This window comes from Peromyscus eremicus, chromosome 2 (genome assembly GCF_949786415.1).
Source record: "Peromyscus eremicus chromosome 2, PerEre_H2_v1, whole genome shotgun sequence".
Classification (NCBI taxonomy): Eukaryota; Metazoa; Chordata; class Mammalia; order Rodentia; family Cricetidae; genus Peromyscus; species Peromyscus eremicus.
Window position 1 is genome coordinate 122,394,431 of NC_081417.1, and position 69,938 is coordinate 122,464,368.

At 52.7% G+C, this 69,938-nt stretch overlaps 2 protein-coding genes across 3 annotated transcripts in view; one reads left to right on the forward strand and one right to left on the reverse strand.

Annotated features, from left to right (window-relative positions):
• The first annotated feature begins 9,452 nt into the window (after positions 1 to 9,452).
• Slc1a7 (solute carrier family 1 member 7) lies at positions 9,453 to 55,396 on the forward strand. Of its 2 annotated transcripts, XM_059256027.1 has the most exons (11): positions 9,453 to 9,617; positions 19,322 to 19,401; positions 34,976 to 35,191; positions 45,730 to 45,772; positions 47,962 to 48,184; positions 51,134 to 51,233; positions 51,840 to 52,073; positions 53,333 to 53,527; positions 54,049 to 54,183; positions 54,594 to 54,696; positions 55,178 to 55,396. In XM_059256027.1, the coding sequence occupies exons 1-11, from the start codon at positions 9,453 to 9,455 to the stop codon at positions 55,394 to 55,396; spliced, it is 1,713 nt and encodes a 570-aa protein (XP_059112010.1). The 2 variants fall into 2 exon arrangements, with proteins under 2 accessions (XP_059112010.1, XP_059112011.1); XM_059256028.1 differs by lacking the exon at positions 34,976 to 35,191 and having other exon boundaries at positions 9,483 to 9,617; positions 54,594 to 54,707; positions 55,161 to 55,263.
• Positions 55,397 to 58,542: 3,146 nt separating this feature from the next.
• Podn (podocan) overlaps positions 58,543 to 69,938 on the reverse strand; it is a 19,752-nt gene continuing 8,356 nt past the window's right edge. Inside the window, exons 5-13 of the mRNA XM_059254664.1 lie at positions 69,041 to 69,134; positions 67,720 to 67,784; positions 66,833 to 66,942; positions 66,044 to 66,200; positions 65,626 to 65,741; positions 64,722 to 65,379; positions 61,766 to 61,914; positions 60,651 to 60,861; positions 58,543 to 58,799 (exon numbers count right to left, since the gene is read on the reverse strand). Of these exons, the coding sequence (XP_059110647.1) occupies positions 60,675 to 60,861; positions 61,766 to 61,914; positions 64,722 to 65,379; positions 65,626 to 65,741; positions 66,044 to 66,200; positions 66,833 to 66,942; positions 67,720 to 67,784; positions 69,041 to 69,134 (1,536 nt within the window). The 3' untranslated portion in view covers positions 58,543 to 58,799; positions 60,651 to 60,674. The remainder of the gene's footprint in view (positions 58,800 to 60,650; positions 60,862 to 61,765; positions 61,915 to 64,721; positions 65,380 to 65,625; positions 65,742 to 66,043; positions 66,201 to 66,832; positions 66,943 to 67,719; positions 67,785 to 69,040; positions 69,135 to 69,938) is intronic.

Below are 69,938 nucleotides of genomic sequence, written 5' to 3' on the forward strand. Positions count from 1 at the left end.
TCCCTGAAAGGCCTACATCTCACAGGTGGCATCCCTAGATTTTATTTAGAGATTGAACTCAGGGCTTCTTGCACACTAGACGAGTGTTTACACACACACACACACACACACACACACACACACACATTAATTAAAAATTTAAAACACATACATAGGGGGCAAGATGGCTCAGCAAGTGGAGATGCTTGCTACATGGCCTGATGACAGGAGTTCCTTCCCTGGAACTCCCATGGGGAAGGAGTGGCAGGTTGTCCTCTGATGGCCACGTGAATGCTGTGACGAGGGCACACACGCAAGCACACACACACACACACACACACACACACACACACACACCACTAAACCTAATAAAAAAGATGCACACAATACCCTGATAAGCTCGTTGTAAGGCATACTATGGTGAGTCTGGAGGCTTCTCAACTTACATCCTGATAAAGTCACCATAATGTTAAGAATCTCTATCATACGTTAGGGACCATCTCATCTGCATTACCGTATCCCCATGTCTAGACTATGACTGACAGAGCAATAAGATGACGATAGTTACATGTGTACAGACAGTGCTCACTATGATCACAACTGCTTTGAGCATCACATGTGTGGTGAGTTCACCTCGATACGCTAGGATGTCATTATTTCTACACTACATCTGAGCAAACTCAGCTGAAGGCGCAGGGTACCCATCCTGATTATCACAGTAAAGAAGCCCGAGTCAAGCCTGGTCTGTGTCCCTCATAGCTGCCCACGGTGCATGGCATGAGTGAAGAATGAGTGAGTGGGCCAGATATGGTGGCACAGGCCACCTGTGAGCCCACTGAAAGTTCCAGGCCAGCCTGGACGATAAAGTGAGACCCTGTGTCAGATAAAAACAAAACAGAGTAAATGAGTTTTCTGGTATGCAGGAGGAAGGGCTGGAGAGGGAGAGCACTCCCCCTAGGCAGCACTTGGTGCAGATGGTCTCAGGACTGGACTCCACCCTGACCATGGGTTCTGCCTTCCCCCACCTGCCCCACCTTATAAACAGGGATGGTTTCACTGCGGTGGGGTTTGTGCAGCTGCGGGGGCCCTGTACTCAGAAGGGCCTGGTGTTTGGATTAATGCTCTGCTCTCTCATTTCTTTTCTTTTTTTTTTTTTTTGGTTTTTCGAGACAGGGTTTCTCTGTGTAGCTTTGCGCCTGTCCTGGATCTCACTCTGTAGCCCAGGCTGGCCTCGAACTCACAGAGATCCGCCTGCCTCTGCCTCCCGAGTGCTGGGATTACAGGCGTGCGCCCCCACTGTAGTGTAGGCTTTCTAAAACCATCTTAATTTTACCTTTGAACTTATGTTCTCTAAGCAATGTGCGATGGGCCAGCGAGCCTGCCTGTGAGCAGAGGAGATACTTGCCACGCACACCCAGCACTGCCTCAGCCTTTCCATTCTCACATGGTGTGTGTCACTCCCCATGGGTGTGAGCTGAGGAAGCATGGGAGTGCAGCGAGATTCTAGCAAGGTTGAGGGAAACATGTTATGTCTGCAAGTGAGCAAGCGGGAGGCACCCACAGCCTGCAGGAAGCTTGCTTTCTTCAGATGGAGCTTGCTTTGCACTCACCAAAGACAGAAAGCGTTCTGTGAAACTCAGCCGAGAACCTCATGTCCATTTTGTTCACGTGTCTTCCCCATAATGACCGGCCACTTAGAAGGAAGTTGAGCACACTGGCTCCTCTCAGTCCTTCCCGACTCCTCAGTAGCCACAGTCAGGGAGCACCTGCGGAGCACATCTTACTGAAACGTGAAAAAGATGCAGTTTTGTGCAGGGTTTTCACTGTTCTGCCAAAAAGTAAAATGCATACACACGTGTGGGACACAGAGCACGGAGACCGTGCTTTGATTTGGGTGATTCTGAACAGGGCTTAAATGGGTCTTCTGTCTTTTTGTTTTGTGTTTGCTTTCTGTTTTTTACTTGTTTGTTTTTGTTTTGACAAGCTCACTGTGTAGCCCCAGCTGGCCTGGAACTCACTATGTAGACCAGGCTGGCCTCAAGCTCGAGAAGATATTTCTGCCTTGGCCTCCTGGGTGCTGGGATTAAAGGATTGCCACGGCAAGCAAGCAGCTGTATGTACATTTGCACTTGATACCGGCATTGCAGGCCTGGCAGTGTGTGCCTGTAATGTCAGCATTTGGGAGGCTGAGGCAGGAGGATTGCAAGTTTCAGGCTAGCCTGGGCTACAGGAGTTCCTATCGCAGAACAAAACAACAAGAACGCAACAAGAGAATGGCATTAGGTAGCAAATGAAAGCAGATGACTTGCTGGGACTGTGGAAGCAGGCAAGCTGTTTTCTTCTTCCCGGTTGTCTTCCTGCTCTGTGAGCACAGACACACTAGGCTGATTCTGCACATGGACTCCTGGCTCCTGTCCCCACAGAGTCTGTCACCTGCCCTACAGACACACTAGGCTGATTCTGCACATGGACTCATGGCTCCTGTCCCCACAGAGTCTGTCATCTGCCCTACAGATAAATTTCCTTTTTACCTATGCTAGGTTGATTCAATTTTCTGTGACTTGATGATACCAAGAGTCCTGACCGACTTAAAAACTTGCCCTGGGGGTGTGTAAACTCTATACTTCAACTAACTTACTCCAGGGAGAGGCAGTGTGGTACAAGGTAAAAAACATGGGCTTTTATAAATGGGAAGGAGGAAGGCTCAGAGAGACTCCTTAACTTCAGAACACCACGCAGCACCCACGAGGAGTTCAGATTTGAAATCAGCTCATTGCCAATGTAGAATGTTTGCTAGAACTCTCTGTGAGCATGGACTGGGATTTCACAGTGCAGCATCGTGGCCACAAGGCCATTGAACCCCTGAAATATGATTAGTTTGACTGAGCAATTACATTCTGTAATTTTATTTTACTTAAATAGTGCGATTGCCTGACACAGGTCTTGTGACCAGATACGTTTCTGGTCCAGTGTGTCCTTTCAGGGGTCAGCTGGCCCATTGGCTCCCCTGAGGCACAGCACTTCCTGCTAAGTCCAGGTGATGGAGTTAGCGTGCCCACAGTGACTGGTACTTAATGCTCAACATGGAACAGCTGCTGATCTCACTGGGGTTCAGACTAGATAGAAAGGGTGGGAAGGAGACAGCAGGTGTAGGCATGCGCCTTCCCTAACTCACTTTCCTCCATCTGGTGAGGCCAGGGAGGAGGGTAGGGCCCTCCACAGAGGTTAGCCCGATCACCAGTGATGAAGGATACCAGGAATTCACACTGGCGGGATTGGCTGCTCACAGCAACCTTCCGGGAAGGGCTCAGCCCCTGGCAAGCTAGAGAGGTGAGCTGGGGAGAGGCAGGCGCCTCTGGTATGTCTCTGGAGAGCTGCCAACAAACCCAGAGCTGTCATCACCCCAACCCGACTAGGGGCCAGACAGCTCAGCTAATGCATCTTGACACCTGCTGGAAGGGGCCAGGCCCCACCCCTGAAGCTGCTGCCTCTCCAGCTCTGCCGGGCCTTCCCCCATGCCTCTTTCAGAGCAGGCTCTTCCCTTGCGCCCTCTCTGGTCTACTGAGGTCAGACCAAACAGGCCCTAGGTTTGGCAAGCCTGTTATGCCCCTTCCTACTCCCCAGCAAGCAAGGTCATACCCTGGCAGAGCTGTGCTGCCCTAGGGCTCCAGCCTGGCTCATGACCTCTGTTTCAACATCTCAACACCTGCAGCCCCCTAGATACCCACTGCCAACACAGCGTGGCTGAGGGACTCCTCCACAGAGGTGATTCCGATTCTGGGATATCACAGTTATTGTGCTTCATCAGAGCTACTTGTCAAGAAACTGGGGCTTATCCCTGACCTGACCTGCGGAGGCAAAGAGAGGGATGCGTCAAGGAAGAGTGGCATGTGACCTGGGACTGCAGTGACATTCTAGGCAGAGGAAGCAGCATGGGCAGATTCAAGAGGCTGAGGAAGAAGGCCTTCCATGTAACAGGCAGGAGGAGGGTGTGTGCAGCGGTGGGGAAAGAGGGACCCTGTGCTGGTTAGTTCTGGTTTGGCTTGGTTTCTGTCCACTTGACACAAAGCTAGAGTCATTAGGGAAGCTGCATCCTCAGTTGAGAAAATGCCTCTATCAGATTGTCCCGTAGGCAGGTCTGGGGGCGGGGCATTGCTTTGATTAATGATTGACATGGGAGAGTCCAGCCCACTGTAGGCGGTGCCACCTCTGAGCAGGTGGTCCTAGGAGGTAGTGAAAGACCCTAGCCCTTCAGGCTTATACCCCCAAGCCTCAGAAAGAGAGAAACTTCAAGCACCAGGAAATGAGAAACTAAAAATCTAGTTCCAAGGGCCACCTGACTCAGCCACTACTCAATCACCCCTGTAACAATGTAACAATGTAAAAATATTTCTGTTAAGAGATGTGCTCAACTGTGACTGGGATAGTTGCAGGTGTTCCAGGAAGGACCACTGTGACCTTTGTGTAAACTCCACTCCCGCCCTGATACCCCCCTTGAGGTTTCAGGAAGAATGTGCATGCGGACGTGACTCTACCCACTCTGTGATCACCCTGTGATCATGCCATGAAATTGTATGGGAATTGTAATCTTGTGGTTTTGTGGGCTTTTCCTTTAAAAACCCCCAGGTAGCTGCAGTAAGATGCGACTCTTGCTCTTGGGAGCAGAGGAGCCCTTCTATATAGAAGCTTAATAAATCCTCATGCTGTTGCATCAACTGGACTGGAGTCTGGGTTCATGGGGTGCCCACTTGAGACCCTAAACTTTGGGGTCCAACAGTAGTAGTAGGAAGCTGAACGTGAGCCAGAGCAGCAGGCCAGTAAGTGCCGATCCATCCGCTGGGGCCTCTGCTTGTGCTCCTGCCCCCTCCAGGTTCCTGCCTCGCTTGAATTCCCTCAGTGATGGACTGTGAGGGAGGAGTAAACACAACAAACCCTTTCCTTCCCAAAGTCACTTTCGGTCACGTGTTTTTTATAACGATGGAAGTAAACTAGGGCAGGCCCCAAGGCTTCAGATGTCCTGAAGTGTGTCCATGTGTGTGCCCCAAGCCACAGAACCTCAGAATGCTCCCAGGTTCCCCACAACAAGGCTGGAAACCAACTACCAGCTTTGCAGACTTCCTCTATTGCACCCCAAATGGAAACACGGTTGCCTAGGAGTACCTGGGTGATGCAGTGACCTAAGCACTTTATAGGCATCATTGCAGGGAGCCCACATCACAAGCTGTGGTTGTTGGAATGTAATTGGCCCCTATAGGCTCATAGGGAGGTGTGGCTTTGTTGGAGTAGGAGGAACTTGTTGGAGGAAATGTGTCACTGTGGAGGTGAGCTTTGAGGTTTCATATATGTTCAAGTCACGCCCAGTATCTCAGATCACTTCCTGTTGCCTGTGGGATCAAGATGTGGAACTCTCAGCTCCTTCTCCAGCACCATGTCTGCCTGCATGCCACCATGTCCCGCCATGATGATAAGGAACTAAACCTCTGAAACTTACAATTACATGTTTTCCTTTATAAGTGCTGTCATGGTCATGGTATCTCTTCACAGCAATAGAAACCCTAACTAAGACACAAGCCCAGTGGGGACCATTGTGTTCTCCCCAAGTTTGCACAGCAATCTTAGCAATGGAGCTAGGTTTTTGCTTTGTTTTGTTTTGTTTTTTGTTTTTTGTTTTTAACAGCATCTTATGCAACCAAGGTTGGCTTCTGACTTCTAAGTAGCTGAGGGTGATCTCGTATTCCTAATCCTCCTGCCTCAACTTCCCAAGCACTGGGACTACAGGTGTGCACCCCTATGCCTGGTTTATGCAGGGCTGGGGATGGACCCCAGGGCCTCCTGCATGCTGGGCACGCACTCTATCAACCGAGCCCCGCCGCCAGCTACGACTTTAACTTCAGCAAGCTGGACCAGAATGAAGAACCAGATTAACTTCGTCTTACCAGAGTTTCCTAAACTTGTTTGTTTTGTATAATTATGTAAACAATTTTTAGTCACACTGTAAAAGACAACTGATTCTGTAGGTTCAAGTGACCTACTAAAGGGTTCTAACACAGGAGATTTCATTCAAAGCTGTCTTAAGTAAGGCATGTTATCCATTCACACTTCAGTGACACACTCCCTTTTCTAGGAGATTCTCTGAGGCCAGATTGTGTCTGACACACTGTTCTGACCCCAGGACCCAGAGAGACAGCAAGAACATCTGCTTGCTGCAGACAGTGGGAGCACTGAAGAGTCTTGGACTGTGGGGAACAGGCAGGTGCCCAGGAGGGTGTAACTAGAGTTTCCCTGGTCCTGCCTGGCTCACGGTCAGGACAAATCTCTCTCATCCACCAGTCCTGAAGCTGCTCAGACCCAACCAAGTAAACCTGTATGGCCATGGCAGGCTTCTTGCTAGCTGTTCTTACATCTTAAATTAACCCATTTCTATAAATCTATACCCTGCCACATGGCTCCTGGCTTACTGGTATCTTACATGTTGCTACTCATGGCGGCTCCTGACTCAGCCTTCCTGTTCCCAGAATTCTCTTCTCTGCTTGTCCCGCCTATACTTCCTGCCTGGCTACTGGCCAATCAGCATTTTATTTATACAGAGCAATATTCACAGCAGGAGGGTTAGAGTGTGGAGGGATGGGGTCAGTGGCAATTGTGGGGAACATTCTGGAAACCAAAGTGTTAGAGCCAGATTGGAAAGCAAGCCACGCCCACCCAGTAGCACAGCTAAGGGTGGGCATAGATGTTGCTTGAAACTTACCCTAAGTCTACCCAGGACTTTCCAAGCAACAGCTAACCAACCGGTAAACTGCAAAAGGAGGCATTTGTTGGAGTTGAAGGTATAGCAGGGAGCTTTGAGCTTTAAGAGTCCGAGAAAGAAATGTCTCAGACTGCTGGGTACTCCGCCTTCTCTGCTGCCATGGAGACGCTGCCAGGAGTGGGGTAGGGTTGGGGCTTTGGGCCACTCTGTGCACATGTGCTCATTCCCTTCTCTTTGAAAAGGACAGGACTGAAGGAGAAGTCACAAGCTGATGCAGTTGGGATCAGAATCTGTCTCTTCATTGCGATGGTGTCCGGGCCGGTGCCCAGCCTCCTTTGCCCCACCCCCACAGTTCCTCACCCTCTCCTTTCTGGTCACTTGTCAAGAGGAGGCAGCCACCCTGTATACCCCAACCTTGTAACACCCCCACCTCCACCACAGCCTGCTCCCTGCTGCCGCCTGACTGGCTCTAACGAGATTACAGATGCCCAGTGACACAGGCAGGTTAATTCCCTCTGGCTTAAAGGGCAGGCCAGGCCACAGGCAAGAGCAGGAAGGAATCTCCCTCTGAGATGCTGTGCGATGATGGTTCCAGCCATGACTGCTGCTCAGCACGCTCTGGTTTGCTGTTCCCCTCACTCAGATTCCCTCCTGCTAGATGCTATTATCATCTCTGTTTTATGAGTGGGGAGACTGAAGAGGAGTGAGATGAAATGGTTCCACAGGATCACACAGCTAGCAAGTAGCAGACCTGGGTCTCAAATACAGAGACCTGGGCTTTGCCATCTTTAAAACGAGGAGCCCTTGGTGCCTTAAACCTGGTCACAGGCCTGTGGCTGGAGAGGTCATAGACCCTGTTGGGATGAGAACTTGTTATTTCTGTTTTGCTAGACAAGCCTGTTGTTAAACTGCCTTCTAAAATGTCATGCTCGTTCCCATTGTCAGCCTTAGGCCGAGAGGCTTCTCTTGGCTGTGGGCAGCAGTTGAGTATAACTGCTCAACATGCTGAGAACGAATGTTGAATGCTTCACCCTAAAGGGGACATTTAAATCAACCTCTCACGGCTCAGGGAACATCCCAGGAGAGGGGGCAGAAAGAGTGTAAAAGCTGAAGGATGGGGGAGGGGCGTGTTGTGACACTCCCTCTTCTGGACATGATGCGGCCACAGCATCATGAGTCGTCCACAGCAGCTGTGGTCGCCCTCACAAGACCTGAGGGTCAACAATTCCAGCACGGATGGGGGAGGGATTTAGGAGTTCCACCTCTAGCTGAGGAGCACTTGGCAGTTGATGGACACTGAGGGAAAGAAACGCCCCCCACCCCGGGAGTACCACAGCTGGTAGGTTGTCCATGCTCATGCAGGGAGCATTAATTGCACTCTGGGTTATTTAAAGAAGAAGCCATTAAGGTGGGAGGGGCTTGTGCTGGGGAGGGTCCAGGAGGAGTTGCTGTTGTGGGTGGATGATGTTAGGTCTCAAAATGGGACAAATGGCTGCCATGCCTATTAACAGATCAAAGCAGACTCTGGCCACCAGGTTCTCCCAGCATCCCTCCATCCCCACTGTACAGGGTCCTCCTGACTGACATATCCCACTGCCTACCCTGGAATCTCCAGCCCAGGGGTGGGGCTGCCCCTCCCCCAGCTCCTCTGGCTCCTGTATAACTCAGCCATTTTGGCTACACCAGTCTCTTGGCCAGTCTCTTGGTCGGTGGCTCCTCTCTTGCTCTCCTTCCCCCTTTCTCCTCACATGGCCACATTCACTCTGGATTCTTTCAGATGCCTCTGGCTATTTTCTCCCTCACATTTATAACAGACCTTTTGCCTAAGAGTAGTTGTGTTCTCCTTTTTACTTCTTTTTTTATTCAGACACAATCAAGATACATTTTATATATATAAAAAAGAATAAATAAAATAAATAAATAGATAGATAATAGTCCCTGAGGGATGTGAGGTGAGTGGTCCTGGGCTTGAAGCATCCCAAAAGCAGTTATCATTTCCTGTTAACAGCAGGCTGAAGTCGGGGTAACTAAATTCAAGACTGAATTCCTCACGGTGCCACCTGACCCCACCCAGCTGAGTGCCAACTTAATGACTGTGCTGAGAGACTCAGGCTCTGGGAGTCTCAGTCCCTCTCTCAATGATGTGGAAACTGGAACTCAGTCCCAAGGTGGTGGGGTTGAGTCCCCATGACTGGCAGGAGCACCAGGGGCAAGCCTGGCACCCAGCATTCGCTCCTTCCACAGACGCCTCTATGTGCACTGGCAAAGTGATACATGCACAGCACTTACTCCTGGGCACTGGCGTTAGCAGGGACCATGCTAATACAACCACATGCTTCTAGGACAGCCATCAGATGCCCACCCAACACTTACTGAGGTTGGCAGTGACTGGCACCTCACTGCCGTGTTTTCACATCTTTCTGGAATGAGGTGGGGTGATGCACCTCTGCTTCCTCTCATGGTGTCTCATCCCCTGCCCTTTCAAGAGGAGCATCTGGCTTTGAGGACTGGACACGCCGATCACGTGGCCTGCTCTAATTTCCCAGGCCCTAATCTGCTCCCAGCTCCTAATGATGCAGCTGGTAATAGGATTGTGGCTTCCTTCTGGGTGGCTGTGCAGACCATGGCTGCAAGGCCGGCAGTAGGTGCCTAGGACTCTGTTCACCTTTGAGTCAGTCGAGAGGCTTGTGCCTCCAGCCCAGACCTGGGCCACATCCTACAGTGCATGGAATGGTGCCAACCAGCCGGGCTCAGCATGGCGCTGGGCGCGGTCCTGGCTCGAGGACGGGCAGTGTGTAGACACAACGGGCTTCTCATCCTGTCAGTACTGTCTGTCATCGTGGGCTGCCTCCTTGGCTTCTTCCTCAGGACCCAACGCCTCTCACCACAGGTCAGGTCCCCAGGGTGTGTGGGTCTGAAGGGCTGGGGCTCCCAGTGTCATTACAGGAGGGGAGCTAGGTTGCTTGTCTGGGCCTCAATGTTCCCATCTAGATCATGGGTGTGAAAAAGACCCACTAGTATGAGATGTCAGGAAAATGGTTGTCAAAGCCGCAACAGAGCCACAAAGCCAGCTCGGGGAGGTAGTCGGGGGCAAAGACACACCACTGAAAAAACACAGGGTTGAAAGCAAGGGTGGGGAGACCAGGGGACTTCAGAGAACACCCCCCACAGGTCCTTCATGACCAGGGGTCCAGGGTGGGTTTCCTATGCAGCAGGATCAGTAGGATAAGGCTCGAGGGTGTATGAAACTTGGGAGCAATGGATCGAGCCTTTTTTTGGGGGGGGGGAGGGTTGGAATATACAGTGAGACTAAGGGGCTGGAGTCCAGGGACCAAGAGCTGTAAGTTTCCCATCATCAGACACGGGCTTCGGACAACTGTGCAAAACCATGGGGAGGAAGAAAGATGGGGCAGATCTTCGGAGCCATCCCTGGCCTGGGTGGAACATGGTGGGGTGGTAGTGGGCCAGACAGGGTAACTGCAGGGGTAGCGAGTGACATTGGGTTGAAAGGAAAGGTGTGAGAACGGTGTCCCCACAGAGGAAACTTCAGGGGGTGTGGCTGATGGGAAGTGGGAGACAGGTGAAGTAGATTGGCTGCCGCGTAAATGCATCCTCCAGGGAAGACACTGGTGGTGTTACAGAAGACATCACACATACCTGTTCAACAAGGAAGACACAGCTCAGGACCGTGGAGTCAGGTGTCAAGACCTCCTACTGGAGAGACAAGCCACAGCTCCACAGAGAGACAGCTGGGGTTCACAGCCCAGGCACAGAGGGATGGGCCAGCGGGCAGGAAATAACTAAGAGAGAAGACGTGAGGAATGAGGCCCTTGCCCAGTGCAGACAAGGGATCAAATATTGAGAAGAGGGAAAGAGAGATTGGATCAGCTCTTGAGGGGCTTGAGGGTGAGGAGTTCTCCCTAGACCCAGTTAGCGGGATTTTGGTTATGGCTGCACCATGGAGACTTGCCAAGGAGGGCTCTGAGGAGCCTGTCTTCAGGAGATTCTGTCAGGAGGCTTCTGAAGAGTCCAGACCCCATAGATTCCTCATCCTTCTGATACCTCACACAGTCCTGAAGCTGGAGCCAGGCTTCAGACTCAGACTCCAATCTTCTATTAAAGGGATGGTGTCCCCAACCCTGGTCACCATCTGAAGCTACTTAGGAAGAAGCAATGACTCCAGAAGTACAGATTGTTACAAGCTTCTGGGGGCCAGGGAGTGGAATGTGGTGGTTTGAATGTAACTGGCCCCCATAAGCTCATAGTGAGTGGCACTATTAGGAGGTGTGGCTTTGTTGGCGTAGGTGTGGCCTTGTCGGGGGAAGTGTGTCACTGTGAGGGTGGGCTTTGAGGTCTCATATATGCCCAAGCCACACCCAATGCTTCAGATCACTTCCTGTTGACTTGTGATCAAGATGTAGCCAGCACCATGTCTGTCTACATGCCACCATGCTCCCCACCATGATGATAATGGACTGAACCTCTGAAATTGTAAGCCAGCCCCAATTAAATGTGTTCCTTTATGAGAGTTGCCATGGTTATGGTGTCTCTTCACAGCAATAAAAACCCTAAGACAGAGTTGGTACCAGGGACTGGGGTATTGCTGTGACAGGCCTGACCATGTTTTTGGCGGAATTTAGGCTTTGGTACTTTAGGTTAGAAAAGCAGTAAATTAATTCCATTGGCAGAGGAAATCTCAAAACAGCCTAGTATAGACTCTGTTGTGTGGTTACTAGCGGTAACTCTAATGAAGGTTTATAACAAAAAGGAGCAAGCTGAGCAAACAAAAATATAAAATGTGCAGATTGAGAAAAAGGGGCACCAGGAAGTGGAGTAGAGCTAAACCCTGTGTTCAAGGAGATAAAAAGATTAAGAAAGGGACTAAAGAGAGTGGACTCAACCCACAATGGCTGGGCTAAGGCCTCGCTCCTCTTTGGCCTCACTTTCCTCATCTGTGGAGGAAAGGGAGCATGTGTATCTTCCAGAATCGTTAAGGGAGTAAAGAACTACAGTGTCTGGTGGACAGTGAGCACTTACTGGACGCCATTTCGCCCCCTCTCCTGTCTCCCTGTGACGCTAATCTTGACCACTCTGACTTAGAATCGCCATGGTAGCACACACCCGGGGAAATGTAGGAGGCTGTCTGCAGAGAGGTTTAACTGAAGAGAGAAGGTCCACCTGGAATGTGGGCAGCGCCATCCCACAGGTGCGGGGGAGGAGGGCAGGTCGGATAAAAGAAGGCAACTGAGCACCAGTACCCTCTCCACGTGTGACTCTGCACTGTGAACAGCTGCCTCTGGCTGGATCTTTTCCACCTGTGAGCTGAAATAAACCCTCCCTCCCGGGACTCCCCTGGCACTCTTCAATCTGCACTCGGGTTCCAAAGCAGCAACTATCTATTTCCTGCAGGAAGACTATTTTGTGAAGACAAATTGGAGTGTCAGCTAGTAAAAGCCCAATTGTCTGGGGCCTCCTGCCCCAGAGCCGCCCTCCCCATCTGCTTGGGTGCCCCGTGCGTTCAGGTCTGGACTAACCTGCCAGACACATTGGAGGAGGCATGGATGCAGTGTGAGAAGAGTTGTTTGGAAGGAAGTGGCTTCTTGAGCACTGTCCTCTGAACGCCAGGGTTTTCCTGTTTGGTCTCTTTGCCCGTGACTCAGACAGCAAACCCTTCCAATTGTCTGAGCTTATGCAAGAGGCAGAAATCATAAACAATTAGGAAAATGGTAGAATGTTCTATTTGTGAAATGAGACTCACAAAATTAATGTGATTTTATCTTTGGATGCAAATAATTCATTAAAAAAATAGAGACATTTTGAGACTTCCACTTAAGTCCTGAAGATTTATAGTTATATCCATTTCCTTTCCTTCCTAAGAGTTTGATGAAATTTTAAAAAATCATTGCATTTATTTTGTGTGTATATGTGTGTGCATAGGCATGTACTTGCAAACACACACATGCACACACACACACACACACACACACACACACACACACACACACTCCACAGAGCATGTGTGGAAGTCAAAGGAAAACTTGAAGGAGTCGGTTTTCTCCTCTAGGAACTGAACTTAAAAGATTGCCAGCTTGGCAGCAAGCCCTTTACCTGCTGAGCCATCTCATCAGCCCTGATGGGATATTTTCAAGGACATAAACTACCCAAACCAAAGAGAACCTAGAGTCGATGAGAAAGAACTCCAGTTAGACAGTATGGGGAGTGGATGGAACTGGCTAGTCCCTTCTAGTAGAGCCCAGGAGGCTGGCATCCTAGCCCATAAGAGCAGATACTGAGTGGCTTTTCTCACAGGATTCCCAAGGGCTCTGAGCTGCAAGGACAAAGCAGGGGTCAAGCGTGGAGTTGACAGCAGGTACATTGGCACCAGAGCTCTTCCAGGCCATATGGTCAGAGGACTCTTCTCTCTACTGTGTCTAACTCTGGTCTGCCCAGGGCTCAGAGAAGCTTGCCTCAGGGACATCAGGCCCTCCCGTGTGAGGTGAGAAAGGGGCAGTGGTGAGGTGCATGCTTGAAGCAATCTGTAGACACTGGCATTCTATGGGCAGCCTCCCCAGCAGAACCCTGGGACCGTGACAGCCGGGCTTCGGCACAGGCTTCTTGTTGGAGCCTCACAAGAGGCCTCTGAATTCTTTGAGAAAGCAGGCTTTTGTCTCCTCCCTGCAGGTTGCACCCATCATTCTGCGCCTGAGGGACCCTCAGTGACAGGCCCAGAAGCTTCGTACTCCATACTTACCTATGAGCAGAAGTCACTAGAAATATGAGAAAAGCTGCAAATGTCAAAACCAGAGACTAAATGAAGAGAAAAGAGAGTCTCTAAGGACTCCTTTTAAACATTTATTTATTTGTATTTTATGTACATTGGTGTTCTACCTGCATCTATGTCTGTGTGAGAGTGTTGAATCCCCAGGAACAGGAGTTATAGAGTTGTGAACTGCCATGGGGGTGCTGGGAATTGAACCTGGGTCCTCTGGAAGAGCAGCAGTGCTCCTAACCACTGAGCCATCTCACCAGCCCCCTCTGGAGACTCTTAAAATCATTTCCTAAGGGCTGGGAGTAGTGGCGCATACCTTTCATCCAGTACTTGGGAAGCATAGGCAGGCAAATCTCCGTGAGTTCAAGACCATCCTGGACTGTATATCAAGTTCCAGGCCTGCCAGAGCTACATAGTGAGGCCCTTTCTCAGAAAATGTATTTCTTAAGATCTCTGGAGACACGAGAGCTAGTTATCATAAAACAGAACGGGGCTGTCAAGAGGGCTCAGCAGGTACAGGTGCTTGCTGTCAAGCCTGGTGACTTGAGTTCAATCCCCAGGACCCACACAAAGGAAGGAGAGAACTGGCTCCTGGAAGTTGTCCCTTGACCTCCACATGCATGCTGCATGTAGCACATGTGTGCCCACACAAATACACACAAGTAAATAAATAAATGCAATTAAAAAAACTGGGATGTAGGGGTAGCAGTGTAGCTCAACATCACTGTGTGCTTGGTGTGCATAGAGTCACAGGTCACAGCCCTAGCACCACAAACATCAAACAAGAACAGCAGCACATTGGACACTGTCTTAGTTTGGTTTCGGTGGCTGTGATAAACACCACAACCAAAGCAACAGGGCAGAAACTCAAGGCAGGAACCTGGAAGCCAAAACTGAAGCCGAGACCATGGAGGAGTGCTGCTTACTGACTTGTTCCTCATGGCTTGCTTATACAGCAGGCCTTCTTATACAGCCCAAGCCCACGTGCCCAGCGGTAGCATCATCCACCATGGGCTGGGCCCTCCCATACCAATCATTCATCAAGAAGAGCCCTCACAGACTCGGCTCAGACCCATCTTATCATCGAGGCATTTTCTCTGAAAGGACTGGAGTTGCCTCAGGACCCCCAAGGCCAAGTTCTCAGCACAAAGGAGATTTATTTGCTCCAGAGGGACAGAGGGCGGGGATAAGAGACAAAGACAGGAGATAGAGGATGAGGGAGCAGGGGAAGGGAACAAGGGAAAGGGGCTGGGGTTTTTGTCCCAGAGTGGGACAAAGGACTGCCTCTGGATAGAGAGGAGACAGATGTGGCCCATAGGAAAATGGCAGTTTATAAAGGGGAAACCCCTGTGTTAGCATGAAGTGTTTAATTTTGAATGGACATGTTAATTAGGGTGGCCAAAAGGGTGTTTTTGATTGCTGGACTTCAATACTTTGATAGCTGGACCTTGGTGGTCAGCCTCAGGAGGAGGAAGTAGCCAAATTGGGGGCTAGCTTTGGGAGTGTAATCTAACAGTTTTTAGCAAGGAAGAGGGAATAGGGAAGAGAAGGACAAGGCCTGCCAGAGCCATGTTTGCCAGGCTGGGGCCTGTTCCAGCCCTTCCTTCTCAACTGAGGTGTTTCTTCCTAAATGACTTTGGCTTGTGTCAAGTTGACAAACAAAAAACCGAACCAACACAGATGCCGAAAAGAGGGCACAAAGGCTGGAGAGATGGCTCAGAGGTTAAGAGCACTGGCTGTTCTTCCAGAGGACCCGGGTTCAATTCCCAGCACCCACACAGCAGCTCACAACTGTCTATAACTCCAGTTCTAGGGAATCTGACACCTTTCCACAGACACACTAACACCAATGCACGTAAAACAAACAAATTAACTTTTAAAAAATGAGGGAACCATCAAGAATAAAACAGAGTATTTGAATTTTAGAAGACAAGAATCAATATCAAAATGTCAGTGTCTGGGAAGGAGGTGTAGAAATCTGACAAATTAAACCAAACGGTGAAATATGAAAAAGAAGAACGTCCAACAGAAAAATGGAGGAGAGAAAATTTGCAGTGAATATAAGAAAGCATCCCAGAGTAAAAGTACAGATGAGAAATAAAAGGAAGGAACGTCTTCCCTGACAATGGCACATCACTGTGTAATTACAGGAAAATGGGGAAAAACAGACGAGCCTTGAGTGGTACTAAGGGAACAAGGCTAGGCTTGTTTAAAGAAAAGCATCCCTTTAGAACTGGAAGAGGAAGGCCGGGGGATGGCCCAGCAGGTGGGGTGCTTGCTGTGTATGCCTGGCAACCAGTTTGATCCCTGGAGCCCACCTACATAAAGGTGGAAGGAGAGAACCAACTCTACAAAGCTGTTTTCTGGCCTGTGTGCCCACACATGCACCACACACACACACTCACACACACACACACACACACACACACACACACACACACACTCACACACACATGCACATGCACATACACAATACTAATAAAATAAATTAAAAACCAGAAAAGGAAATTGTTTTCCAGTAAGAGTCTCAAATATAACCAGATTGTTAGAGAGAAGAGTAGGACTGAGGCAACTGAAGGCCTCAGAAGTTGCCTTCTGCATCTTTTCTCAGGAAGGAAATGTTCCACCAAAGGAGATGTTCCACCAGAATAGGAACAGACACAAACATCTCCAGAAACACTGGATCCTGTGCAGGATAAACCCCATAACGGAAGCCAAGAGGCCAGGCCAGCAGCTGGGCTTTGAGACACGACTACACACACACACACACACACACACACACACACACACACACACACACACACACCAGAACAGGAAGGTAGAAAGCTGCCGGCCTGAAGTCCAGATGAGATAAAAGGGAACGGATGTGCTTCTGTCGTATGGAATGCTTGCTTAGATGTTTTCATAGATAAAAACATTTGGAAGAAATTAATGAGAAGCTCAAAGAAAACAAAGCCAATAAAAGACAGTCAATTATTAATTTCAGGGACAAAATTAATAATTTTGTAAGTTGTATAAGTAACGGGACATGGTGGCAAGGATGCTGCTTGGCTCAGCAGTGAGCAGCATTTGATGATTAAGATACTGTTAACCTTGCGGCTGTGAGGTGGCTGGGCGGGTAACAGTGCTCGCCTGACCACGTGAGTTTTATTCCCAGAGCCCATGTGGAAGGGGAGAAGTGACTTCAAGTTGTTCTCTGACATGTGCCATCACACACACACACACACACACACACACACACACACACACATATGCATGTGCGTGCACACACATGCAAGCACGCACATGTACACGCACATAATTAATGCAAAAAATAGATGAAACAGTCAGCTGTACAAGAGCCAGGTTTAATACACACACTACACATACAGCACTACATACACACAAAAATACAGGCATGATACATAGTGAGTGTATTTTGTGGGATTTTTCTGGCACATTGGAAATAACGGACCTAGGCAGCCCAGGTCTCTCTCTTACATGTCACTAGGTGGCAAGTCCCCTCCTCTCGCAGGTCAGCTTCCTGTCTACGATGTGAGTGGGCTGGGTAGACTCTATGTAGCACCACCATCCTATGGCTGGGGCTTTTCAAGACATCAGGTCATTAACAAGCCATTGCATCTGGCTTTGTTTTTACTGATTTTTTCTTTGAGACAAGGCCTCAATATGAAGCCCTGGCTGGCCTGGAACTTACTATATAGACCAGGCTGGCCTGGAACTCATAGAGATCTGTGCTCTCAAGTCCTGGGATTAAAGGCATGCGTCACCACACCTGGCTTGGCACTAGGTTTTAAGATAGTTTCAGGCACCAAAATGTACCTTGGATGGTGTCTGCAGATCCTTCAGCCTGTCCCCCACATCCTCTCTCTGGAAGAAGGGTCCCAGTCAAGGACTGTCAGAAACAGAAGACCTGAAGTCAACGCTCTAGAAACAGTCCCCCAGTTGTGTTAGAATTCCAGACAATCCACAAGTCATTTTGTAGAACAAGTAAAGGACAGGATTTCATTGTCATCTGGAAGGTACGCTCAGCTGTTCACGGCAGTCCTTCAGCTGGGTTTCTCTCCTGGGACTGCCACTGGGAAGGGGCTTGTGGCCAGAGCTGGTAGGGGCTAAGCCGAGGTTCTGGCAGCCCTCATAAGCTAGGCTCAGCATCACCCTCAGTAGATTAATTAAAGAAACAAGCGACAGTGAAAGGCAGAAACCGAAGCTTCATCCCGTGTGGCCACCTTGGGAAGAGGAACAGAGAGGCCAGTGGCCTCTGGAGCCATGGTCCGGCCATGAAAGTTTAAGAATAAAGGGAGGTCAAGGGGTACCTGCAGCTAAGCGGTCCTGGCTGTTCCCACCATCATCAACCCATCATTGTCTGGCCTCCTCTTTCTTCTTCTCGATGGTCTGAAAAGTCATCAGAACTGTATGAAATCTCTCCAGGGAGACAAGTTCTTTTTCTGGCTGGCACTAGACTTCAGCCTTTTTCTCCCAACATGAGGCTCCTGGGGAAATTCCAATTCCTTGGGGTATATTGTCTCAGTGGTATGATAGCCAAAAGGAAGGACACGTGTGTCTTTTTAGAATACCTTCATTTCTACCAGGATGGTTACAAGCTGTCTGGACAGTGGACGGTGGCTATGAAAGGCCCAAGGAGGGTCTTTTACACCGAAGGGGACCTCTGCCTCCAAAGCCAGTATTTCCCCGGGGTAAGCTAGAGGAGGGAATCTTACTGGCTTGTGAGAAGGCTGTGGTTTACTGGTCATTCTCCTCACTAACTAGACTGGGACCTTTCCTGGGGCAGGAACCTTGCTTAGTCCATTTTGGGGACCCTAGAGTGATGCCTGGCCTAGCATGGGCTGCAGAGACAGCGTGCATCCCTGCCCTCCTCCCACTTACAATCTGGTAGATGGGCAGACTGTACACCAGGGATGGGGGGGGGGATGCAGCAGACTGTACACCAGGGATGGGGGGGGGATGGAGCAGACTGTATGCCAGGGACGGGGGGGGGGGATGGAGCAGACTGTACACCAGGGACAGGGGGGGGATGCAGCAGACTGTACACCAGGGATGGGGGGGATGGAGCAGACTGTACACCAGGGACGGGGGGGGGGGATGGAGCAGACTGTACACCAGGGATGAGGGGATGCAGCAGACTGTACACCAGGGATGGGGGGGGGATGGAGCAGACTGTACACCAGGGATGAGGGGATGGAGCAGACTGTACACCAGGGACAGGGGGGGGGATGCAGCAGACTGTACACCAGGGATGGGGGGGATGCAGCAGACTGTATACCAGGGACGGGGGCGGGGGGATGGAGCAGACTGTACACCAGGGATGGGGGGGGGATGGAGCAGACTGTATACCAGGGACGGGGGGGGGGGGATGGAGCAGACTGTACACCAGGGACAGAGGCGGGGGGATGAAGCAGACTGTACACCAGGGATGGGGGGGATGGAGCAGACTGTACACCAGGGACGGGGGGGGGGGGGGAATGGCGCTAATGGAGAGAGATGCACCAGGTGTGGTGCTGGAGTGCTCACACCAGGTGCTCACACACAGCCTCTCAATTGAGCCTCCCAGTGACTCGATGAAGTAATTATCATCCTCCTGTTGGAGATAAGGAGACTCAGAGGGCTAAGGCCATCAGGCTGGTTATGAAGGAGGGGCTCACCAGGATCCAGGTTGTTTGGCTCCAAATCGGTTTCTTCTTGCTGGCTCCTGCTGTCCAGATGCCAGACAGGAGCGTGCAGACCGGACAGTGCATTGAAGATGGTAAGGAAACACGATTTTGGAGTCTGTAGCACCTGCTCTGACCCTGATCTTGCTGTGTTTCTAGGAGATTAGTTACTTCCAGTTCCCTGGTGAACTCTTGATGAGGATGCTGAAGATGCTGATCCTACCACTGGTGGTCTCCAGGTGAGAGGAGAAGTGGGGGAGGGCATGGAGCTCTGCCTGGGGGACGGGGGAGGGCATGGAGCTCTGCCTGGGGGGCGGGGGAGGGCATGGAGCTCTGCCTGGGGGACGGGGGAGGGCATGGAGCTCTGCCTGGGGGGCGGGGGAGGGCATGGAGCTCTGCCTGGGGGGCGGGGGAGGGCACAGGGCTCTGACTGGTGGTCTCCAGGCGAGAGGAGGGGCGGGGGAGGACATGGAGCTCTGCCCCCCCCCCCCCCCGTGCCAACGTCCGTGGCTCTCTGCTATGGAGAGCTGGCCCGTTCTTGTGAGATCAAGACAATGCTTCCAGCCAGCACATCAGTCAGCTGTTTCTGCCACCTCCCTTCCCTCAACCCACACCAGTCATTGCCTCCTTTGATGTAAGCTTTCGGTCATCACTGTGACACAACTCCCAAGAAAATCAACTTGAGGAAGGAAGGGTTTTTCCCTCATCTTTTCAGAGGTTTGGGTCCACGGTCGCTGGGCCCGGGGTGAGCAAAGCATCATGGCGGAGAGCATGTGTGGAGCAGAGCGGCTGTCTGTGGCACCTGAACGGCAAAGGGAGAGGAAGGGAGGAGCTGTTGTCCCAATAGATCCTCAAGAGCACACCACCAGTTAGTTGTCCCGACACCCCAATAAGTTAAGAACCCGTCAGTGAATGAGCTCAGAGCCCCCATGCCATACTTCCCAAAGACCCCACCTCTAAACACCGCTGCATTGGGACCAAACCTTCAACACATGAGCTTGGAGGGACATTTCAAACAAAAATTATCACCACTGATAATCTCAGTAACCCCAAGAGCAGAGCACCCCATCTCTCCTATGAGTCCCACAGGCTATTAACCAACTACTTGATGCCTCTGCCATGGATGGTTCCCAGAATTGAAGTTCAATGTCACCAACTAGAGAGTTTACCCAGCACTGAGTGTCCCCTGACTTTCTGCTGTCCGTAGGTGGCCCCAGCCCTATGGTTCTTTCCTCAACCAACACCAGACTGTCAACAGCTTTAGCTGACTATCTCTGAGATAAAACACCCCTCCACACAGGCACAGAGCTCTCCTTCCTCATCCGGACCCATAGGCACCCTGCTGGTCCCCACACCTCAGTTCCATAGCCATCTCTTCTCCCACCCAGTGGCCAGAACGGTCTCAGGAAACATCTCATGTCCCACCATTACCAGTCCTGTGAGCCTCTGGTCCCTGGCTTGGGGCCTCTACACATGCTGTTCCTTCTGTCCGGAGTCCTTTTATCCTTTGCTAATTCTCCTTTGTATCTCAACAGCATAGACTTGCCTCCTTAGACAGGCCCCCTCCACCGAGCCCTCCCCACCGTCCTTGCTAGATCCATTCTGCTCTGCCCTCCCTCCAGACACCTACAGTTCCCTGTTAGTCTGTGTGTGTTCACCTGTCGCTTTGTCTCTCTATCTTCCCAATCTTAGAATACTTGTCTAATGAGTCAGCAGCTATATCCACACTCCTGCGCATGCTTGCCAGGTACTCTGTCCTGATGGGTACTGCAGACCCAGAACTTAGTCTCTGAACTCAAGTTGCTTGCAGGCTCTAGGCAAGACTGGCCAGGGAAACACAGTTTCCCAGCATCTAAGGAAGTGAGAGAGGCTTCCTCCTGGGTGGATTTCTGCTCCTTTGCCGTACCTCCGCTGTCCTGGCTGCCTGGGCAGATAGGCAGAACACAGACACCACACACAGCAGACCCTATAGTCAGGTTGGATTTCTCACCCTGGCCTTGTCACTTAGCTCAAGAAAAATCCTGTTTGGAAGTCTGTGGCCTTACGCCTAGTCTTGCTGCCTGTTGTCCTATGGCCTGGGGTAAGACACCTTTCCCCAGCCTGTGCTCCTGGTGACGGGTATCTATCTGTCCAGTCCTCTAGCTCCTTCCTTCCTCCACTAGACCAGAACACTCCTCCTGGCTGGGACGGGAATGCTGTCTTAACTTGAGAAAAGCCAGGGTGTTCGTGTTTCCGTTGTTTATTATACAGTGAAGGCCGGCATGGAGCAGCCATGCCACCAAGAAATGGCTGTGCCTTAACATTTCCTACCAAGAGAGAATTCAACCCGTGTGGGGGAAATGATGTATTATTTTTGTTGTTGTTGTTGTTTTCCTGGTCTGGAGGATCTCACAAATGCTAAACAAGTTGTTACCACCGAGCCATATCCAAACCCCAGAATGATGCATTCCTCTCATTCCTGAGCCTTTCCTCTCTAATTCTTAAACAAGACTATAGTCTATGCTCCATCCACCACTGTCCCCTGAGCAGTCCGTCAGCCTTGGGCTGGCCTTCCTGCCCTGGGGAGCATCACTCTGGTATGGGCACCACTCGGGTGGTTCCAGGCACAGTGAGAGATGCCAGGCCTCAGCCTGGGCGTAACTGCACCGGAACTGTTAAGGGACTCAAGGCAGGGCGAGCTTTCGAAGCCTCACAAGCGTTCTGGTGTTTTTGTTTTGTTTTGTTTTTGTTTTTGTTTTTAAACCTGGTTGTGTTGGGGTTCAGCCTCCCAGCTGGGTAGCTAAAGAGCCTGGCTGGAGGGCTGTTGCGCCTCCACTCCAGGGGCTCCTGGCTGTGCCTGAGAAGCCGGTGGCTTTCTGTAGCATCTGCCTCAGGGAATCAGAGGACACAGCCAACTCCAGTGAGATGCCAAGTCTTACTGTCGGCTCCCACCTCATCTCCGGGATGACCTGCCGACTGGTCCCAAACCAGGCCCTGGAACCATTGCTAAGCATGCCACATGTCATTGTGACTTCCCACCTTCACTTACACTGCCCCAGACCCTCTCTTCTTTAAAGTCTCACCTGCATTCACGCTCGCACTCTGTTTGTGAAATCCTCCTGGCTCCTTATTTGTTGGTAGCTATGGGTGACAGCCTGTGTCTTCCTCTTGTCACATCTGTAACCCTGAATGTGTCAGAACCACCAGGTAAATGAATTTTAGTCACATCTGGCATGGCTCATTCTGGGATCTGGGTGCTTTTGTAAAGCCCCATGATGATAACATGCAAGCAAGCACTCCTCCCTGGGGTGGCCGCTTATCCCAACCGGTCGTGACTCACGGGAAGCCTCTTCCATTAACAGGGTTGAATGCAGGTTCACACTGACTTCTACCTGGTACTCTTGTTGATACATGAGACTGGAGAGAGGCATGATGGTGACTGCCTTGGAGGGCCTCAGCAGAGGGAGGGGATAGAGCAGGGAGGTCCAGTGAGGGTAAGTCGAGGCCAGTGGGGCTTGGTTGGCATCCATCTCAGCCATTCTTCCACAATCTCTATCTTTTGACTCTTGGACCTCCTTTGTCCAGAATCTACTCCAACCTAGCCCAGGCGAATGCAGCCTACCCTTAGCTGTCTATGGTTGTGGGAATCACAGTGAGGGAGGGTGGGTGGAGCTGGGATCCTGCACAGGGTTCCAGGAAAAAGCAGGACCTTTGGGATCCCTCCCTAGATGTGTGTGCTCTCAACAGTTATTTATTTGGGGGGAGGGGGGAGGCACACGCCAGTGAGTATATGTGGAGGTCAGAGGACAGCTTGTAGGAGTCCCCTCCTTCCAGCATGTAGGTTCCAGGGATAAAACGTAGGTCGCCAGTCTTGGTGCCAACCACTTTCAGTCTCTGCCCTCTCACTGGCCCTGAATGGGCATGGGAGCCTGAGCAGCATCTTCAAGATGGGAAGATCACCCTGCTCACGGGGCTGCTGTGGGATGGCATATGGTCAGGCACAGTCCGGTGCATGATGGGCATTGCATGCTTGTTTCTAACTTTTTTTTTTTTTTTTTTTTTGGTTTTTCGAGACAGGGTTTCTCTGTGTAGCTTTGCTCCTCTCCTGGAACTCACTTGGTAGCCCAGGCTGGCCTCGAACTCACAGAAATCCACCTGGCTCTGCCTCCCGAGTGCTGGGATTAAAGGTGTGCGCCACCACCACCCGGCTGTTTCTAACTTTTAAAGCGTCTCCGAGGCCCAGGTATTTCATGAAGCCTCTTCCTCTGTTCCTGCTGTCAGGGGTCGTGGCACCTACAGCATACACGTCACCTCCCCTGGGAAGTTCTCTTTGACAGAGTGACTGACACAGCCGTTCATACAGCTCTGAACCTCCCAAATGGCACCCCCGAGTCTCTCCGGTCTCACCATGACTCAGTCCTGGCACCCTGAGGTGCCACTCCTCTTCACGTTTCATGAATTCTCGGAACCACTGCTTCTTGTTTCCCTGTGCTCTCGCAATCCCATAGTCCAGCCACCTTCTCAGTTCCCCACTCCTGGGGACACCCCTTGTCCTATCTAAGTTGATGGGTCGCAAATCAAGCAACTTCTCTGGCAGCTGGGAGAGCATGTTGGGGTCTTCAGCCTCCTTTGTCTGTTATATCCAAAGTCTAAGCCTGACGAAGTCTCTCATCTTCGTAACTCGTGTCTCACAGGGTCCCAGTGCAGGCCTCTTCCCATCTGGGGGCTCCCCTGTGGAAAAATCAGCTTCCAAGCTCCCTCAAGCCATGGGTAGAAGTTGGTTCCATGCAGCTATTAGCCTGAAGGCCCAGCTTCTGTTGTTTTTGTGTGCGTGGTGTGTGTGTGTGTGTGTGTGTGTGTGTGTGTGTGTATGTGTGTGTGTGTGTATGTGTGTGTGTGTGTATGTATGTGTTATTGCTTTGAGACATGGTCTTCTGTAGTTCAGGCTGACCTTAAATTTAATATGTAACCAAGGTTGACTTTGAACTTCTGACCTTTTTGCCCTCACCTCCTGTGCACTGAGATTATAAGCCTTCACCGCCACACCAAGTGCTGGGGATTAAACCCAGGGCTTTGGACATGCTAGGTAAGCACTCTCCAACTGAGGTACAAACCCAGCCCCAAGGGCCAGCTTCTGGATGGCTACCCTCTGTCCTCAGCCATCTGCAGCTCCCTGCGTCCTGCCCCCTTCACAACTGGTTCATTACATGGCTTCGGCTTTCTCAAGGCTGACCAGGAGGCCTCCCTCTCATCTTCTAAGGCAGAGTCACATGTGATATGCTCATGCATGTCACATGTTACGTGGTCATGAGTGTTACATCCCAGCCCCTTTGTCATGCATGTTAGAAGCAGGTCACACTCAGACAAGAGGACTGCACAGGGAAGGGGCCAGGGAGGTCACCTTCGGGAGCCTCTTCCTTTCCTCCCTCTCCTCCCGTTTCCCTCTTTATCTTCCAGAACAGAGTCCTGGCCTTTGTGTTTCCAAGTCCCCTCCACTCAGGCTGTCCCTGCAGTGAGGTTGGATTGGGTGGGGCTTCTCAGACGCTGCTCTTCCAGAAATTTCTTCTGCGGTAGTGCAGCAGCGTTACCATAGGGACAGGACACACGGAGCAACAGGTGACTCTCATTGCCCAGGCAGGCTCTAGGACGTAGTAGGTGCCTGGTAATGCCCACTAAATGAGTAAAGAGTCACGGGAAAGCGATGGGGTAGAGTTCAGGACAAGTTTCATGACCAACACTAGAACTGAGTCCTGAGGGAGGTTAGGAGTTGTCTTTTATTTATATTGTTATTAATGATTATTTTGGAGGCATGAATCCCAGGCTAGCATTAAACTTTTGATTCTTCTGACTCAGTTCAAGCTGAAGCCCAGTGTCATTTTCTTGAGACCTCCACACCAGAGTCCTCCAAGGTCAGTTTATTTCACTCCGTAGAAACTTCCTGGTAGCTCAGAGGGGTTGTATGGCTGGCCAGCCATTAGCCCTGAGGCTCTGGGTCTTTCTGCATAGTGTCTCCATGGATTGCAGGACCCATGAAGTACAGAAGGCATACATACGTCCCTGCTCCGGGCACAGAGATACTGTCACCTCTTCCATAAATCCTCCCAAGCACTCATTCTTCACTGTTCCTCAGGCTCCTCAGTGAGCCCCGAGATGAGCATCCTAGTCCCCACTTCCTTCCCAGGTTTTCCTCGAGGGACTTTCCTGCCAGCTGACCTCGTGGGCTCTCTGGGTACACTGCCACTAACTTCAGTGACAAGGAAAAGGGTTCGGAGCTTTAGTCTGTAACTGGAAGATTTCCTGGGTCCCGTGGTTGGGACAAATCTCTCCCACATGTGCCCCCCCCCCAAGTAAACACACAGGGACTTATATTAATTGTAACTGCATGGCCATGGCTCAAGCTTTTAGCTAGCTAGCTCTATATCTTAAATTAGCCCATAACTATAATCTATGTTCCGCCACATGTTCCATGGCTTTACCTGCGTCCCATTATGTGTTGCTCCTTGGGCAGCTGGCTGGCGTCTGTCCCCGCCTTCTTCCTGGGTCTCTCTTTGAATTTCCCGCCTGCCTCTAAGCTGTCTTGCCATAGGCCAAATGGCTTTATTTATCAACCAATCAGAGAAACACATATCCGCAGTGTACGGAAAGACATTCCCCCATCATTAGTCTTTTCTTGCAGAGGTCCCTTGAGCCTCTGCTGCGAATCGAATCAGTGCAGCTTTGTACAACTCTACAGATCTCCCAGCAAACCACAAAGGGTCCCCCGTCCCCCAGGCAGGGGGCCTCTTCTCGCCTCACAGGTGCCACTGGGGAGATATTTCTCAAAGTGAGAGTGGGACCCCTCTGTCTCCATCCCCGAGTGTTGGCACCTCATACCAAATTGAAAACTTCTGCGTCACATGACAACGATGGTCTGGTGGGCAGCTTCTGCTACAGCATTATCCTTAACTTACGTCGGGGCCCTCACCCTGGGAGGGGTGGGGCTTAGGTGGAGGCCAAGTACTTTGCCCTTCTCAGCTCTCCTCTGCAGTGTTATCCACTCCTGATTCCTTTCACATAGCCCCCCGGGACCTAGAAGCCATCTTTTCCCACTTTCTCCCAATAAGGATGCCTGTTGCTGCACATACCGCTTTCCTTTTGAATTCATAGACCAACAGAAAAAGGAAGAAAGAAACAAAAACAAAAACACCCCCAGCTTTCTGTTCCTTTAAGTTCTTGGAGGATACCTTCCTGCTCTTCCACGAAAACAAATCTGCCTCCTGCTTGTTTTGGTTTTCATTCAACAAAATGTCTAAGAGTTTCCAGCCTGCACCGGTGCCTTTGGGGCTCTTGTTAGACTCTTGCCCTGGGGGCTGCCGTGGAACCTCCCCATCACCAGTTCCTGTGATGCTCCCAGACACACCACTGGGCATTTCTGCACCTGGCGCTCTAGAGTACCTCCAGTTATGTTACAACATTCTTAGCCTCTGCCGCGAAGCAGACACAGCGTATGTGCCAACTTACAAGGCAGGGTCTAGCAGATGGGGGGTGTGTATGTGGCCCACGCTGGCTTCACGAGAGCTAACCTTGGGATGTTAATTATGACTTGCTTTCACACATCCACAGACAAGAGCAACACAAAAACCGGGGATGTGGTTAGCCCAACATCTGGATCCAGCCGGAGCCTCCAATTCTTCCCTTGGTGGTTTTTTTTTTTTCCCCAAAATCCTCCTCTCCCCTCCTCCAGCTTCTCAAACCAGGCATCATTCAAGGAAACCGAAGCCATGTGTTTGTGATTCACCGAGGCTGAGCATGGCAGAGTGGTTTGTCAGCTCTGCCTCGGAGAGAAGTCATGTGTGTGTGTTTGCGTGGGAGCCTCGTGTGGGTCTGTAGTGAGTGTGGGTACATTCGTATGCCCACATGCAGATCGTTCTTCTTCCTGTTTCTCGACAGATTTTCAACAGATATTTCTTAGAATCAGGAAATCGTGTTTGGTCAGAAAAGCCTCCCCGCCCGTTCTCCCCCTTGCTGAGGCACTCGAGTTTGGCACTCCACCACACACCCACGTTCTGACTCCTTGGAGATGGGCCTGGGCCAAGCTGTCTTAAAGTCTGGTTTGGGAGCCAGTATGCAGAGCAGTTTCTCTGGGCTCTCTGACAGGCTGCAGGCTGGAGGTGACCACAATCTAAGTGTCAAACCTGGTATGGCCTGATCTTTTGGACTCGGCCCTGAAGTGAGGGTAGCCTTCCTGTGCACAGCCCCGCCATTCCTTCAGTGGAAGCTGGGGGCCTTTCGTGGTCCTTGCCTTGTCAGCTGAGACCCTTGCTGATCAAGAGAAAAGCCAGCCCAGCTAGGTCTGTGGTAGGGCAGACCTTCCGCCTAGAGATTCTCGGGAAGTCTCTGTCCATCTCAGACACATCTGGTCTACTTGCTGCTCACCTTCCCAGGATCTACTGGGCAACCACCTCTGGGAGGGTGGGTCCAGCTCCCTCGTGGGCTACCAACTGCTTTTGATCTCTCTCAATCACAGCGGTGACCCAGAGATCTGTGTTGTTGCACTGCAGGTCTTTCTACCTACTAAACAAGGTCCCTGAGGGCCCCAGGTACTCAGAGCAAGTACCCCAAAATGGTTGGTGTGGTTGGTAGCACATATACAGGGCTAGGGAGGTAGGTGTTTTTGTAAGAGTTCCTGTCGTCCTCGTGTAGAGGCTCACTGTGCCCAGTAGAGCCTCATTCAGATAGCCCAGCCTGAGCTTGGGGACAGACACCCTCAGTCCTACTGGAGGAGAGGTAGGAGATAGGCTCCCGAATGCACAGGGCCTTCCCTTCCCTCGGGTGTGGTCTTTCTAGGCCTTTCTAGGTCACACCAGCCTGGTTCTGGACAGCCTGACAGGTGTGTCTAGGAAGTCCCTACTCATGATGGAGACTGTGCCCTCCAATGCCAGGCCTTCTGTACCGCATGAGAGAGACAACTCCACAGGAGGCCACCTGGCAAACAGAGAGGACTGGTCTGTGTGTCTGCAAAGGGCAGCTGTGTCCGTAGGCAATCCTCTCCCCTGGAGGTAGATTTCATCCTGGCTCCGGGAAAAGTACTTCCTGGAGGACAAACCGGCCCCTGTGACTGCTGCCCCAGAGTGTGTAAGCAGAGGCTCTTGGGGAGTTTCTGCACTTTGGAAGGAGTGCTGGGACCAGATGGCCCATATTTTAGTGAGCTGGCATCAAGACATCCTGCCTCAAGTCCTAGACAGGATTGCTTGGGGGAGAAGGGGTGTGGCAGAGCCATCTGGGAAGGGGAACCAGGCGCTAACGTGGCACTTGCTGTCAGAGGCTATGGCTGTCATCTGCTGGGGTGGGTTAGAAAGGCTGACTCATGACCCACACCTCTCCACACACACACCTCCTCTCCTGCAAGGTGGACTGTCCATAGCCTGAGGAGTCAGCTAAGATCAGAGCCAAGGACTCAGCCCAGGGACTCAGGTTCATTCCTGCTCCTCAGGTTTGCTGGTAGCAGGAGTTGTGCCTGAATGCTGTGCTGGACACCTGAGTGCCGACTCTGTGACTTCAGTGAGTTGCTTGCAGTGTCTCAGAGAGGTTCATTGCAAGGCGGGATGGCTCTGATGGAAGTTACCAAAGCTTTGAGTGAAGGACCCATAGCTCCCTATCAGCTCCAGTATCCCAGTCTGCTGTCCTTCAGACTCCGGGGTTCCTGTCCCAGAAACTCAGTCGCTTCCCCTAAAGCTTTTGTCTCTTTTACTGCCTGTCAACCCTAGGTGCTGTCTGAGGGACACAGTACCCTCCCTGGCCCTTTCCCAGGGGGACTCAACCTCAGGGCAGGTCTGTGGCAGCCTTAGGCCCTCAGGCTAATGGCCCCAGGTCCCAGGTGACTCATCAGATTACCAGCAAACCAACTGCCAATGTCCCCTTCCCGCGTGCCACCGCAGCAGCTCAGCCTTCCTCCTACCCATCTCAGTGTTCCCACTGTCTGGTGCTCAAAGCCAAGTGCAGCCCAGTACTTGTCTGTGTTCAGTTTCATGGTGTCAGATTTGGCCAGCGATTCTAGCTCGCTGGGGTCCTTCATCCAACACGTCAGCTGTTCCCTCCAGCTTGCGGTCCTCTACAAATCTGATCCACATGCTGTCGGTGGCCTTGGCCAAGCCATTGATAAAAAGAACTAGAAAGGGAAGGGCTGAAAGCACAACCCTGAAGACCCTGTCTACTGTCTGCAACTGTTGTTCAACTCCATATGGTTGCTGACATCCCATCTCGTCCCTGAAGTTCTAGTGCCAAGTCCCTCAATGTCTAAGACACACAGTACCAGGGAACTGGCCTCAGCCTGGCCAGGGGACCAAAGTTAGCTCAGGTGACCAGTTCTCAGGGAACCTACACTGGATACCCAAAGTCACCAGAATCCCAAGCCATCCTTACACTCTGGTCCAGAGTACCACCAGGTTTAACATCTCACATCAACCGACTCTCAGGTCTAGCCAGGCCCTGGGCTCTGCGGACCTAGAAGTAAGCCAGACTAAGGCCTACCCTGAGAGAGATCCAGAACGCCTGGTGCTTGCTGAATAGCTTGGACTGGCACCAGACTCTTTGTCCTCCTGCCTTGGCCCCAAGTGCAAAGATTATAGACCTAGTCCATTCCCACCATTTCGTACTCCTCTACTGCCACCCTGTACTAGACTCAGGGCCTGGTCTTGGGGAACTGGGATGAGCATACTGTCACGGTGTCCTTCAACAGACTGAGAAGCACAGGGTACTTCCTAGGGAAGATGGCTGAGGTGGCCACTGTCGGGGAAGGCCTCCAGAAGACATGATTTCTGAGATGACCTTGGTACAGTGGAGATGAGGCGGGGAGTGGATGGGGAGAAGGAGGAGAGTGGGGAAGGCCCGCCCAAAGTGGTTTTACACTGTTCTGGGGTCACCCGAGAAGGGAGGCTGAGGCAGGGCACTCAGAGCCTAAGGTCAGGTACTCTTCAGCAGGGTTCGTGGGTGAAGTGTGTGAGCAGGGCCTCGGGAATCTCCTCCAGTCCGGCCCACCATAGTGCCACTTGCTCAGAGTTATCTGGTCCACAATGGGGATCACAGTGCCAACCTGGAAGTCGATGTGGAAAGCAGATGAGGTGCTTAGGCAGCCTTCCCCTTCATCAGGAGCCTGGCAGTCAGGGTCTCCCTTCCCCCACCCCTACAGATTGAAACAGGCTGAGTGCCAGCCCAGCTCCCTACCATCTCTATAAGCTAATGTCTGTAATCACCTCAATCTCTTGATCCCCAATCCCTGGGCACGCAGTAGTGAACCAGATGGCTTGGGAGGGAGATGTGGGCCTCTGGACTCCCATCCTCCCTGGGGCCTTTTACTGACCCTAGGCACTCCTGAGAGCATTCAGCTAAGCCTGGAGTGGGACAGATAACACAGTCATTGTCCCTACCCTAAAGACATGAGGAATAGCTGAGGTCGTCTCTATGGGACCCACTATTCCTTCCGTAAGCCTTGGTCTAGCATCCCAAGAGCTGGTCATCTAAGCTCTATTTGATTACTTCCTCAGTTGGCAGGCTCACCACCACAAATCTACAGGATTCAGCTATGGACAAGTCAGAACTCTGAGAGCTGAGCCAAGAAGGGATTATGTGGGCTGGATCACCTGACTGTCATTATCATCCCAAACTCAGCCTTAGACCAGTACCTTCCCTACCGCCAAGAAACACTGGAGAGAGGGGTCAGGAACCCCTATTCCAGTCTTGATTCTAGAACTTACTTCCTGAGAAGCCTGGCCAGGCATCTCTTCAGCCTGAGCTCCGTTGTCTTTATGTGCAGCTCAGACCCAGACTGCCCAGTAGGATAGCCACTAGCCTATCAAGCCCTTGAAATGCAGCTAGTCAATTAATTTTAATTAAAATTTAAAACCTGAGTAGCATAAAAAATTTCATGTTGATTATTCATGGCAATAAGTTGGATATCTAGGTTAATATATTATTAAATAGATTACATATTTCCTTTTCCTTTTTTTTTTCATTGAGACAGGGCCTCACTTTGTGGTCCAGGCTGGCTTGGCCTTTTTGAACTTTTTAAAATTAATCAAGGGCTAAGGGGCACAGGCCTATAATTCTAGCACTTGGGAGATTGAGGAAGGAGACTGCAGAGTTTAAGGCCAACCTCTCAAAATAAAAAATAAAGATAACCATTAGCAAATCTAAATGACAGATGGGTCTGACATCGGGATTCCTTGGGTGACACTGACTTACAAGGCTGTTGAATGGTGGAATTAGGCAGATACTCAAGTCTTTGGGGAAGCTCCTGGCAAACTGCAGCTTCTCTGGCAGCCAGGCAGAAAGCCTGGGGCCGTGTCTTCTACCACACAAGACATGCTTGTTCTGGACGTAAGAAAGGACATGGAGAAATAGGAAAAGCAAAATACCAATGGCCCTTCTCCCTCCACAGACTGCCCTCGCTCTTCAGCCACATGTATGCACTCGCGTCCACAAGGCTTAACACGCTTCCAAGTACCAATATGGCCTAGCTTGTCAGTTCTCAGAAGAAAACCATTTCAGCAGTGTGGCTCTAATGCAGAAGTTCTCAACCTGTGGGTCACAACCCCTTTGGGTCAAACAATCTTTTCACAGGGGTCGTATATCAGATGTCCTTCATATGAGATAGTTACATTGTGATTCGTAACAGGAGCAAAATTACAGATGTCCTTCATATGAGATAGTTACGTTGTGATTCGTAACAGGAGCAAAATTACAGTTATGAAGTAGCAATGAAAATTATTTTATGGGGGCTGGAGAGATGACTCAGTGGTTAAGAGCACTGGCTGTCCTTCCAAAGGACCTGGGTTTAATTCCCAGCACCCATATGGGAGCTCACAACTGTCTGTGGCTCCAGTTCCAGGGGATCCGACACCCTCACACAATTATACATACAGGCAAAACAGCAATGCACATAAAATAAAAATAAATAAATTTAGAATAAAATAAAAAAGAAAGAGAAGAATTTTGTGGTTGGGGGTCACCACACATGAGGAACTGTACGAAAGGGTCACAGCGTTAGGAAGGTTGAGAACCACTGGGCTGGAGTCTCAGCTCTCAAAGAACACATCAGCAGGAGGAACCCCCAAATACCCAATGGTAGAAACTTACACTCCAGTCCCTGTGCCCACCAGTTTGAGGAGTGGCGCTGCTCTCACCCAGGCTCTGTTCTCCTGGCACTTTCCTCCGTCCTGTTGGCCACTGCCATGGCCTGCAGTCGCCTTGGGCACTGCCAGCGCCAGCCTGGGGAGCTGCCTGCTCCCTTGGCTCTTGTCAACAGCTGCTGTCACCTGCCTCACTTCATGTCACCGGTCCCATTGGCTGGATGGTGGGTGAGGTGGGGTGGGTAAATTCTGAGCAGGGCTGCATGGCCCTGTGTGGAACTCTCCTCACATCTTTGCAGACAATGGTGCTCTCTGGGGTTGGGCCACAGTGCCCTCAAGTCGGGACTGCATTTGTGTCTCCTCCCTGCATCCCCCATCTAGATATCCCAGTTGGTAACACCTCACTGGGCCCCTTCCTCAGGAACCTTTGTCCTCGGGAAATCTCATTCTCATCGTGCCCCTGTCCACAATCCTTCAAGCTGTAAGCCTGGACTGCAAGTCAGAGAGGGATCTGTTTCCCAGGATGCTCTGGGGCTCCCTGAAGCTAAATCTCGTCTCCACTTTATATTTCATTAGGAGAGTCTTTCCAGGCACAGGTCTGTCCCTATGGTGGCTGCCCAGCACAGCGGTGCATAGACATCTTTTTGTCTGAAGTCTGAAATTTTGCTTCTGCCCATTTTAGTGGCTCCAGGGGAACCCCCTATCCTGGGAATCTTTTGTTCTATCCCCTTTCACCCCAGGCAGATGCTTTTAGACACAGTACCTGGGAAGCAATGGCCACTCCCTCTCCTCAGCACCCCTTGGTGCCTCCCAGTCCCCCTCCCCTGACTCACTCAAGGCCACCTACAATCTGTTTTCTCTGTCCTGTCATACCTCACACAGACCCTGACCTCGCTGAGCAGCATGGTCCCCACACTTGAAAGTCTCCAGTGCCCTCTGCCACCCGCTCCCGTTGGCCCCATCTCCAAATCCTCCCCATCTTGGAGGAACTAACTCCAATGCCGCCACCTCCAGGAAGCCTTCCCTACTATCTCAGCGAGCGTTCCTCGCTCCCCTAATAGAAATTGTCCTTCACTGTCACCTTCCCTTCAGTACAGATTTGTCCAGCTTCCCTACTTCCTGCCAGAGTAACTACTTCCTGAGGTCAGGGACAGGATCCAGACACTAAATCAGACAAGCCTAGAGCTGGCCTGAGTTCTGACCCAGCAGGACACGAATGTAGGTGAATTAGGGCCTATCCGCTCTCAGGAACCGGCTCCCCTTGGGCCTGCAGCAGGCGGACTTCACCACAGGTCTGCTGAGGGAGGGAAGAGGTAGTCTTCCTTGGATAATGGTCACGGCAGCCTCGTTTCCTCTGGCTGGCAATCCCATTACTGGCCTTTGCGATTTATGTCTGAGACCAACCCTAAGCTCATCACTAGCATATGGCATCCTGGCAGAGGAGGAGAAAAGAGATTGTGCACCCCTCATTCCTTCTGTCTTCCCTCCCTCCCTCCCTGCCTCCCTCCTTCCCTCTCTCCCTCCCTTCTCTTCCTTTCTGCCTGACACCATGGAGCCATGCTCTGGGTCTGCCCTGGGCTGGCTCATGCACCTGGTTCAGACCCCAGCCTACCCTGTCAGGGACACCTTATAACAACTCAAAGAAATGGGGTGGGGACAGGAGAAAGCGCAGGGACCAGGAGGGGAGGTTAGACACCATGAGAGGCCTCCAAGAGAAGGGACCTTTGCCCTGGGACTAACGAGAGGACCAGTCCACACCCAGGGCCAAGCAGAGCTGCCCAGGTCTCAGGGATAAGGCCTGTCCTACGGGGTGGGCACTGGCTGCCGCTGGGTATAGGACTGACATTGAGAACATGAGGAACAGGGAGGATTATCTGCTCTTGTTTACATGATTAAAACCAGACAAATACTTCCTTTATCTGAAAGAATGAAAGGGCTTTGGAGGAAAATCCTTTTGGCATCGAAACAAAGCGCAGGCATTTCCTTAATTAATCTCTCGACTCCCTCCCCCAAAGCAGAGACACCTTCAACACTGGCCAGGCAAGGGGGTGGTCTGGCTGAGGTACACTCTGGAAGATACGCCTCTGTGTTCTCATGTGGAGAGGGGGATCTTGGACCCCTAGATGGAAGAAAGTCTTGCTTGTCAGGGTCACATGGCCAGCTGGCAGGCTAGGTCACTGTCTCCCTCACTCATTAGTTCCTTCAGTAAGCCTGTAGTGGCCAGTCAGCTTTTTTGTGGGCATTGGAGACCCACAAAAAAGTCAGCCATGTCCCTTTCATGTGCAGTCAACCTTGTGATCGCATTAGGCAGGTAAACACACCATGACAACCAGGGTCACGAGAGAAGAGGCTGGGGGAGACCCAGGACAGACTCCTACCATTGGCAGTGTGAAAGGACTTCACTGAGGAAGAGACATGGCCCGGCCCTGTCTCGTGAGGAGTTGGGCAAGTATAGGGGCTTCTGAGAGGGACCATGCAGAGGGAACAGCATAGGTAAGGATGCAGAGGTGTGATGTACTGGACTGGAGATCTGGGTTCCAGAGAGAGAGAGACAGAGAGAGAGCAGAGCAAGGGAGGTTAGGAGCCTCAGGACTGGGTAACCCAGAGGGAGACTTCCTGAAGCACATGAGGATACAGGGCTTAGTGGCAAGGGAGGCACAGTGAGCATACTGGAGTTTATGGCCAAGGTCTTGTGCCTCTCACAAACCTGACCCACCTTACCTTCTAGCTTGATGTCCGGCCTTGCCTCCCTGGACGCCAAGACCTCCAGCCGCTTGGGCATCCTCACTGTGGCATACTACCTGTGGACTACCTTCCTGGCCGTCGTTGTGGGCATCATCATGGTCTCCATCATCCACCCTGGTGGTGCAGCGCAGAAGGAGACGACCGAACAGAGTGGGAAGCCAGTCATGAGCTCAGCTGATGCCCTGCTGGACCTTGTCCGGTAACTTTCTGTCCATATGCTCTTGGAATCTCCAGGCCTGGCACAGGTCCCCTGTGTGGCCTCCAGAGGGTACACAGAACGTGGGACTCAGGTCAGCTCTAGATTGTATGTGGCCACATGGGGCAGGATGAACCCTGTGACCCTCTAGTACACTGACATCAGTGGTGAACACGTCTCTGTCCCCAGCCCCTGGGCTGCCTGTTGGTTCTGCTCTGCCATCTCCATGGTTGGGGACAGGTGAGGGAAGACCGGGCCGAGAAGGGCTATGAGCTGACTGATTGATCCCACAGCTGCTGTGGCCACCCAGCCTGCAAGGCAGGACGCCAGGAGTTACGGGTCCCTCCTTTTCTCCATTGGTCCCTTTGCCCTAAATGAGAAAACAAGACTCAAAGAAGCAGATGCTTTCCCAGTTTATCTAGCAGCGAGGTGAGGCACCAGGACTCCATCCAGGCTGCCTGGCAGCCAGGACAGTGCCTTTGTGGAACCACTACCTTAGCCACAGTGCCATGGACCTGAGCCTGCTCCCTGCCTGTCAATTACCCTCCTGGCCCTCACAAGTGCCAGCTCTGGGCCCAGGCCTGGATCAGGAGGCTCAGCCTCCACCCTGCCCCTGCTCTAGGAGAGAAAGACCATGGCATGCTGACCCGCTTCTAAAAGCCACAGGAAGCAGGTTTGATTTTTTTTTTTTCTGCAGTGGTGATAATCCAGCCTAGGGTCTTCTGCACGCTGGGCAAATGCTCTGCCATTGGGCACAGCCCCAGCCATGACTTTCAAATACAGGAGCAGCATGGTTCAATGTAGAAGGCTCCCTCTAGCCACCAGAGAGGCTATGGACCAGAGTCAAGCAGGGCAGGAGAGGAAGGTAGAATTGGAATTGGCACAGGGTGGTGGCCACGGGATGGGACTGGGAAGACTGGCATGATTAGCAGGAACACCATCAGGAGTCAGGAGCACGAGATTAAGGGTGGGCGGGGTGGGTGCTGCTGGCTGTGGCCCAAGCATCTGAGTGGATAACATGTGGTGTCCAAGCCAGAGGAAGGTCTGCAGAAGGCACAAATTTGCCACAGGAGAATTTGAATTTCTTGGGTGGATCCAAGCTGAAGATGGAGATTTTGAAATTAAGGTAAGGCATGTGGCTCTGAAGATGGAGGGCTTTGCCCAGGACATATGAGTGTGTCAGGACTGGACAGCCCCTGCACACAATCACACTGGAAATGGCCTGTGTCTTAGGATTTTATTGCTGTGAAAAGACACCATAACCATGGCAACTCTTATAAAGGAAAACAGTTAACTGGGGCTGGCTTGCAGTTCAGAGGTTTAGTCCATTGTGGTCATGGTGGGAAGCATGGTGGCATGCAGGCAGACGTGGTGCTGGAGAGGTAGCTGAGAGTTTATATCTGGATGGACAGGCAGCGGGAAGAGAGAGTGATACTGGACCTGGCTTCAGCTTCTGAAACCTCAGAGCTCAACCCCCAGTGACATACTTCCTCCAACTGGGCCACACCTATTCCAACAAGGCCACACATCCTAATCCTTTCAAATAATGCCACCTCCTATGAGCCTAGGGGGGCCATTTTCATTCAAACCACCACATCCTGGTGGGCTCAACTGGCTGACTTGCTCTATGGATTCCTCCCAGGCCCCCCTCACCTTCCAATCAGTTTAAGATGTAAGTTCAGGCCAATCTGATACCAAAGCCCCAGATGTATCAATTCAACACAAATCCTGCCCTTTCCTTGTGGATCTGATTCTGGTTTGGGAAAATGCAGTGGGAAGTTTCTTGCTTGTTTGCCCCACCTACTACACTCTGATAGGAGGGTACACAGGAAGCTCCTCTCCTGGGCATGTGTGCACTGCTTTAGGCATTCCCTGGTTGTTTTTCTTCCAGTGTTTCCACAGGTTCTAGCCCTCCTCACATTGGGCTCTCCTGCTAAAATAATCCCTGTTCCATCTGGGCATATAGAATGCTCCCTTCGGGCAACATCTCTGGTCAACCCCTAAGCCTGGGTTACCTCTGGGCTGCCCTCTTGGTTAGGGTCCATTCTGTAAGAGCTGGCCCATGGAAAGTATGTTTATCTTTGCTAGACGTGCAAGCCTTTCCCAGGGTCTTTGGATATGAGTCAGGAACAAGCCTCTACATTCCTCAAATCCTGGGAGACACAGCCAGGGTCCCGGAGTTAGAAAGGAACATTCTTCCTGCCCTCATGGGAACTGATGGCCACACTCAGCATCTCTCCCTCTCCATGGGAGTGTCTATCCTGTGTATCTATCAGTGAGCTGCTGCTGTGTAACAACCCACCCCGAACTGATGGGCCTGAAATATCAAACCGGGGTTTGCAGTCAGCCGGAAGGGTCTGCAGATTCCGACTGAGCCCACTCAGGGTCTGCAGGAGGTGGAAGGTCTGGGTGACAGGGGCCTGGGGTGGCTTGGCTGAGACAGTTCTGCAGGCTGCTCATGGTCTCTGTGCTTCGAGGCCAGTCCTGTTTTCTCAGAATGGCAACGTCCCTCATTGTGGGAAGAAGCTGGCCTGGGCACTTTCTTACCATGAAGGTTGAAGGGATGGAACTGAAGCACGAGGCTTCTGTAAGCCAGGTGACATGACATCCCACACCATGGCTTTGAATGTCCCAAGACAGCAGTGAGCTCGAGCTTTGGTTCAACCTGTCAACCTCTAGTGTGAACTCTTGGCTCTAGCACACGCTTGACTGTAACATCTCCGAGCTAACACGTCCAAGCAAAAGGCCTCAGCCCCACTCACCTCCCTCCATGCTGCCCACTCTCAGGCCCCGCATCCACTCTGAATGCTGTCAGCTCTCCCTTCAAAACCAGACCAGACCATGGCCCTTCGAGGCCGCTTGCTGTTCTCACTGCCACCTTCTGTTTGAATGTCCAGTGGGCTCCCCTGCTTTCTCTCTGCTCCAATCTGATGTGTTTTCAGCACAGCAGCTCAGTAAGCCATCCCTTTGGTGTCCTACAAGCCACCCCCTCGGTGTCCATGGCTCGCCTACAAGCCATCTCCTGTGTCCATGGCTCGCCTACAAGCCACCTCCTGTGTCCATGGCTCACCTACAAGCCATCTCCTGTGTCCATGGCTCGCCTACAAGCCATCTCCTGTGTCCATGGCTCGCCTACAAGCCATCTCCTGTGTCCATGGCTCACCTACAAGCCACCTCCTGTGTCCATGGCTCGCCTACAAGCCACCTCCTGTATCCACGGCTTGCAAGCTGTCTCCTCAGTGTCTGTGGCTTTCAGCCGTCACAATGCCTCCTTCCCACTCCACTGCCTCACTCAGGGCCTCTGAGCTCCACTCTTCCCCTGACTCCAGCCACACCAGCCTCAGGCACTCTTGCCTCGTCCTGTGTGTTCCTGCCTCCATGCTGTCCCTGCCTCTCTGCGGCTGCCTTTCCTGGTGAGTGAGCATGCCTCCATTCTTCACTTTGCTGAGGTCTCTGCTCTGGGCCAACTTCCTGCTGTGTTGTTCTTTCATCTTCGCCTGGCTGAGTTTTTTTTCTGCCCGGCCCCTCTCACTACCTGACACTATCACACCCTCAGATTTCTTTATTTCTTCCTGTCACCGGCCCACCCCTGGCAGTGGTGGGTCTTCACAGGCCTGTCCAGGAGCCTAGAGAAGCATGTAGCTCGGTACTTCACATACAAGGTTGTCTTGCCGACACAGCCGCTGGGGTCTAAGTCTCCGGAGCAGCCTCTGCTATTCGGGAAAAGCCTGTTCCCAGAGGACTCGGTGGGCTGCCTAGGGCCAGCAGGGGCAGGGCAGGAGGAGAAGCAGGTGTACTGGAGGCCAAGGACAGAGGAATTTTGAGAGGTCTCCTTCTAAGAGCTGTTATTTCTAGGATTGTGCGCCTGTGATCCATCATTTCTCAGACCCTGTGATTCAAAACAGCTTTTCCACAGGGAGGGAAGAGCAGCTGATGTGCAGGGAGCCCCGCCCTCCCACTCGCCCTCCCTGCTTCAGGCTGCCAGGCTCTGGGTCCCACACATGTGTCAGAGTCAAATGTTCCGGCCTTGATCTGCTTTTGGTGGTTTCTCAAACAGTGAAATCAATCCTTCTGCTTTGAGCCTCTGCAAAGCTGTGTGGTTGGGTACCGGTGGCAGCACATCTTTGTGGAACTGGGGGGTTGCAGGGAAGGTGACATGCTTCTCGGGTGCCCAACCACCACCTTCGATCCCTGAGGTCTTACCTCCTTTCCTGCCACCAGAAGCCACTGTGACCTTGAGCTGGTGGGTCTCTTTCCAGGGCCCCTTCTGGCTCTGTAGCTGCACACACAAGGCCCACAGCTAGCGAGAGGCTGCGGGATGTGAGCAGAAACTTCTGGAGGTGGGTTATGGAGCAACACTGGCAGAGGTCAACCTCAAACACTGTTAATGCCAGGTCTGGCTTGGCTTTAGGCCTCAAACATGGAATGCTGGGCCTGGGGTGGAGCTCAGTGGCAGGGCACAGGTCTCGTATCATGAGGCTGCAGGTTTAATCCCTACCACCAAAAAAAGGGGCGGGGGGTGAATGAGAAGCTGGTGATGTCGGGAATGGTGACTAGGAGCAAGGAGGGTAGACAGGATGTGATTCAAGGCCCAGGATGCCCGGGGAGGCAGCCCATCTTTAAGTCTCTGGGTGAAAGCACTGTGCCCAGAACTAGAGGAACAAATATGAGTCCCCACATCAGGACCAACCACCATCCCCAACAGTCAGAGGAGGAAGGTGCATGGACATCACCATCTGAAGCTCTGGGAGTAAGTGAGGGGCCCAGAGCCGCTTTACCACAGCCCGGAGCAGGCATCTGCTAAATGATGCTGATGGAATAAGAACACACATGACCAGGATGGAGACCCTGGGGACCTGGGGACACAAGGGACCATGTGAAATGTCAGAAAGACAAGAGGCTGGTCACACAGGGAAACGAGGCAAAGTTGTGTACTCGTGTCTCAAAGATGATTCCAGATCGCTACAGACCGTGTCCCTGGCTGACCTGCCAAGTCATTAATTCATTTCCCAGGGCTCCAAGTCAGGACCTTGACGTCGGCTCCCAGGGCGGCCTCAGGAAGTCCGAGCAGAGCACTAATCAGAGCTGGCTGCTGCTTTTTCCACCTTATTAAAACACCACAGAGATTAAGTAATAACTTGGCTCCATCTGGAGCTCCTCCTTAGCATCCTGAGGATTGGATGAGCCGCTCAGGAGCCGTTCTTGAAAAGGAGCAGTCCCTTGGTGTGGCGGGGGAGGAGGGGTCCCAGGTTGGGAGTGTGTTTGGAACCATCTCAGTGAGAACTTACAAAGAGCAGATATGGAGGGTAGCCTTGGCAGGGAGCCCAGGCTAGACACTCAGAGTTGCAGGTGTGACTGTTCATATCCCCAGCCACATTCTGTCTTTGCTTTTAGGTAGCTGCTACCAGGGCACAGGCCTCATGGGATAAAGGAAGAGTTCTCCTGTAAGAATTCGGAACCAACAGAAAATGAGGCATTTTCCCAATTAACAATCAAAAGCATGTTTTTGTTTTGTTTGATTTGGTTTGGTTTTTTGAGACAGGATTTCTCTGTGTAGCCCTGGCTGTCCTGAAACTCGCTCTGTAGACCAGGCTGGCCTCTAATTCATAGAGATCCGCCTGCCTCTGCCTCCTGAGTGCTGGGATTAAAGGCGTGCACCACCGCCCGGCTCAAAAGTCTTAATTGAGTCTGCTGGGCAAGTTTGTTGGTGACTAAGATGAGTCTGTATCTCAGCTGAGAACTGCACTGGCTGCTAGGGACACTCAGGGCCCTGGAGGCTTCGGCGAGGGAAAGCTTTGTCTCAGAAGCGGGCCATTCCTTGTCCCCAGGAGCTCATGCTTGGCCGCCTGTGTCCTTGGTTATGTTTAGCTCCTGGACCTCATCATCAGTATGTCTCATGGTCCAAGAAGGCTGCTCAAGCTCTAGCTGACTCATCTGCATTCCAGGAAGAGTGAAGAAAATTGGAGGAAAGGACACAAGGGTTCTAGAGCAGTAGTTTTCAACCTGTGGGTCAGTCACAATCCCTCTGGCAAACCTCTGTCTCCAAAAATATTTACATCACGATTCATGACAGCAGCAAAATTACAGTTATGAAGTAGCAATGAAATCATTGTATGGTTGGGGATCACCACACCATGAGGAGCTGTACTAGAGGGTCACAGCAGTAGGAAGGTTGAGAACTACTGTCCTAGGCTAAAGCCATTCTTTAGGGATGGTGTTTAGTGACTTCCCCTCATCTTTGGGGCTGTCCTATTAAGGACACGAGAGGATGGGCACCAGGGTTTGACGGACAGGCCTTGTGGGTCTCTTACCCTAACAGGCCTCCATGAGTAAGGAAGGAGGGGGATGTGTAGCTAGAGTTTTTCTGCCTGGCCCACAGTCAGGACAAATCTCTCTCACCTGCCAGTCAGACCCAACCAAGTAAACACAGAGACTTATATTGCTTACAGACTGTATGGCCGTGGCAGGCTTCTTGCTAACTGTTCTTACAGCTTAAATTAATCCATTTCCATTAATCTATACCTTGCCACATGGCTCGTGGCTTACCGGCATCTTCACATGCTGCTTGTCATCGTGGCGGCTGGCAGTGTCTCTCTCTCAGCCTTCCACTTCCCAGCTTTATTCTCCTCCTTGTCCTGCCTATACTTCCTGCCTGGCCACTGGCCAATTAATGATTTATTTATTGACCAATCAGCAACACACTTGACATACAGACCATCCCACAGCAGGGATGCACACTGGTGCTCCCCCTTGTAAAGTGGCCTCATGCTAAAGAAGTCTTGAAGGAGTGTACACACTTGGCTCTTGAGTTCTTCTTGGGCTAGAGCCTGTTCTTTAAGGCTGACCACCTCCTAAGTCCCTTGAGCCTCCTGGGGCACCTGACCAAGATGTTCACACTGACAATCAGTGCAATCCCATGACAGACATTAGCTTCCAACTCAATGGGATCCCAGCTCCTGATCTCTGCTTCTCCCCTACCTGGTGACGAAACCGAGACCCCTGGGGGAGGGGGAGGGATGGCGGGTCACAGAATACTCTGCCTGGGTAGCTCCTCCCTGCTCCTCCTCTGGCCAGATGTGTCCCCGGAGCCTGAATCTTAGCCCGAGTACAAACACTGCAGCCGCTGCTTCTGGCCACAGTCGCTGGGGAGGAGGCTTAGGAAACAAGCACACTCACGTCCACGTGCACAGCTTCTCTCATGTGTGAACTGAAACTTGAAAGAAGAGAATTGCCAGGACAAGTGAGCTGAGGGCGAGCCAGGCAGAGAGCGGGAGTGTGTTATCACAGCCCATTCCGGGAAGCCCAAACAAGAGCCCTTAGCACCTCCAATCTGTAACCTTCCTAGAAGGGGCCTGAAGGGTGGAGGTGCGAGTGTCTTGCCAAATCTCTTAGAGAAAGGTCACTGCAGGGGCCACCTGAAGGCACCCATCTTCTTCACCTCCCCAGTGAGCACACTGTCATTTTACAAAACATTAAAAAAAATGTTTTTGGCAATTTGCACATCTTCTTTTGTGAAGTGAATTGGTGGGTATATCTCTGTCTTTCTTTGTTGAAGTGTTACTATTTTGTGACCCGTTTGCTTGAGCAGCAAATATTTTCAGAGTGCCTACTATGTTCCGGGAGCAAAGCAGGGAAAAAGAACACGCCCCTACCCTCTAGGGATCTGAGATTCCCGTGAGAGAAGACAGCTGGTGGAGATGGAAGAAAAGCAGGAATTGTTGAAAATGTTTTTAGATGCTGGCTGATTGCTTGGGCCATTGAGATGCCCAGCTTGTCTATCATTTGTTTTATAATTTCATTTACATTGTAACCTTACAAAGCATCTTGTTTTTCCCTCAGATCATCGTTTTGGTATAATTATAGGTTTTCAGAAGGTAGCAAAGAAAAGAAATCCTACCTATCCTCACCAGAGACCCGGTGAGGTTCTATAACTGCAGGAACTTTCAAACTAAGAAATGGAACTGGGCCACCTTGAACTAAACTATAGACCTGGTCTGTTCAGCCTTTTGGGGCAGGGGGCTCAGGCAGCCCAGACTGGATTTGAACTCATCAGGTAGCTGAGGATGACATGAACTCCTGATCTTCCTGCTTCCGCCTCTCCAGTGCCAGGCCTACAGGCTTGTGCCACCATTCCAGTTTGTTACAGAACTCCATTTGGATATCACTGATTTTTCCATGAATATCCTTTTCTGTTCCGGGACCCCAGCCAGGATGGCTTAGTGACCTGAGGAATGTCTTCTTTTCATTGAGTAAAGTCAGTTGAGTTGTCCGCTTTGTTCTTAGTGAGTCCTTCCATGTTTAGGAGGTTATAAAATACTAACCTATTGTGCTCTAGATTTTTACTGTTTCATTAGAAAAAATTATGTCTTGAAGTCAAGTGGGATTTGTTCTGGTGGAAGATGTTAAATAACAGAGTGAACAACTTTTCAGAACGGCTGGTCAGCTATTCCGTTCCAATGGTGAATCCTTTAATTCCTCACTGGCTTGTGAAGCAGCTTTCCCAAATATGAAGTGCTTGTTGGGCCAGGCACAGTAGCACATGCCTGTAATGTGAGCGCTTGAGAAGATGGCAGGTCTGGGAGCAGTCTGCGGAACATGGTGAGACCCTGTCTATAGCTAGATAGATAGGTAATTAGATAGATGATAGGTAATTAGATAGATGAATGATAGATAATTAGATAGGTGATAGATACGTAGATAGATGATAAGTAGGTAGGTAGATAGATGATGGATGGATGGATGGATAGATAGATGGATAGATAGATAGATAGATAGATAATTAGTAGGTAGATAGATGATAGGTAGGTGGATAGATAGATGATAGATAGACGATAATAGATAAATGATTAGGTAGATAGAAGATTGATAGATAGATGATAGACAGATAGATAGATGATAGACAGATAGACAAATGATAAATAGATGGATAGACGATAGGTAGATAGATAGATGATACATAGATAGATGATAGGTAGATAGATGGTAGATAGATAGGTAAATAGATAGATAGATGATAAATAGATGATAGATAGACAGATGATTGATAGATGATAGGTAGACAGATGATAGGTAGATAGATGGTAGAGAGATGATAGACAGATAGATAGATAGATAGATAGATAGACAGACAGACAGACAGACAGACAGACAGATAGATAGATAGATAGACAGATAGATAGATAGACAGACAGACAGACAGACAGACAGACTGGCAAGCTAGCTCATCAGGTACTTGCCCCACAAGCCTGACAACTTGTTTGATCCCTAGAACCCACAAAAGGCGGAAGGAGAGAACTGACTCCTACAAGATGTTCTCTGACATCCACACATGCCATGGCACTCACCTGAGCACGCACGCACGTCACACACACACACACACACACACACACACACACACACACACACACCGTGAAATGCTTAGACATTGGAGGTTCTGCCCCATGCTCCAGGCTCTATGGTGTGGGTTGCCATATTGCTGTGGGTATAGTGCATTGCGTTGATAACAATTATACTTGTCTAGTATATTTTCATATCTCCACCTTCAGCCTTATAATAAATATTTATAAGACAAGGTCAGCTCTCCACTGACGTGAATTTCATGTCCCCAGAGTCAACCAACTGCCGGTCAAACACTTGGGGAACACACTGTGTGTGCACTAAATGTGCGGGCTTTCTTGTCATTAGTCAGTCCAGGCAGCATAGCAGCTCCTGATGTCACACTCCTGGGCTCGAGGCGTGCACAAGGACCAGAGATGATTGACAGCCAGGCAGGATGTGCATGTGTGTGGGTTATGCACATTCTGAGCCCTTTTAATGTCTCCTAACACAGCATCCTCAAACTGGGAGCTCTAGGGAGGTTCTAGGGTCAATCTCTGACCCAAGTGAGGAATGGCAATAATGGTCCACTTGCGTGTCCAGTCTGAGTTGGGCCCACGCACACACAAAGGTTATCAAAGATAGAGGGGAAGCCAAGTGTGGTGACACACGTCTTTGGTCCCAGCACTTGGGAGGCAGAGGCAGGTGGATCGCTATGAGTTTGAGGCCAGCCTGGTCTACATAGTGAGATCCAGGCCAGCCAAGTCTATACAGTGAGATCCTGTCTCAAGAAAGAAATAAACAAAAGGATAGAAGGGACAAATGGAGACTTGCCTTTAGGAGGCCATCTCATGGGAAGATAAACATCTGTGAGTTGCCAAGGTGACCCACATACAGAAAGGCCACAGGTCTGCCTAGGAGTCAGACACCTGGCTAGGGAAAACGTGCTCATTTGCCCAGCAGTTAAGCAGTCAGGGAAGTAAGGATGTCATGCCAGTCTGTGGGAGCAGTGTGAGCAAGGCCTGGGACTGGGAAAGAACAATGTTTGGTTAGGACATTCTAAGTCATGGGGACCAGGGGTATGGGGAAGAGACACCTTTGGTGGGGCTCATGAGAGGCTTCCACTGCCCACTACCAAAGGTGTGTTCTGATGACCACCCTCTTCGCCCAAAGGCCTCCTGGGCTAGCACTGGAATCCTTAATTGCTGCCTCTCTTCTCTTCCCAGGAACATGTTCCCGGCCAATCTGGTAGAGGCGACATTCAAACAGGTGAGCAGAGCCTGGCTACGGAGGGGAGAGGCAGGAGAGGAAGAAAGGCAGGGCTGTCTGGGCCTGGTTGGAAAGTGATGGGCTGGCAGCCTTCCTGTCTTCTACAGGTGGATGCCCCGAGGGGGTGGGGGTGGGGGGACATGGGTAGGAGCCACATCTTAGCCCCTCCCATGGCCACACCCTTGTCCTGGGTTCCAGTTACTCATAAAGAAACTCCATGGGGCAGAAGAAAGCCTTGACTGAGCACTTGACTCAGCACACTCGTGTTCACACTCGCCCTCCCAATCATCCTTACAAGTAGTGTCCACACTACGGTAAGACCAGCCCATCTCCTGGATGAGAAAACTGAGACTCAGAAGTAGATCAGTGCTGAAGATTATACCACTAGTCGAGGATGAGAGAGTGGGTGAATTCAGGCCAGGTCGGCTTCCAAACCTGCTTTTTCTCTAAAAACAATCTCCCCACAAGAATAATAATAACATTTACTCTGGGAAATTAGGAAAACATTAAAATACACAAAACAGGCCCTAGGGAGTGTGGATCAGTTAGTAGAGGGGTGCCTAGCATGTACAAAGCCCTGCATTTGATTCCCAGCACATAAACAAGGGTTGATAACATGCTTGTAATCCTCAGAACTTGGGGAAGTTGGGGCGGCCTAGGCAATATGAGACTCTGTCTAAAAAGATAAATAAACAAACAAACAAACAAACAAACAAACTTAATGAAAATAAACATATACACTCCACCCTCACTCAGTTAACACATGAAAATGGTTAGGTCCAGGATCTAGACTAGTGGAAGCGGACGCCACTGCCTCTGGAGACCGCGGTTTGAAACTGATGTGAGCATCCTCAGGCAGGCAGTTTGCATCTTGTCCCCCACCCCACTCTCACCATGTCATGAGCGTCCTCCCCAGGTAGGCCTCCCTATGTACTGTCTGTCTGTCTGTCCTCCCCAGGTAGGCCTCCCTTGTGTACTGTCTGTCTGTCTGTCCTCCCCAGGTAGGCCCCCCTTGTGTACTATCTGTCTGTCTGTCCTCCCCAGGTAGGCCCCCCTTGTGTACTATCTGTCTGTCTGTCTTCCCCAGGTAGGCCCCCCTTGTTTACTGTCTGTCTGTCTGTCCTCCCCAGGTGGGCCCCCTTGTTTACTGTCTGTCTGTCTGTCTGTCCTCCCCAGGTAGGCCCCCTTGTTTACTGTCTGTCTGTCTGTCTGTCCTCCCCAGGTAGGCCCCCTTGTTTACTGTCTGTCCTCCCCACGCAGGACGTTCCCAAGCATTTTGCCCACGCTTCAGCTCCTTTCCAGACCTCTACCCCTTCTCCTGTCTACCAGTTGCCAGATGCAACCCAGCTAGTGTTTTCCTAAATCCTTTGCCTGGGCGAGGCTGAGTGCTGGGCTGGGGACACAAAGCAGGTGGCTAAGGGCCTGGAAAGGGACTCCACAAGGAGCAGCTGTGAAGATGAAGCAAGTCGCCAACATCTTAATCTTCATCCGGGAACACAGCCACCATGGTACAGGGCCCTGGAAGCTAGGCAGGGCAGTGTGCATTCTGCCCTGGTGTGGAGAGTTAATTAGAGGTTACAGAGTGTGTGTACTCTATTGCATAGCCTTTTCCTTCCGACAAACTACTCATCTTTCGAGACCCAAGTCAAAAACCTCCCTCCTTGTTAGTCCCTCTTCCCCAAGGCTCTGAGCAGAAGTGTGTCTGGTTCCGTTCTGTACGGGCTGATGTTGGTAGCAGTAAGCTGCACATGGGGCTTTCCACATGCCAGGAGTGAGCCCTAGGAATGGCTTGGTGGGCAGAGGAGGACCTTGGGTAGCTGGCCTTCTCATCAACGAGGCCCCGGGTGGGCCTAGGTGCTTTCTCTGAGAAGCTTTTGGATTTTTCCAATGGACAGCAGGGCTTCAGGTTGTCAGATGCATGGGTGCCGGCCTGGTGGAAGGGTGAGATGGATGACGAAGCTTCCGGCAGAGGAGGAGGTAGATTGATGGAGGGAGTCAGGTGACAGCTGGAGAGAGCTGCAGGCAGTGTGTAGTTGGATGAAGGACTTCTCTTTGTGGTGGGTAACATCCCAGCTCGCCAGGCTCTCCAATGACATCCACATAACACAAGCACATACAAATGTGCCTTCAAGATGTTTCCTGTAAAAACAGGGTACTGATTCCCTCCTGGTTGGCGTGCTCCCCAACAGTACCGCACCAAGACCACTCCAGTCATCAAGTCTCCCAAAGGGGCTTCAGAGGAGGCCCCTCCTCAGCGGATCCTCATCTACGGGGTCCAGGAAGATAACGGCTCACGTGTGCAGAACTTTGCCCTGGACCTGACCCCCCCACCCGAGATTGTCTACAAGTCTGAGCCTGGCACCAGCGATGGCATGAACGTGCTAGGCATCGTCATCTTCTCGGCCACCATGGGTACGTGCGGTCACTGTCCCCAGCGGTGCCCCTTCCCGGCTTCCAGGTCCTTCTTTTCTGTTCTACCTAAGTGGCTCCCTGCCCTCCTTCGTGCTGAGAATTCCTGCCCTGGGGCTGCTCTGCCCACACAAGGGTCTGCCCCCCATCCCTCTCAGCCCTCAGACCCCCCAGCAGCCTGTTTGTACCTTTTTACTGAAGTCACAAGAGGATAGACAGCTGGTGAAGAGTTGGCACTGTCCGTTAAGACTTTCACCCACATTCGGGCTTTCCCGCAGCTGCCTCTCTCTCTTCAGAGCTGTGTGTGACGTTTCTTGGGGCTCATAGTAACCTCCCTGAGCATATCTTTCCCTTTGCAAGTATTTTCTGGGTCTCCAAAGTCCCTCCAACCACAGTGATTTATTTACTTAAGCCACTAAGGGCATGACTTGGGGTCCTTATTTGTACGTGAACCTTCAAAGGCATGCCCCTTTTTGTTGTGATGGTGTGTGTGTGTGTGTGTGTGTGTGTGTGTGTGTGTGTGTGTGTGGTGGGGGTAGTTTTATATTCTTAGGTTTGCTTGTGTTTTGTTTTTGAACTTTTTCTTTTGGAAATTTCATACCTGAATACAATGAATATAGTTGAGGTTGTTTTTGTTTATTGTTTGTTTTGTTTTGAGGCCATGCCTCATGCAGCCTGGGCAGGCCTCAAACTCACTTTGTAGCCGAGGATGGCCTTGAATTCCTGACCCTCTTGCTTCTATCTGCCAAATGGGATTATAAGTGTAAGTCTACTCAGCCCACATTCTTGCTCTTAAAGAGCCCCCTAAACTGTACAGCTTCAGATTTGCCGATGTTCTGCCGGAACGGATCCTGTGTGTGGCAGTGGTGGTGGTGATGGGCGGGGGGGCTGGAGCTTCCCCAAGGAAGGGATCCTGTGTGTGGTAGAGCTGCCCGCCCCCCACCACTGCTACACACAAGATCCCTTCCTTGGGGAAGCTCCCGCCCCGGATGTCTGGAGAAGTGTTTCGCACCAGCCCTGGTGTGGCTGCGTCCTGCTTCCCTGGCTTTTCCACAACATTTCATCCTCACAGAGCATGTTCAGTGTCCTGTTGCGTACATGAGACATCTGGGCCACATTCTGTCTGACCTCAGCAACATCCCCCCCCTCCCCGCCCCTGCCAGCCTGCCTCCTCTCTCTCTACCATTGCTACCACCCTGGAGGCATCTGGACCTCGCAACAGCTGTCTAGAGGTTCCCTGATCGTGTGCTCTTGTCCCCTCTGGTATGACCTCGGGATCAAAAAAGCCAGATCTGATCTGTAGGCTGCACTGGGACAGAAGCCAAATGGGGCTTTAGAGGCTGCAGAACTCAGGGGTGTGGTCCAGGCTGCTCTGTCTGCCTGCAGTCCTGTGGCCCAGGCCTCTTACTCTCCCTAGCCCACCACTCTTGTCCTTCCTCCATGCCACCTCTCTCACCCTCATCAAGGTCTTCTTGTCCCCACGCTCAGTCAGGTGCCCAGGTCATGACTTCTCTGCTCGGGATGCTCCACAGTGAACAACTGACCTGTTGCGTTAGTCACTGTTCGTGAGGGGTTGTGCCGAAGCTGGGTTAGGTGGTTCAGCATCACCTGCCTGGCTTAAAGTTCATTTGCCTGAGCCCTCCATGGTGACCATCGAGGGCAGGGATCCGTGAGACCTGCTGCAGAGATGCTTGGATGACGACTGAGTGTGTTGGCAATGATGGATAGCAAAGCGCTGATCGCCTTGGCTAAAATATCAGACACATAACGGGCTAAGACCGGAGAGTGGACACTGTGCATGCATCTGGGCTGTCTCCCCTCCAACCACAGCCGCTCTGAGGGATGCAACAAATGAAGGATACCTGGTAGCAGAGCAGCAGGAATGTCTGAGACTCTCTCAGTGTTCACTGGGCAGTGTAACTGTCTGTGTATTGCTGGGTGTTTCTTCTTGTGTGCTGAGTCAGCACTAACCCATCTTAGTGCGCCCACTCCTGTGAGTGCCTGAGAATGCCCTCACCTTCGTATAGCCATATCATTATGCACAGTTGCCCAAATCAAGGCTCTCTGGTCCTTCATCCCTGTGTCCTTTCCTGCTCTTTCCTGTTATGGGGACATGGCGGTACTCAGGTCACCCTGCCTCTGGAGTGCCTCATTGTCACACCTATGTCCTATGTACACTAGATCCGAATTAGCTCAGAGTCTCATCCTGGAGACATCCAAGTGAAGGTGAGGAGGGGCAGAAATAGCCAGAAGGCAGACAGAGCTGGAAAGCATAAGCTGACTCATTTGCCAGGATGCCACAGGCCAGATGAGTAGGCCTGGCCCAATGTCACCTCAAGTCCTGGCTCCTCCTGCTTACACAGGCAGGCCCTTCTTCACCCCATCACCACAAGGTGACTTGTGTGTGGATTATGGTGACAGAGGCCGTCTCTGGAGTCCCACATGCCAAGGTTCAGTGTCCCTGCTGGGCAAGTCACTGAGCTGCTGTGTAACATGCAGATCTTTTGCAGGACAGTCTCAGAGTGTGAAGCTCCCCAGAATAGCAGCATGGTGGTACCGTCACAGGGCTGACCCCAAGGAACAGTCTCCCCATGTGTTCTTGGCAAGAGAACTGACAGCCAGATGTCCAGACATTGAAAACTGGGGAAACGCTCCGAGGCAGCAGAGAACCTGCTACCTAGGATCAGGGTCCAGGGAGGAAGGGCAGAGCAGGGTGGTGTAGTGGAGTCAGGTAAGTGTAGCTGAAGCTGGAGAAATGGTTACTGTCAAAGCGGACTGGACGTCAGAATGTATTCAGGAGCATTTTATCTCAAGGGGATGAATGTCTGCTGCTGCGTGGAGCGCTACGGGGTGTCAGCAAAGGCTGAACTCTGCATTGTGTGCCTCTCTGTCCCTGCTTTGCTACCTGCATGGTGGCCTGGTACACCTGTGACTCTGTGTGTGACCCTGCAGGCATCATGCTGGGCCGCATGGGTGACAGCGGGACTCCCCTGGTCAGCTTCTGCCAGTGCCTTAATGAGTCCGTCATGAAGATCGTGGCCGTTGCAGGGTGGTAAGTTCCCTCCAGGGAGGGTTCTCCTTCCCCCTCCTTCTTCCTGTCCTGGACACAGGGAGGGACACATCACTGGCCCATTCTCAGTGCTCTCTTAGGAGTTCAACAAACTTCACAGGAGGCTCAGCCTGGACCTGGGTGTGCAGGGTTCCCAGCACAACCAAGCCTAGTCTTCTGCTCTCCTGGCCTCAGTTTCCCCATGTTGTGGAGCCTTCTTAGCCCAGCTTTTGGAGAAAACACACAGTGGAAGTGAGAACCAGTGATCGTCCTGGTTAAGAGTTCAGACTGTAGGAGCCTTCTAGTCAGAAGGGAATGCAGAGGACTGCCCATGGTCACCTTGGAGATGTGGCATTGCTGAGCTAAAAGGCGGCTTCTTGAAGTCCCCAGAGACATAGACGGAGCTAGCAAAGAGGAGCCAGGCTGCCTAGGGTTGGGGCACCTGAGAGGAACTAGTGATGGCACAGGCCTGGCTCTCAGCTGGCACCTCGGTTACAGTCTCACTCAGTCCTTGCGAGCCACGAGGGGCTTGAGATGAGATCACGTGGTGACAAGGTGCCAGGTGGCATGGGACCCGGAAGTGAACCTGAGGCCACTCTGCCACCCCAGGTACTTCCCCTTTGGCATTGTCTTCCTGATCGCCGGGAAGATCCTGGAGATGGATGACCCCAAGGCAGTGGGGAAAAAGCTGGGCTTCTATGCCGTGACCGTGGTGTGCGGGTTGGTGGTCCACGGCCTCCTCATCCTGCCCCTGCTCTACTTCCTGGTCACCAGGAAGAACCCCATCGTCTTCATCCGTGGAGTCCTCCAAGCTCTGCTCATCGCGTTGGCCACCTCCTCCAGGTAGCTCCGGATGGAGAGCTGAGTGGGCTGGGGTGGGCTGGGGTAGGCTGAGCAGAACTCTGTCTGTCTATCCAGCCACCATTCATCTACAGCCACAGAACCACAGGAAGTGCTAACGTGGCTCCTTAGACAGACCCCGGGGTAGCAATACTGCCATGGTAATATCACCATATGGGGACCTGATGCTCAAGGCTCCGCCTACCTTAGTCATTCTTGAGACCTTCCTTTGCCCATGGTCCCAAAGCTTTCTCAGTCTTCATGGAGGGCCCGTCCTTACTTCACAGCCCATGCGCTCCTGTCAGGGAGCCCCTTGACACCACAGGGCTCTGTCTGTCTACTCTATATGAGATGTCCAGGCTGGAGAACCTGTTTCAACCTTGGCAGGATTTCTGGACAACCAAGGCTGGCGTCATGGTTCTGTTAAGCATGCCAGTGTGATGGTGGGGGCTGTCACTTAACCTCCTTGGACCTGAGTGTCCCCATACCTGGACTGGAATAATTTGTACCTGCACAGGATTGCTTCCGAAGCTGGGATAACCCACCGGGGGGGAGAAAGCCAGTAGAACCAGTGACCCCATGCCTGGTCTTGGGGACCACTTACCAAGCTGAGTACAGAGGGCCTGGGGTAGTTAGAGGAGGGAGGAAGGGCATGCAGCAGGCATGCATGATCATGTAGCTCTATGAGGTGGAACATTCCCCGGAGATCAAGTGTCCAAGCCCCACGTGGAAGGAGTTGTGAGGACCGAAGCCCGTCTTTCTGGGCCAAAGGGGTAGTGCTTCTCACAGCCCTCAGCTTTCTTGCCCGGGCCCCAGACTCCCAGCCAATGCCATGTTTCACCCCTGTCAGGGGCACCTCCACCCCTGCAGCAGAACCCCCCCCCCCCTCAGAGATTTAACATGAGGTGCTTCTCTAAGCACCACACGGCTTCATCTTGCAATCACCCTGGGACCCCGGCATTGTGTACAACAGAAACCAAGATGCCCAGGTTACACAGCTTGCTGAGGCCCAGTCACTCTGGCATCACCTCTGTGGGTCACGGATACAGACACTCTTGGCCTTCCTCCCCAGGAATGTATGTTGCCTAATACATAGTGGTGCTCTTCCTGGGGTCACCCCTACCAGCCCAAGCTGACCCACATGTGTGCCCCACATTTCTGTCAGGGCCCCAGTGAGCTGGCCCTCCTGTAGTGACTCACTTCAGAGGCCCAGACCATCCTGGAGGAGGGTGGTGGGTAGACACCTGCCCCTCTGCCCATAGCTCAGCCACACTGCCCATCACCTTCAAGTGCCTCCTGGAGAATAACCACATTGACCGGCGCATCGCTCGGTTTGTGCTGCCTGTGGGCGCCACCATCAACATGGACGGCACCGCACTCTACGAGGCTGTGGCCGCCATCTTTATCGCCCAGGTCAACAACTACGAGCTGGACTTTGGCCAGATCATCACTATTAGGTGTGTGCTAATCCCACGCTCCAGAGGGCCCACAGTCCTGGGTCAGCCAGGATATGGGTATGTGACGGCCACGGGCAGGGCTGGTGCTGGGGTAAGCCTGATCTCTGGGATCAGGGTGAGCGGAGGCAAGGGCCAGGCCTGAGGACCAGAGAGGCTAGTGTCAAGCCTAGCACAGGCTGCTGCAATAGGGCAGGGCCTGAGGCGGCCTCATGTAGGCCAGTTCGAGCACACAATTCTGACCCAGGCCCAAAGTGAGGCTGGGGTGGAGCTGTGCTGGCAGACCACCAGAATCTGAGTGTCTTTGTCCCACAGCAGAGTCTCCTAGCTTATTCCAATTCCCTCAAGGATGGGGATGGGGGCCCGTGGGCCAAAGGACTATGAGCAGACACATGCTTCTCTAACCCCCCGTGATGTTCATGACGGGCCCCACCCCCTTGGCTGGCCCTGAGGCCCTAGCATCCTGATCCCCCTCAGAGCTAGGGTGGTGGCAGGTGTCCTCGCCACATCTGTTCCCTCTGCAGTATCACAGCCACTGCGGCCAGCATTGGGGCGGCTGGCATCCCACAGGCGGGGCTCGTCACCATGGTCATTGTGCTCACCTCTGTGGGACTGCCCACTGATGACATCAACCTCATCATCGCTGTAGACTGGGCTCTGTAAGTGCTCCATTCCAGTCCTTACCCAGCCCCACCCCTTGCCGAGGGCAGCAGGCAGGAGGCCGGGGGCATCACCATGTATGGCACACGGGGGTACCCCAATAATCCACACCAGCTCAGTTGTGTGACTTGGGGTCTCAAGAGTTCAAAAGTCAAGATAGAGTCCCCTTGAATTCTCTAAAGAAGTACTGGGTTGTGACCCCAAGTCTGGCCCCTCCAAACACAGGGCCTGTGTTCATGAAGGGGTCTCCCCAGCTGCTTAGGCACCCCTGAGGGTGGGTGGGGTGCACCCCTGCCTGCGGTCACTGCCTGTGTTTCTGCGCAGTGGCCTCACACTTTCCAGTTGCGTGTGGCCTCTACCAGTTCCCTGTTGGGGTTGTTGCGGCTCACTGCCCACCTTGGCTTGCCAGGGACCGCTTCCGTACCATGATCAATGTGCTGGGTGACGCACTGGCAGCGGGGATCATGGCCCACATCTGCCGGAAGGATTTTGCTCAGGACATGGGCACTGAGGTGAGAGCAGTGTCCCCCCAGGAAGCCTTTAGGAGATGGAGCCAGGTGGGGTTGCAGATTTCATGGAGGACCTGACAGAGTGCCCAGATCTAGCCAGTGAAGCAGTTGGAGAAAAACAGCACATCTTCCCTCAGAGAAACCCAGTCCCTCATGCAGGATGTTATGAGGCAGCTGGAACCTGGCTGGAATCCGGGGTTGCGGGGGTGTGTAGGTGGCTGTACCCACTTCACTGGAAGGAAGCTGAGGTTCAGAAAGGAGCTACTGTTCCCCAACTGGATCCTGGGGGCAAGTCCCTCATCACCAAAGTAGGAGGCAGGAGACAAGGCAACTTGCAAACTGGTACCCAGAGAGGCCTGTGCCCCGCCAAGGCTACCCAACTGTGTTTACAGGAAAATCCCTTCCAGTGGCTCCCAGCCTGAGACCGCTCAGCATCACCTATCCTCAGGCCTCCTAGTGCTAACAAGGCCCATTTCCTCCCCAGAAACTGCTACCCTGCGAGGCCAAGCCAGTGACGCTGCAGGAGATCGTGGCCGCCCAGCAGAATGGCTGTGTGAAGAGCGTGGCTGAGGCCTCGGAACTAACCCTTGGCCCCATGTGTCCCCACCACATCCCAGTCCAGGTAGAGCAGGATGAGGAGCCGGCCACCACCAGCCTCGACCACTGCACCATCGAGATTAGTGAGCTGGAAACCAATGTGTGAGGCTGCAGGGCTGCAGAGCCAGACCAGACCCTGGGGTCTGGGCTAAGGGCAGGAGCTGAACTCAGAACACACCCGAGCAGCTGACCAAGCCCAAGTCAAGTTCCACCTTGACAGGCTAGTCAGCCATTGATGAGAAATAGTGTCTCAGCAAAGAGACAACAGTGTGCAGGAGCCCCAGCCAGAACTATGGGCTCGTGTGGCCCAAGACCTAGCTGTGACAGTTCGTACCATATGAGCACCTGGCAGGGCGGGTCTTTGCCTCTATGGAGGAACAGTTTTGGGGCCTGAGAGTGAAAACCGCTCACTGGAAGCAACACCAGGGCTAGAATGTTCTCTCATGTCTTTGGAACCTCGGCCACTCTCTTCTGGCGGACAAGGCAGCCTTCAAGGACCAGCCAAAGAGGCTCTCTGCCTTCTCCAGGGTCCCCACAGCCACGGCTGCTTCCAACTCATGGAGATATAACAACCGCGCCCAGCTGTGTCTGGGTCAGGTCAACCCCTGTTCCATTCCATTGTGGTTTTAGCACAACAGTCCCAGTAAGGGCTGGCCCATCCCCCGATCAAGACCTGATGCCTTCCATGAACCACAGCCTGGTCCATTTCTGTCCACTGAATCTCTCATCTAATATGGAGACTCATGTCCACTAGGGCTGGAAGGCCCCGTGGGTAGAGCCCAGCCAGCCTCCTATGGGACAGGTGGGCAAGATGGGCCACAAGGAGGGAGGCCCAGCCGGAGATTCTCTGGCCATGTGACTAGCAGTACCTTGGGGTCTGAACTCCACAAAGGCTTGTGTGGCAAAGTGGAATAAGAGTTACTAGTTCCTTCTGTGTTTGCAATAATATGATAAATAAAAGTCTTCGTTTTTAACAAGACTGTATGCTGGTGGTGTTTTGTTTTGTGATTTGGGACAGGGTCCTTTTTTTTTTTTTTTTTTTTTTTTTTTTGGTTTTTTTGAGACAGGGTTTCTCTGCGTAGCTTTGGTGCCTGTCCTGGATCTCGCTTTGTAGACCAGGCTGGCCTCGAACTCATAGAGACCCACCTGCCTCTGCCTCCCAAGTGCTGGGATTAAAGGCGTGTGCCACTACTGCCTGGCAGGACAGGGTCTTGTTATACAGCACTAGCCACTCATTATGTAGACTCTGTTAGTAGCAATCCTCCTGCCCCCTTCAACCCCCACCCCGCCTTCCCAAATGCTGAGATGTTAAGGCATGACCCGCACTCTCTAGTTGAGAGCAGACTCTTGGAGAGCACTTCTTTGTTGACCTAATCAAGCTGACAGAGCACAGATCAGCTAGTCCTGGTGGCCACAGGGAGGACAGGCCTGTCTAAGCCAACACATGCGGGAGACAGAGTATAAGCAAACCCACCCCAGGCCACCTCAATAGGCCTGACTGTAGCTGGGCCTTTTCCAGAGCTCTTAGGGACAGACCTCCTTACCTTGATCAGACTGGTCTGGGCTCTAGCCCTGAAATCAGACCCCAGGAAAGGAGGGAATCTCCATTTTGCCTTAGAGAAGGGCCAGGCTCAAGAGGCCTAAGGGACAGAGAAGGGTGCTGGCCACACGATCTGTTGTAGGCGGGATTGGGTTTAGAGGTGGGGTAGGGGGTCTGGAGGGGTAGAATACCAGGCCCATGAGGATTCTGAGACCCAGGGAGACAGGCCTCCCCAAGGTCACTCAGGGGCCAGGAGGGCACAGACTCTCACCCTTGAACTCTACCTTTCTTCCAGGAGTGCAGACTCCGGGAAGGGCCTCAGCTCCAGGACCCACCTCCCTCTCTCCATAGTCCTCTCACGGGTCCACCATACCTGTCTTTCCTCAGGTGATCCCTAAGCACCTGGGAGAGATCAGCTGTGCAGCCAGTTACTTCCCCTTCATGTAGATGGGCTCACTTGACCTTCCCCAAGTTACCTCTTAAGGCCTTTGGGGAATCCAGCGGCCTTGCCCAGCTAGCCACGGCAGGAGTCTATTATTTTGATGAACCTGACGGGCTTGTACCCACACACCTCCAGGTCAGGAAGATCCCTATTTAGTCATTAAGACCCAATGGGCAGCTAGGTACAGCCTCCCCACAGCTTTCAACCCAAGCCCAGCTCTGCCCACATTGGGGTGGCATATTGGACCTGTCCTTCAACTCTCCCCTGGGAATGCCTCAAGAGACTGTCCCCACAGCAGCTCTGCACGAACTCTCGGACCCGCCTTCTGCCTCTTCCCTACTTGGATGGCACAGACTATCAGCCACACCACCTCAGTGCAGAGGTGACTCTCTGGTGGGTCCTCTGCCTGGGGGCTCAGCTTGGGGGAGCAGGGGTAATGTGCAGGCCTGCGCCCTGTCTGACCCTAAAAGCAGATTTCTGTCCACTGAGAGTGTCTGCACCAAGGCTTCCTGCCTCGCTGCTCTGCCCCATCCCTCCTCTATCTGCATCACTCCTGTGGGGGGCCCTGGGTCCTGGCACTGGTCCTCGTTCTTGCTGGTCAGGGGTATGGCTGGTTGGATCAGATGCCAGCCCAGCACCTGGAGGGAAGCACACACAGATACAACATGGATGCCAGGCAGGGGTAATGCTTTATATTAGTTTTTTCTGGAACAGGAAAAATCAGCTTTGAGATTTTTATCTTATGTATATATTTTTTTCTCCTTAAACAAAACCAAAGGTACCCCAGAACTTCCCTCAGAACTGAAGACCAACGCAGCCATCCCCGCCATGCGCCATGCATAGCTGCCTCCTCCCCCCTCCTTCTTGAGGGTGTCCTCAGAAAGTGCCTGTGACCTGCCAGGGCACAACATAAAGGGGCTCCCTGTGGTGGGGTTGCCTCAGCACCTGGGGAAGGGGCAAGGCCCGGGTGGAAGTTAGAAGGTTCTCATCCCCAGAGGGAAGGCAAGAGACAAAAGCCAGCTTTTGTGAGTCTCAGAGGGTAGAAAGCACCTGGCCACAGAGGAAGGAGACAACCCCGAGTCCCCAAGGGAGAGAACAGTGGACAAGGCACATGGCCTACTGTGATGACCAGAGCTGGCCAGAAGCAAGAGCTTTTGGTGGCGTAGGTCACTCTGTGTGTGTGTGTGTGTGTGTGTGAAGTGGGGACAGAGTAGCTGCCTGAGTACACCAGGCCAGTGTGGGTTCAGAGGTCAGAGCGTGTGTGTGTGTGTGTGTGTGTGTGTGTGTGTGTTGGTGTGAGACTGCAGACAGCCAGCTTGGAGGGTCATGTGCAGCTGGCTATCTGTGTGGCCAGGCTGGGGGTGTGGGGTCTGCACGTGTAACACATTACAGGAAGAGGTGGGACACGAGACTGTGTTCAGCCTCTGGCATTCGGATGCCCCTTGGGCTCAGCGCTGGGTGTGTCAGAAGGGGGCGCTCACGGGGCACAGGCCTGGGCTGCAGAAGGGAGTCCGGTGGTCCATCGTCCTGTGGAACATGTTGGAGAGTCAGGGCTAGCACAAACCGCTCTGGGTGGAATGACTCAGAGCGAGCGGGTTTGGGAAGCCAGGCTACTGTGAGTGGGAATGACGAGGCGCCCCTGGGAGTCTCGAACCAGGAGGTGCCCAGCTGGAATCCAGAACTCTCTGGGACTTCTCCCAGCATTCCACTTGACTATGGCCAACATTCCACAAAGGGGGAAGATTCTCCCTAACCCCAGAACTCCACAGCCCTTCCCCCGAGAGCCAGAGGGTCCTCATGGAATAGCAATCACCCCTTCCTGCTGACCTTGGCTTTTAAGGACAGTACCTTAGGGCAAGGACTCCACCTCCATAGCTGGCCCTGGGAGCTGGGGCTGCCCCTCCATGCTCACAACCCTGTCATGCATCCTGCTCTCTATCATTAGTGGATACCTTGTCCCCATCATCCATCCTCACAGCTGTCATCATCCATCACCACCACCCCCAACCCCCACCACCAGTTCCTCTCAGCTCCAGGCCCTACTTCAAGTCAACATCCTAACTGTGGCCATGACCAGCAGCCTCCTTGCATGGCCCCCTGGCCTCATAACCCCTAACACGTTCTCTGAAGTCCTAATTAACCTTACATATCCCTCTGACCACTGCTCTCTGCCTGGACACCCCCATCACCTGCCCAGGTTTCCACACCCTCCCCACATCTCTGCTCCCAACACTTCCACCTGCCCCTCCCCCTTCCCAAGCCTGGCCCCCAGGACAGAGACTGTTAATCTATCCCATTTCTTTGTTCCCTGTCTTCCTGGTCCCACAACCCTAACCAAAAAGTCCACCACGGATGAATCCAATTCTCTGCTTGGCGTCTTCCCCTGCATGGACAGATGATCTTAGGCTGATGTGACTTCAGATCCAGCCATCAAAGCCACTAGCCTGCCTAGGACTGCAGCCACTCAGCTCCCTGGCCCTCCTTCCACAGTCGGACGATCACCAGGCTCCTGCAATTCCCTCCAGCAGCCCTCCTGCCCCCTCTCCTCCCTCCACAGCATATCCCACGAGCATCCACGTCACCTGTGCCAAAAGGAAACCAAGCAGAGTGGGCCTTCGTGAGTTTCACGTGGCCTCCCCTCTACTGCCCCTCAGCTCTTACCCCCCCAGAGCAGGTATGTCCCCTGACTTCCCAGTCATTCTCCCCACCCCACCTCTCTCTCTCAGTTGTTCTCTCAGAAGCCACAGGGACTCTGTAGACACATGCAGTTAGGCTCGGCAGAGCCCACCCCCTCTCAGGCTCTTAGCGCTTGAGTCCCCTGCTTCCAGAGAAGCCCCTGCATGGACTAGGTATGTGTGTACACATGTAAGCCTGTGTGAATGGGCACCCATACCTCTATGCATACTTGTTCACACAGATATGTACATGTTATTGCCTGTAACTGTGTCCTGGAGTAAAGTATGTATGCATGCATGTACACATGTGTAGATGCTTGTGTGTGCAAACTCCCTGTACGTTAACTGTGTCCGGGGCCAATAGGGCTACCCTCTCCCTCTCTACCCTGGACAAGCTCTTCTAACCCCCTCAGTGTCTATACCCATCTCAAGGCCTACAGTGACTACACCCCCATCTCCAGCTCAGGCATCTCTGCACCCCAGGGTAGCTCCCAGTACAGTATTCATCTCCCTGTGTTAGAATGCCTCGGCACAAACTGGCTTCCGTGGGTGCCCTGCCACACACACTAACCTCTCCCACGGTGCAATCCTACACACAAAACTGACAGATGTTCAAAATGAAGGGACAGACTAGAGGACAGGGTGAGGATGGGTCAGGGACAGTGTGGGGAGAGGTGAGCATCATACCACACAGACCACCCACCTGGGTCAGATCTGTGTCACTTTGTTATGATCCTGTTTCCTCTTCTTCCTCCTCCTCTTCCTCCTCCTCTTCTTCCTCTTCCTCATCTGTGTGGCCCCGGTCCTTGGAAGTGCCACCAAACTCAAAGTTGCCTTCAATGTCCAGGACCTGCAGGTGTTTCAGCCTCCGGAAGGCGCTTTCCACCACGGAGCCCACGGCCAGCTTGTTGAATCTGAGTGGTGGTCCGTGGGTCAGTGTCAGGAGCCCAGGCTGATGCCCTCATGCCTGCCCAGCTCAGAAGGGAAGAGGGCAGGAAGTGGGTGTCTGGGAAACGGCGCAGCAAGTTGTAAAGGTGGAGGACGAAGAAGCACGGTACACCATGGCAAGCAGACCTGCTGGGACACTGACAGCTTGGAGGAAGGGACCAGCAGACGATTGTCATCTACAGGGCAAGAGAAGCCTCCCGCTCCGCACACTCTTACTTCATCCATAGAGGGGCAGCCATGGGAGTGGCATGCCTCTGCTGCCCTCTGGTACTAACCCCAAGATCTGACTGGTACCCAGGCAAGGCCGTGGCTGAGCTGGTAAGGGATGTACTCAGTCCTGACTTTAGGCCCAACAGTGCCTCAACTCTGCTCAGAAGCCTGAGTCACACCACCCCGGTGTCACCACCCTGGGCCTTCTGCTACCTTCTGTTCTGTCTGCTCTCTGATTTGGGGGGGTCGGGTCGAGTGGGGTGTGGGAGGGGTTGAGAAGAAGTCATAGTCTGTGGGGTCTGAGTTCCCTGAAGTCCCAACCCCAGAGCCCAGTGGGACCTAGGCATCTGCGTTCTTGGTCTGACCCTGAGCCCCACCTGGCTGGCTGTGAACATAGCAGTCACCTGTGTCTTCACAGCTGCGGGTTAGCAAGATGCTCTCTGGGCCTCCTCCCATACTACTTACACCTCAACACCCCCTACACTAGTCATTAATGTTTCTGATGCCCACTAGCAAACCTATGAGCCACCGCAGGCCTGCCAGAGCTCTGCTCACACTCTTCCTGCAAGCTACGTGTCCCCCCCCCCCCCGTCTCAACTGCCCATCTACTGTTAGATGTGTAGGGGGTGGGTACAAGTGGGGGCTTCAGGGACTTCCTACCTGAGAAAGATCCCCTTGAGGTTGGGAGTGGAGTCAAAAGCGTTGGCAGGAACAGAGCTGATCTTGTTATTCTGCAGGTACAGGTACTCAAGCGATGGGGGGAGTCCCTGGGGGATCTCTGTGAGTTGGTTCCCAGCGATGTCCAGCAGCTGCAGAGGCGAGCAGAGGAGTCAAGGACTCCCGTCTGTGCACAGCACTTAACAGCTTACAGACTCCCACCAAGCCGTAGTCTATTGACATCTAATGAGAACCCCCAGTGGGGTGGGGGTAACAATCCATGTTTTCCAGGTGGGGAAACGGCTTAGCTAGGTTAATCCATCTCTAAGAGGCTGGAACACGCTGTGCCAGACTCCATTTGTTCTCATTGGTGTAGCCCCTACCCAGCCCTTTCCGCCTTTGCGCATGGAGTCATGGCCCAGCTGCCTGCATGTCATAGCATTTCCTCTTTAATCCACCTGTCACTTCCATCAGACTAGACCCGCCAGGATCCACGTGTGCAGGTCACACGTGCAGGGGCCTGGAGAGTAGGCACAAGGCTTGTAGAAATCCTGACACAAGCAGGTCCCAGGCTGGGCAGGCTCAGATCACCTCATGCCTGGAGCCCAGGAGCCATAGCCAGGGAAGTGGGGCAGGGGAGCTGGCACACACTGGCTCTGTGGTCACCCTTGCTGCCCCTCAAAGCGCCAATGCACCTTCTCCAGACCCACACTAGTGCTGCCCTGGGACAGGACTACATGATCTTTGAGCTCCTTCGTTGCCCTGGCAGGCTGGGATTCGGGTCATCGGCCAGATCTCACACAGCTTGGTAAGCCTGCATCAGGACTGCAGCGGAGTCCAAAATTTCCAACTCTGTTTCCTCCTCCTGTTTCTCATGTTGTCTCCACAGCCGTTGGGACCCTCCCCACCCTCGCCTTTACCATTCCCTCATTCATTCCAGAGATGGTTGGCGCCCATGGGTGCTGGGGACATGGACTCCATGAGACACTGTCTCCACTCTCAGAAGACAGACAGGCTGTGGAGATGGACCAGAGCTCCACAAAACAAGCCACGGGCTTGGCTGTAAAGAGGGAGCAGGCAAAGGCCTCATCCAGCTTCAAGCCAGGAAAGGCTTTCCAGGACATTAGCACAGGGTGGATTTGAGGGAAAAGGAGCAGTTGCCTGTCAAAAGACCCTCCGTGTGAGAGAGAATCCCTGCTTGCTCACCAGATACCCAGGCTGAGGCTCAGCCTGGCCTGCCTGACCCTGCTAACGGGTAAGGATGTTTCCTAGGCAAGGTGACACTCAGGCTGAGTCCTAGGTATATTCTAACAAGGGTGGTGCCCCCCTCTTATTTCTCGCGGGATCCCCAGTTCTGGAACTGTGTCTAGTACAATATGGGGACTCTTCCAGGATGAATGAAGGAACAAAGGAATAGATGTCTCCAGGAAGCAAGGCAGGCAGAGTGCATCCAGTAGAGGGGCTGGTGTGCCTGAGCAGGAGCAGAGGGAGCCTTGAAAACCACAGCAGGGAATCCGGCCAGGGACCTCAACGAAGCGGGAGCTATAGAAGATTATATAGGAGTGTGTGTGTGCGCAGGTGCTTCAAGTACGGGAGCGGTGAGATCCCAGGACGCTGAGGTCCGGTTGAGAAACAGGGTGGCTTGGCCTGGGGCATGAGCAACCTAAACAGAGAGCTCTGTCTTTGGGGTAGGGGCTTGTCAGGCTGCCCGAGGCAGGCAACAGAGACAAGAAGTATGCCCAGGCAGCTTACAAGGTGCCCTGGGTGGGTGTGGCCCTTCCCCCTGAGTGAGTTAGAAAAGGTAACGAGAGGGAGCAGGTGGGGAGACCTGGGATCAAGACTGAGCTCCCGAGGAACAGCTTGAAGGCAGCACAGAGGCTGGAGTCCGGTGTGGCCCTCAGCAGGGTGGCCAGGGTGAGGAGAGACCATGCAGAACCAGCTGCCTCAACCATCACACTGTCCAACTCAGGGTCCTCCTGGACTCTCTCTGCCCCCACTTCTCCCCAGTATTCTGTGAAGACACCCCAGTCCTGATGGCAATTCCCACCACCACAGCCGGTGGTGAGCACGTCAGACTAAAACGTGGGCCTCTCCTTCTACCCAGAATACAGGCAACTGACAACCCACGGGCCCCAAGGCCTGGCAGATGAAGCTTCTAAAGAAAAACAATGCAGAGAAAGACCTCAGAACTGGCGTCCAAGCAGAGCCCCGAGAGACTAGAGCAGGCCCTGAGGAGGTCTGAGGGAGAAGGGACAGGGTGGAGGTTCTCAGCTTCTGTCATGAAGGCAGGCTCTGGGAGGGGAACAGAGCTGCTGTGGCAGGCTTGGCCCCTCTTTGGTGTTCCAATGAATTTCACCTACTCACTGCTCTCCTCACATGGGAGGTTCTTGTCCCCAGAGAGGTTTGGGGATATCCCCACATAGCCATAGCAGCCATGCCCATTGGTTGGCCCCAGAGTGCCTTGAGCAGCTGTCCCATCCTGGCCCTCAGCTGGCTGGGAAGATCAACAACACCCCAACCTCCAAGGTCAAGGCCCAGCCTTCTGCAAGCACCTACTTCTGTGCTTCAGGATGCTGGGCCCATGTTGCCCAAACTGCCCCCAATCCTCCTGAACTAGGGACCCTGACCTGGTCCATGACTATCACTTATCTCCACCACCCTTCTCAAGCCAGGGTCTGCCTGTGGTGACAAGGCCCGGTCACCCTAAACACGGGCTCCTGTGTTCACTCTGCCCTTCGCTTTTGCCCCATAGGTAGGTTGGACTGCATGGTCACGACCCTCCTACCCTAAGGTCAGCCTCCCCGGCAGGTCTCTAACTGTGAATCAGCTCAGTCTGGCTAACCCACAGGAACCTGGCTCCTGGCACAACTGTCCCTCATCCCAGTAGCTAGGTAGGCTCAGGGCAGACCTACCATCCTCTCTTCTCCCTGTGCCCCTGAGTGGCCCAGTCCTTTAGTACCTGCAGACCAGCAAGGTCCACCCAGGCACGGGGCCCCAGGGCCCGGCTACGCAGTCGGTTTCCTGTGAGGTAGAGTTCCCGTAGCTGGGCCATGCCAGCCAGTGCCCCGCGTGCCAGGGCGGCCAACTCATTACGCTTGACCTTCAGCACGTGTACATTTCTAGGCAGGCCCGGAGGCAGGGTTTGCAGGCGATTGCCAGACAGGTCCAGGGAGCGCAGCAGGCGCAGCTTGCGGAAGGCATCCCGGTGCATCTGCGGGCTGGTGATGCGGTTATAGCTGAGGTTGAGCTCTTCCAGGAAGTAGGTGGTGGCGAAGTCCTCACGGCCGATGCCTGTGATCTGGTTGTGCAGGATCATGAGGGTCCGAACTCGGCGGGGCAGGCCACTGGGCACGCGCTGCAGCGCATTGTTGTAGAGGTGCACTGTGTGCAGCCGCTTGAGGCCCTGGAATGCCAATGGGTGGATGCCCTCAGCCCGCAGCTGGTTGCTGTGCAGCAGTAGATACTCAAGGCTGCGGATGGGTGTCAGCACATCAGCGTCTACGCTCTGGATGACGTTCTTCTCCAGGTGCAGCAGGACCAGGCTGCGGGGAAGGCCAGCGGGGACCCGTGACAGGTTGTTGCTGGACAGGTCCAGGTACTCCAGGCTGGAGAGCTTCCTGGAGAAAGGAGGGGACTGAGATGCTAAGCAGGAGCCCACATCCCACATCTGCCATCTCAGCAGGCCTTATCTATACACTTTGACTTCTTCCCAGAGACAGAAATGGCAAATGACACAAGCCCCAAAGTGTCTTCTCCAGGGAAAGCAGCCAAGGAAAGTAGACACGTGACTGTGCCCAGCTGGGAGCAGCTGAGCCTGCCAGGTGCCATGGTGATGAGGAGGATGCGGTGATACAGGGACCCACCAGAAGGTCTCATTGTCCAGGCCTTCATCGGTCAGGTAGTTGTTTTGCAAGTACAGCTCTCGTAGGTTGCTCAGCTCACTGAAGGCCCCAGGGGGGATCTTCTCTAGCTTGTTGTTCTAGAAGGAAAGGGAGGGAGGGGCAAAGTGAGAGGCAGGGGCAAGATCCAGGCCTGGGAGAGGTGTACCAAGAGGGGAGTCAGATCTGCAGCATCTGGGTGTGCTGATAGCCCCCTCAAACCCACACTGACGGTCAAGGCGCCCAGACGTCCGCCTACCCCCCCAGACAGCGAATACTCCTGCAATGTACTCTCAGACTCACTCGGCATCCCCACACTCAACTGGGCCGTGCTTCTCCCTCAGCAGTTCTGTGTCTGGCCAAGGGTCTGCCTCTACCCCCATGGGCCCTCTCTGCTCCCCACCTTGAGATGCAACTTGTATAGGGCAGGTGGCAGGTGTTTGGGCACGTGGCGCAGGAAGTTGCTGGACAGGATGAGGATCTCGACGTTGCTGGAGCCATTGAACATGTTGTCCGGCAGCCCGGCATCTGCTAGCTTGTTGTTGTGCAGGTACACAGACCTGCGGGATTGAGGTACAGTCCTCACCCCACCTGGGCTCCCCGCCCTAGGCCAGCTTTGCTGTGTACCTTCCAAGTCTTACTCAAGCTGAGAGCAGGGCCCGGGGCACTTTTCTATCATCTTAACCCAGGGATGCAGAGTTAAAGAGCTTCAGAAGCCCCTCTCTGGTCAGGGGCAGGAGCAGGGACAGGCTCAGCACCCAGCCCGAAGTCACCACATAAATTAGCGGCAGAAACAGGTCTTCCTGGTCCCAGCCCAGACTCCTCCATCTGAAGTCCAGTGTGGGGGGTCCTGGGAGTGGTCATACCTCCTTAAGCAAGTTCAAAGAAGGGCAGCTCCACCTGATGGAAGCTGCTCTTTCCTCCCAGACCCCACCACTCCCATACGTAAGTTCTCATTCCTCATTTACTGGACGGAGACCTCCTCATCCCTCAGGTCTCAGCCCTCTGGATCCTGAGCTCCTCTAGGCCCTGGGTGTGCCTCCTCCACCCCTGAGCACAGCCCATAGCCCACAGCACAGCAAACCCCCTCTCAGGGCCTGCCTGTGTCTCCTCCTTGTTTCCCCAAAATCCTCCACACTCTCCGACACACATACATTCCCACACACCCAGGATCATCCCTCTGACTTCTGACCTCAGATTTGGCTTTTGGCCAAAGGTGAGTCCGTAGATCTTCGTGAGATAATTGGCAGCGAAGTCCACACTGATCAGGGCGTTTGGCAGGAATCGGGGTGCCAATGTTAGCTGGAAAGAAAAGAGACGGCAGAAAGACCAGTAGAGGCTAGCTCTGCACCCTGCCACTGGGTGCTAGTCAGCTTCCCTTCCCTGTTCTTCCCTGACACCAAAGCCACTTTGCTAATGCAGAAACCTGTTCCATCGTTTGATTTTAAAAAAAAGTGTGCCCAGCTCCCCACAGCCCTTAGCTTGACAGTCAGAGGCCCCTGCACCTGTCCCCACACTCCTGAGCTCCTGGGCTCATGAGGAAGGGGGTTAGAGGTCAGAAGAAATAGTGTGATTTGAAAAGTTGCTCTAGGTGGAGGGAATGCAAGCTTCCTGTTTATTATTTACCTCTATGCATTTTGAAACATGTCTCCTTGTGTCCAGGCTTGTCCCAAATTCCCAGACTTAAATGATCCTACCTCAGCCCTGAGTACTGGGGACTACAGAAACATGCCACCTCAATGACACAGCCTTTCCCTGGGCTCAGGCTGGAAGCTGCCTGCCCTTCATTGCTTTGCTCAAGTATCGTCTCCTCCAAGAAGCCTTCTGAGTGCCTGTGTGACATGCGGGGCTCTCCCTCCACCTATCCATGCTGAAGGCCTTGGCTGCTTCATTATCAGACATGCTCTAGGTTACAGGGGATGGTGTGAGTCCCCTTCTCAACATCCAGGGCAACGGGGACCCAGAGGCCAGGCTAGAGAGGGCACTGGAGAGTAACCAGAGTTCAAGGGACGAGAGAACCAAGAGGGCAGGGAAGCCCGCCCATCCCAGGGAAGCCCGCCCACCCCCCATGGCCCTCACCTTGTTGTTGGCCAGGTACAGGTAATTGAGGCTAGTCAGATGCTCAAACGCCTCCTCTGGGAGCCCTTTAAAGGACAGGTCAGAGCCCTAGATGAAGGAAATACTACAGGGGAGCAGGCAAACCACCCACTTGCTAGGCAGCTCCCTCCCTTCCCAATCAGTTCCAGTCTTTGTCCTGTCCTGTGTTCTCTCTCCTTCTCACGTGGCCCAAGCATAGGAGTGAGCAGCTAAGTGCTTGCTGGGGACTGAGTGACCTAGCCTAACCCTTTGAGGCAGGAAGGGGTGCTCCCCTGGGGATGGCTACAGAGGGGTCAGAGGCCCCTCTTCAATCTCAGCCCCACCTGCTGTGGGTACCCCTGGTTCTGTGCAGGGCAGGTGCAGCCCAGCTGGGATAGTCTCTGTGCAGGGCAAGACTCGCCCCTGGTCCCCCTCTGACCGCTGGCTTGTGAGGAGATCAGTTAGACTGGCCCCTCTCCAGCCCTGAGCTGGCCTCTGACATCCAGTTCCTGCTCCAGGACCCCCAGATGCTGGGACTGGCCCAAGTCAAAGGAGAAGGAACAGTTACATAAACCATGGGCTGTGTCTCCATGGAATACCCTGCACTGGAGTGTGACGTGACAGCCAGATAGAGCTCTAGCAACAGAAACAAATTGCTAAGTGAAACAAAGCAGGCCGCCGAAGCGATTGCAGGAGATCTGCTGTGGGTTTAAAAATCTAAGATGAATGGCTGCAGATCACAGAGGGGCTGCAGATCACAGAGGCAGCTGTACACTGCATAAACTCACCCAAACACATCAGATTGGAGTGGACTTTTAAACTGGGTCACTTAGGGCACATAAATCACATATCAATAAAGCTGCTTTCTTTTAAAACGGGGAAGGGAGAATACCAAAATCTTAATATTGATTAATTCAAAGTGGCAGTATTATAGTGTCCCGTCCCGTCCCGTCCTCCCCCCCCCCCCGCTTCCACTTTGTTTTCTGAAAGTTCTATCCCAATTATGTGTTATATTCATCTTCAGGGGAAAAAAAACAACTTAAGAATGTTGCTCTTGGATTTTTCGGGCCCTTGCAAATTGGAGAGTCCCTGACAAGGTCCCAGGAAGCTTGTGATCTCAATGCCCCAGGCCCCGCCTCCTGGGTCTCAGACACCCACAGCAGGCTCAGGTCCACATCAGAGAGCCCCCCTGCCAGCCCAACCCAAGCCTGGGCTCCCCTTCACCCCAGGGTCTGCAGGGTGAGTTCTCCCCGTGGCCACTGTGCCTCTCAGGCCTCTGAGGTCCCGTGTCCCCGGCCCCTGGGCCAGTGTCCAGGCTCCTCACCTCGGGAAGTTAGGCGGTTGTTCTGAAGGTTGAGTGTCTCCAGCCGCTGCAGCCGAGCCAGCTCCTCGGGGTAGATCTTCTCCAGCTGGTTGTTCTGAGGGGAGGGGGGGGGCAGCAGCCATTCAGGGGTGGGTGCATGAGGGGTTCCGTACCTACCCTTGGCCCTAGGAGCACCCTCTCTTGGGCACCTGCCTTGGCATTCTCTCCTGAGGCAGACAGTGCACAGCGGTGGGCACAAACGTGTGTGAGTCCCACTCTTAAAAAGCCCACATGCAGCTATCACCCACGGCTCAGACCTGCACCAAGCGACAGCACCTGGAACTGTTCTCTGAACAGAAGGCACTTAGCTCCCCTCTTTGGCCCTGCAGTCCCCACTCCCCTCGGAATACTAGGTTTCTGACCATGTGCTCTGGAAAGCTCTCCTGGGCTGGCTGAAGGGTCTGATCTGGACCCCATAGTGTAAGTTCTTGTTCTCTCTCTCTCTCTCTCTCTCTCTCTCTCCCTCTCTCTCTCTCTCTCTCCCTCTCTCTCTCTCTCCCCCCTCCCTCCTTCTTTCTTCCCCTCCTTCCCTCCTGGTTTTCAAGACAGGGTTTCTCTGTGTAGCCCTGGCTGTCCTAGAACTCACTCTGTAGCCCAGGCTGGCCTGGAACTCACAGAGCACTGCCTGCCTCTGCCTCCCGAGTGCTGGGATGAAGGTGTGGGCCACTGCTACCTCGCTAAACCTTACATCTCTATTTGACTTTCTTTGTCTACTCACCTGTCTGTCGTCTGTCTGTCTGTCTGTCTGTCTCACCCATGTACTGTGAGCACCTAAGTTAGAATGGGACCATGCATGTCCTTCCTACACACCAAACACCCCCACACAGAACCAGAGGTACCCACAGCAGGTACATGAGAC

What these genes read in the sequence shown, in the direction of transcription:
- Slc1a7 (XM_059256027.1), top strand. Translation starts at nt 9,453, where the DNA reads ATGGAATGGTGCCAACCAGCCGGGCTCAGCATGGCGCTGGGCGCGGTC. An exon ending in GGCCAGATCATCACTATTAG is followed by an intron (nt 53,528 to 54,048) that starts GTGTGTGCTAAT and finishes TTCCCTCTGCAG; the next exon opens with TATCACAGCCACTGCGGCCA. An exon ending in CTCAGGACATGGGCACTGAG is followed by an intron (nt 54,697 to 55,177) that starts GTGAGAGCAGTG and finishes TTTCCTCCCCAG; the next exon opens with AAACTGCTACCCTGCGAGGC.